General features: G+C 45.0%; 1 protein-coding gene and 1 long non-coding RNA gene across 3 annotated transcripts; both read right to left on the bottom strand.

Moving 5' to 3' along the window:
• Positions 1–21,755: 21,755 nt before the first annotated feature.
• On the bottom strand, positions 21,756–44,011 carry mtres1 (mitochondrial transcription rescue factor 1). 2 transcript variants are annotated; one of them, XM_073055853.1, is made up of 5 exons: positions 43,602–44,011; positions 43,179–43,271; positions 27,579–28,014; positions 24,977–25,049; positions 21,756–22,657 (listed from the first exon to the last, which is right to left on the bottom strand). In XM_073055853.1, exons 2-5 carry the CDS (start codon positions 43,234–43,236, stop codon positions 22,478–22,480), a joined length of 747 nt encoding a protein of 248 aa, XP_072911954.1. In that variant the 5' UTR covers positions 43,237–43,271; positions 43,602–44,011; the 3' UTR covers positions 21,756–22,477. The 2 variants fall into 2 exon arrangements, with proteins under 2 accessions (XP_072911954.1, XP_072911955.1); XM_073055854.1 differs by lacking the exons at positions 43,179–43,271; positions 43,602–44,011 and adding an exon at positions 30,695–30,824.
• Positions 44,012–49,112: 5,101 nt separating this feature from the next.
• LOC140732759 (uncharacterized) lies at positions 49,113–51,454 on the bottom strand. Its single transcript, XR_012100125.1, has 2 exons — positions 51,288–51,454; positions 49,113–49,637 (listed from the first exon to the last, which is right to left on the bottom strand). It is a non-coding gene; the product is annotated as an uncharacterized lncRNA (long non-coding RNA).
• Positions 51,455–56,024: the final 4,570 nt, after the last annotated feature.

The raw sequence follows: 56,024 nt of genomic DNA, 5'->3' as shown, positions 1-56,024 counted from the left end.
TGATGGTTAATATCAGGTTGCCAATAAGGAGACCAATGTTGAGATGTTATCTGTGAATAGGAAACAGAATGATGAAACTCTGCGGCCTTGGTGGCCATAAGTGAAAGCAGCCCGCTCAAGATGGAATGCCATCAGAGAAGGCTTCAGCAGAAGTATCCATCACTATGTCAGTTATAAAAGGCAACTGAGGTCAACTTAAGTCAAGAAGTAAGCATCACACTCAAGTTGACGGCATTGTCTGTTGCCTTCTGCAAATATCTTCTTCAGTTCTTTTGAGTCTGTAATGCTGCATGTTATTTGTCACGCTTTTCAAAGAGGATGGTTACAGTTTTCAAATAGACCACTCTGACACATGTAGTGGCTTGACATAATGGCACTCAAGTTAGTTAATCTCCCTTGTACTTTCTTCCAGATTCCTGCCCAGCTCCCTTTTAATTTCAATTCCCATTCTTGTTCTGACATGTTGGTTCATTTCTTCCATTTGCGCCAAGATGAGGCCACCCTCAAGGTGGAGGAACAACACCTTGTATTCTGTCTGGGTAGCCTCCAATCTGATGGCATAAATATCAATTTCTCCTCCTAGTTATATAAAAATAATCTCTTCCCTCCTTCTTCTATTCCCCACTCTGGCCTCATCTCTTCTCACCTGCCTGTCACCTCCCCTGGGTCCCCTCCTCCTTCCCTTTCCCCCATGGTCCACTCTTCTCTCCTATCAGATGCTTGGCTTCACCTATCACCTCCCCCTCCCCCCACCTCTCTCTTCTTTCATCTCCCCCTTCCTTTCCAGTCTTGAAGAAGGGTCTTGGCCTGAAACATCGGCTGCTTGTTCATTTCCATTGATGCAGCCTGACCTACTGAGTTCCTCCAGCATTTTGTGTGGGTTGCCTTGGATTTCCAGCATCTGCAGACTTGATTGTGTTTCCCTTTTGAATCTATCTCCATACTACTCCTCCTAGTGCATTCCAGACACTAACCACCAGCTGTGTTAGGGAAGTTCTCTCTCCCTATCCTGCTACCAAACGTTCTCTATCCCCTGCCTCTTGGTGCTTCTGTCAATGAGGACAGTTTCTGTAGTCTGTCTACATAATTTTGGGTTCCTCTGTTAGATCTTAGATCTCTGTTCAAGCTTTTCCAAGTGATCCACAAAACAAACATCACTCATTCCTTTGGCAAATATTTGAGCAAGTACTGATCGGACAGGCTGTGTCCTGGAGAGAGAGAAACAAGGATGATGTTTCTGTCCTATGGCCATTCATCAGGACTAAGCAGACTTCCAAAAATCAAGCATGCTTTAAGTTGTTTGAAAGTGAGAACAGCGGTGAGAATAGAGGGAAGGTTTATCAGAGGTGGAGACCAAGAGAGAGTGAATTATGTAAGTTGTGGTGGCACTAGTTAAGGGAGTGGCAATGGCTCAGTAACCTCAGCTGTTCTGTGTGGAATCATTGTAACCAGCAGACAGGGCAGGGCAGAGAACAAGAGGTATGTTGAAACTGTGGATACCGAGTGCTGTAGTTTATGGAGATCTGGGATTTCTAAAAATGCTCCAATTCCAGGTAAACTACTCCGAACTCTATCCCCTTTCTCTCGTGTCCTGATCTTCCCGGTTCCCCCAACACCCTCCCCAGCCCCATTAACCAGTTTTATTCCTCTCCTCCACCCACACCATTTGTCTATAGACTCGTCCCTGTGGGCCCCTCCCCTACAGACCCACCTGCCCTCACCATCACCCTTACTTGATTTCTGTCATCAAATTCTTTCATTTTCATTCCCTTGTCGGTCACCTTCCAGCTTCTGTTGCTGTCTCCACTCTCCCCATGGATGTTGCTCAAAATGCTGACTATTATAAGCAGTTTGTGTCTTTTTTTTATATGTCTAGCATCTACAATGTTGTGTTTTATCATTTTAGTAAGTCTCTTCTAGATTCTTTCAAAATCATTACAAACTTTGTGAGGAATGGCACCCAGAAGTAGACACAATGTTACTAATTTTTATCAAACCTGTGATTCGTAAAGATTAATACTGACTTACTCAGTGCTTCTGTTTATAAAACTGTAGTGTTTGTTTTAAACCATTTCTCCAATTGCCTCACCACTTTCACTACACCATGCACATATAACTCCAGGTCTCTCTGCACGTCTATAGATGAATGGTGGAGAGTTTATTGACCAGTTGCATCACAGCCTGGTATGGAAACACCAATGCCCTTGAATGGAAAATCCTACAAGAAGCCATGGATACAGCCCTGTCCATCACGAGTAAAGCCCTCTTCACCATTGACACATCTGCATGGAGCACTGTGGGAGTAAAGCAGCATCCATCATCAGGGACCCCCACCATCCAGGCCACTGCTACCATCAGGAAGGTACAGGAGCCTCGGGACTCACACCAGCTGGTTCAGGAACAGTTATTACCCCTCAACCATCAGGCTCTTGAACCAGAGTAGATACTTCACTCAAACCAACGCTGAATTGTTCCTACAATCTATGGACTCACTTTCGAGGACTCTTCATCTCATGTTCTCCACTTATTGCTTCTGTATTTGTTTTCTTTTCGTACTTGCGCAGTTTTTTTGTCTTTTGCACGTTGGTTGTTTGTTGGTCTTGCTACGTGCTGCTGTTCATTGACTCTATTGTGTTTCTTTGTCCTTACTGTAAATTCCCCCTGCAAGAAAATGAATCTCAGGGTTGTATATGGTGAAAAATACGTACCTAGATAACAAAAACATGAGGAAATCTGCAGATGCTAGAAATTCAAGCAACACACACAAAATGCTGGTGGACGAAGGGTCTCGGCTTCGGTGCTTCTTCCTATAGATGCTGCCTGGCCTGCTGTGTTCCGCCAGCATTTTGGGTGTGTTACCTAGTGTGGTGAACTACATATACCTGTCTGGACACGCCCCCCCCGCTGACTGCTCCTGTGGCTCCTCCCACGGACCCCGGTATAAAGGCGATTGGAGGCACAGCCCCGGCCTCAGTCTCCAGGATGTTGTGTGGTGGTAGCTTGCTGCTTGTGTTTTCTTCCAGCCAATAAAAGCCTACCTTAACCCACGTCTCAGAGTTATTGATGGTGCATCACCTAGATAACAAATTTACTTTGAACTTAAATTTCCTAAATTTTCATAACAACGTAGCAGAGAATTGAACACAAAAATCTAAAGTGACTCCCCAGTTTAGCCCTACAGGGTCGAGGGGATACTGCACTGCTGTCCTTTGGATGGATGTTCCACAGTTCCCGCAGATTACACAAAAGATCCAGCAGCACATTGTGCAGAAGACCAGAGGGAGAATAACCCTGAAGGCCTGCCATTCTGTATCTTCCAATTAACACGTTGGCTCATGATAGTTTCCTCCAAGAGGACCAGAGCCTTGCTGGGGTTTGGAGGCTTACGTGCCTCAATGACTCAGAGAGCTCTGAGGAGCTGGCTGGAGTCAGGGCTTTATGCTTTTGCTTTGGCACTTGCTAGGGTCACCCATGCTAATCGGGTCAAAGGGCAGAGGTCACACTAAGTTGTCCGCTGGCAATGTTCCCTCTAATTTGTAATGACCAGTGTGTGCAAAAATCTTGTGCCCTGCCACTTTTTGCCCAGGGACAACAACGTGTGCACGCTGTATTTTATATAGAGAGATATTCATTTTAACAGCTAGCAAAACACTGTCAATAAGAACTTTGATCTCCTCCGGGTTTGATCGTTCATCTGCACTCTCACAAAGCATAGCAGGCCTGAAGCGGGTAATGAAGGATTTCTCACTGGAGCTTTTGCACACCGTCCATATGCTTGCTGAGTGATGCTTTAGAAAGTCAAGTTTCCAAATATCACAACACTTCTTCCCACTTACAAATTCTCCAGCAACTTGGGCATCGCAACAATACACGCTGATAACACCAGTTTCTATATTGTATATAAATACTTCTCATAGCTGCACGTTCCTGACCTCATGAGCTTTCAGTGTAGCAGTTTCTCCTATTTCATTAAGCCATTCTACTTTTAATGAACTAGCTGTTCTTTTATGCTTCTTTGGAAAATTCGACATAGTGAATCAATAATTTCTTCAATAAAAACAGTATAAATAAGCCAGTTCTAAAAGCTGCAGACAAATCATCACAAACTCCATGTTGTCAACATCACCTGCAGCAGAAAAGGAAATGTGATTGTGTACGATCGTGAAATACACTTAACAAGCCAATGAGATAGAGGGTGACAACCTTTTGTGCGCAGTTTAAATTCCCTTGTGCGCTAGTAGCGAAAGAAGTGTGCACGCACACACCTTAGAGGCAACATTGTCCGCCGGTCCTCCAGGCGAAAGGAAGCAACAGTATTCAGAACGAGAGTGAGTCCGTAGCCCCGGAGCAAGGAGCAGCTGGAGTAGGCCCATAGCCTCAGCCTCAATTCATCACACAGCAGGGCAAATTGCCGCAAAGCTGGCAGACATGGAGTGCAGAGGAACCAGAGCGATCTCACAGCCTCAGCGTCGCGGAAGAGCAAGCAGAGTCAGCTCCGGTCCTGATACTTCCCCTTTTCAGTCTGTCTGGGCCTGGTGTTTAAATGTACAGGTGGTGCCCTGTACTAGGACGTGGGCTCCACCACAGCGATACGCTCTGGGCCTGCCTGCGCTCGACGTTTGCGAATCGGCCCGTGATTACTACTATGTATTTGCCCAATCATTCAATCTGCCTAAATCAATCTAAATATTCTCTGTGCCTTTCTCAAGGCTCACTCTCTGTGTCATTTGCTAACATGGAGAAATTGCATGTAGTTCCCTCATGTAGAATCCAGCATCGATCACTGTGTTCTCCCCGCTACTGTTGGTCACTTGGAAAAAAATACTCATCTATTGTAACTCCTTGTTTCCTTTCTGTCAATCATCTCTCTTTCCATGTCAGCACCTTACCCCTAATCCCATGTGCTTCAATTCTTATGTGGGACCTTATCAAACTCTTTCTGAAACTCAGAATTCACGACCTCCACCGATTTTCCCCCTCCCTCATCCATTCTGAATTTACATTCTCAGTCGTGGTTTTTCTTTTTCAAGTCCGTATTGACTTTATCTAATTCCGATCGTTCTTCAAGTGCTCTGATATTAAATCTTTTATAATGGATTTGCCATTTTCCCCATGATTAGTATCAGTCCAACCAGTCCAGAAAATCTGTAACGCACACAAAATGCTGCAGGAACTCAGTGGGTTAGGCAGCATCCTGTTTTCTCGCTCCCTCTCTTTTCTTGTAAATATTTGGGTTATATTAACCACTCTCAAATCCATTGGAATTATTCCAGAGTCCAAACTACATTGGAAAGTGATCATGATTTCACTCAATACCTCTAGGACCATGTCCTTAAGTACTTTGGGAAATCTTCTATCTTTCAAATATCTGGAAACAATTGCGAGCTCTTGGACAAAGCTAGCATCAGTCCGACTCTGCAAGGTCTAAGCACTTGTTCAGTATCGAACCCTTTAGATCCTGCGTGTTTCTTGGTGTATCCGTGCTCAGCTGATGCAGTCAGAGAGTATATGCATGCGAGCAGTAAAAGAACCAGTAGATTCACCCACCAGAAAACAGACCTAAAAGTGAGGGTGTTTATCAGGGAGTTTAAACAGGGAGTGTGTTGATAAGGGAGCGTGTTTATCAGAGGAGCACAACACATAATGGGGCCGCGCCTTAAGAGGAGTACGTCTTAAGGAGAATGTGTTGAGAAGGGGAGTGTATGGTATGGGGTGTTGACTAGGGAATGAATCATTGAATGGTGCATGTTTCTGCATGCAGTACATTTATCAAGGGAAGGTGTCTGTAAAAGGCAGGAACTCAGCAGGCCAGGCAACATCTATGGAAAAATGTACAGTCAATGTTTCGGGCCAAAACCCTTTGGCAGAACTGGAGGAAAAAAAAACTGAGGAGTAGATTTGAAAGGTGGGGAGGGGAGGGGAGAGAGAAACACCAGGTGGTAGGTGAAACCTGGAGGGGAGGGGATGAAGTAAAGAGCGGGGAAGTTGATCGGTGAAAGAGACAGAAGGCCATGGAAGAAAGGAAGGGAGGAGTGAGGAGCACCAGAGAGAGGTGATGGGCGGGTAAGGACATAAGGTGAAAGAAGGAAAAGGAGATGGGTAATGGTGAAGGGAGGTGGGGAGGTGGGGGGCATTACCGGAAATTTGAGAAATTGATGTTCATGCCATCAGGTTGGCGGCTACCCAAATGGAATACAAGGTGTAGCTCCCCCGACCTAAGTGTGGCCTCATCATAACAGCAGGGGAGGCCGTGGATGGACATATCGGAATGGGAATGGGAAGTGGAATTAAAATGGCCGGCCACTAGGAGATCCCACTTCTTCTGGCAGACAGAGTCTAGATACTTAGCGAAGCGGTCTCCCAATCTACGTCGGGTCTCACCGATATACAAGGGAGCTCCAAACACAGTAAATGACCTCAACAGACTCACAGGTGAAGTGTCGCCTCACCTAGAAGGACTGTTTAGGGCCCTGAATGGTGGTGAGGGAGGAGGCGTAGGGGCAGGTGTAACACTTGTTCCGCTTGCAAGGATAAGTGCCAGGAGGGAGATTGGTGGGGAGGGACGAGTGGACAAAGGAGTTGTTTAGGGGGCGATCCCTGCGGAAAGCAGAAAGTGGGGGGTGGGGAGGGAAAGATGTGTTTGGTGGTGGGATCCCACTGGAGGTGGAGGAAGTTTCGGAGAATTACGTGCTGGACGCAGAAGCTGATGGGGTGGCAGGTGAGGATAAGAGAAACCCTACTCCTGGTAGGATAATGGGATGATGGGGTAATAGCAGACATGCGTGAACTAGAAGAGATGTAGTCGAGGGCAGTGTTGATGGCGGAGGAAAGGAGGCCCCTTTCTTCGAAAAAGGAGGACGTCTCCTTCGTTCTACAATGAAAAAAGCCTCATCCTGAGAGCAGATGCAGTGGAGGCGGAGGAAATGAGAGAAGGGGATGGCGTCTTTACAAGTAGCAGGGTGGGACGAGGTGTAGTCCGAGTAGCTGTGAGCTGTCCGTGGGTTTGTAATGGACAGCGGTGGATCAGCTGTCTCCAGAGATAGAGGCAGCGAGATCGAGAAAGGGGAGGGAGGTGTCGGAAATAGACCAGGTGAACTTGAGGGCAGAGTGGAAGTTGGATGAAGTCGATGAATTCAGCACGGGTGCAGGAAGCAACACCAATGCGGTAGTCAGTGCATCGATGCCTGGCCTGCTGAGTTCCTCCAGCATGTTGTGCGTGTTGCTGGGATTTCCAGCATCTGCAGGTTTGATCTTATTTGTGAGTCTATCAGGGAGTACTGGGGAAGGGAAGAGATTCAGCAAGTGGAGGGCGTCCATAAAATATGATGCGCTTACTGCACAGCAAATTGTTGACAGCCACACCAAATTAAACACAGTCCCAATGAGAAATCCACCAGACTTTCTAGACCAGTGGTTCCCAACCTCGAGTCCACAGGCTCCTCGGTTAACGGTAGGGGTGCATGGCATAAAAAAAGTTGGGAACCCCTGTACTAGATGAATATCGTCTATACATTGGCATTAGTGTTAAACGGAACAATATATTTTACTCCATTAGTAAGTGAAATCCAATTTCCAGGAGGAAGTAAATCATAACGTCACTTTGGAAGTGGATCTGTGAAGTGTTAGGTCCCTTTTTATTTAATCAATTTCCTCAGCCGCAACTCCTAGTTACAAAAGCCGTTAAGCTGCGTTTCTTCCAGGTGCATTTCATGCTTCCCATTTGACTACTCGATCCACAGTTGCTACAGAATTGACATCATGGGTACAGCTAATAGTAGTTGGCCGGTGGTATAGTGGCATCAGCCCTGGACTTTGAGGCAGCTGGTCCAGGGTTCAAATCCAGCTGGCTTCTTGCACACTTTTCATCCATGCTGGGTTGAGCGTCAAGCTAGCGACTCAACCCTGTAAAAAAAACAAATTGCTGAAGAAATGATAATGTTGCTGAGAGGAATAACAGCTAATATACTTTACCATGCAACTTTTTAAAGAGCTTTTTCTTCCAGATGTGGTTTATCCAAATATTTGTTTTTACTGCCATCTTGCAGTAAAGGAGCCATTAGGAGGTAGTGATCATAATGTCATAAGTTTTTATCTGCAATTTGAGAAGGATAAGGGCAGCTCGGAGGTGTCAGTGTTGCAGATGAACAGGGGAAACTATGGAGCCATGAGGGAGGAGCTGGCCAAAGTTGACTGGACGGATATCCTAGCAGAAAAGACAGTGGAACAGCAATGGCAGGTATTCTTGGGAATAATGCACAAGGTGCAAAATCAGTTCATCCCCCAGAGAAGGAAGGATTCAAAGGGGGGAAAGGGGCCACAGTGGTTGACAAAGGAAGTCAGAGATTGCATAGCATTAAAAAAAAAGGAAGTATGACAGAGCTAAGGTGAGTGGGAGGACAGATGATTGGGAAGTTTTTAAGGAACAACAGAACTTAACTAAAAAGGCAATATGGGGAGAAAAAAATGAGGCAAGCTAGCCAGGAATATAAAGGAAGATAGCAAAACCTTTTTTAGGTATGTGAAGAGAAAGAAGATAGTTAAGAACAATGTTGGGCCCTTGAAGAATGAATTGGGTGAAATTGTTATGGGAAACAGAGAAATGGCAGAAGAATTTAATGAGTATTTTAGATCTGTTTTCACTAAGGAAGACACAAGCAATCTCCCAGATGTATGGATGGGCCAAGGACATAGGGTAACAGAAGAAATGAAACAGATTGACATTAGGAAGGAAATGGTGATGAGTAGACTGATGGGACTGAAGGCTGACAAATCCCCAGGTCCAGATGGTCTGCATCCTAGGGTACTAAAGGAGGTGGCTCTGGAAATTGCAGATGCATTGGTAATCATTTTCCAATGTTCCTTAGATTCAGGATCAGTTCCTGAGGATTGGAGAATGGCTAATGTTATCCCACTTTTTAAGAAAGGAGGGAGGGAGAAAATAGAACTATCGACCAGTCAGCCTGACATCGGTGGTGGGGAAGATGCTAGAGTCCATTATTAAGGATGAAATAGTGGTATACCTAGATAGCAGTGATAGGATTGGGCCGAGCCAGCATGGATTTACCAAGGGTAAATCATGCTTGACTAATCTGTTGGAGTTTTTCGAGGATGTAACCAGGAAGTTAGACGGGGGAGATCCAGTGGATGTAGTGTACCTCGGTTTTCAGAAGGCATTTGATAAGGTCCCACATAGGAGATTGGTGGGTAAAATCAAAGCTCAGGGCATCGGGGGGAAGACATTGACATGGATAGAAAACTGGTTGGCAGATAGAAAGCAAAGGGTAGCGGTGAATGGGTGTTTCTCGGAATGGCAGGTGGTGATTAGTGGGGTGCCACAGGGCTCGGTATTGGGACCACAGCTGTTTACAATTTATGTCAACGATTTAGATGAAGGCATTGAAAATAACATCAGCAAATTTGCTGATGATACTAAGCTGGGTGGCAGTGTGACATGTGATGAGGATGTTAGGAGAATTCAGGGTGACTTGGATAGGCTGGGTGAATGGGCAGATACTTGGCAGATGACGTTTAATGTGAATAAGTGTGAGGTTATCCACTTTGGGAGTAAGAACAGGAAGGCAGATTATTATCTGAACAGTGTAGAGTTAGGTAAGGGAGAAATCCAAAGAGATCTAGGAGTCCTTGTTCATCAGTCACTGAAGGTGAATGAGCAAGTGCAGCAGGCAGTGAAGAAGGCTAATGGAATGTTGGCCTTTATTACAAAGGGAATTGAGTACAAGAGCAAGGAAATCCTCTTGCATTTGTACAGAGCCCTGGTGAGACCACACCTGGAGTATTGTGTACAGTTTTGGTCTCCAGGGTTAAGGAAGGACATCCTGGCTATAGAGGAAGTGCAGCGTAGATTCACGAGGTTAATTCCTGGGATGTCTGGACTGTCTTATGCAGAGGTTAGAGAGACTGGGCTTGTACACGCTGGAATTAAGGAGATTGAGAGGGGATCTGATTGAAACATATAAGATTATTAAGGGATTGGACAAGATAGAGTCAGGAAATACGTTCCAGATGCTGGGAGAGTCCAGTACCAGAGGGCATGGTTTGAGAATGAGGGGTAGGTCATTTAGGACAGAGTTAAGGAAAAACTTCTCCCAGAGAGTTGTGGGGGTCTGGAATGCACTGCCTTGGAAGGCAGTGGAGGCCAATTCTCTGGATGCTTTCAAGAAGGAGCTAGATAGGTATCTTATGGATAGGGGAATCAAGGGATATGGGGACAAGGCAGGATCTCAAAATGGTGGTGCAGGCTTGAAGGGCCGAATGGTCTACTTCTGCACCTATTGTCTATTGTCTATTATCAGATATGGTTTATCCAAATATTTGTTTTGTCTAAACCACAGCCCCATGTTTAGTATTGGCAAACTTCCCTTTCAGACGCACCCTCCCTGGGACAGTCCTATAGTATGCTGTTTCTTCGCTGTACAAAACCTCTGCAGCTTAATTCATCAGCATTATCAACATTAACTCTGTTTCCCTCCTCATAGATCAGGGGTTCCCAACCTTACTAATAACTGGGGGTTCCATAGACAGATGAAGCCTGATGTTTAGTATGAAGCATTTTCAGCATATCAGTTTTTTATGTTGAGTATTACATATTCAAAGTTCAAAATAAATTCATTATCAAAGTGCAGTCTTCTACAGATGTACCGTGGAGAACATTCTGACTGGCCGCATCGCTGTCTGGTACGTGAGGGTGGGGAGGGGCTACTTCACAGGACTGAAGTAAGCTGCAGAGATTTGTCAGATCAGCCATCTGCATCATGGGTGCCAGCCTCTGTGGTATCCAAGATGTCTTCAAGGAGCGGTGCCTCAGAAAGGTCCATTACTGAGGACCTGCACCACCCAGCACATGCCCTCTTCTCATTGTTGCCGTCAGGAAGGAGCGCACACTCACCGATTCAGGAACAGCTTCTTCCCCTCAGCCATCTGATTTCTAGATGGAAATTGAACCCATGAACACTACCTCACTACTTTTTAAGTTTCTGTTTTTGCACTATTTAATTTAGCTATTTGATATACTTACTGTAATTGAGTTTATTTTTCTATGTTTATCACATATAGCATTATACTGATACTGCAAAGTTAACAAATTTCACGACATATGCCGGTGATATTAAACTTGATTCTAATTCTGATGTATCACCATACACAACCTTGAGACTCACTGTCTTGCAGACACGCTCAATAAGTCCATAGGATTAAAACCATAACTGAATCAGTGAAAGACCACACCTACTTGGGTGTTCAACCAGTGTGCAAAAGACAACAAACTGTGCAAATGCAAAAATAAAGAAATTATAATAATAAATAAATAAGCAATAAATACCCAGGACGTGAGATGAAGAGTCCTTGAAAATGTGTCTGTAGGTTGTGGGATCATTTCAAGGGTGGGGCGAGTGAAGTGACGTTGGTCTGTGCAACAGCCTGGCAGAATCTGGGTAACGTGGAGACCGTGAAGTGATACAGTGATGATCGAAGGACTTTCATTCTCAATGGTAACAGTACCGTATTAGTAACTATGGCAACATCATGCATTACATTTACAAGCAACTTACTCTAAATCTCATTCATGACAAAGCATTAAGCACCAACACTCCCGAGAGATGATGTTGAGTGTGATAGTTGCACATAATTTCTATAAAATCCCACTGTCTCTAACTTTTCACAGAAAATCAAAACAACCTGGTGAGTTATTTTCTTTCCGCTAATCACTTTCACTCCCTTACCCTGTCTCTCCAGCCACCTTTATCCTTTTCCTCAGTCTCCATATTTTTTTCCTCATTTTCAGACCAGTATTCCTTATTTCCTCCCTGTTCCATTCTCCTCCCTGGTATCTAATCCAGGTCATTATCTATTAACCCTGTTTGAAGTCAACACTGAACTTCCCCAGCTATCTAGAAGCAGGCCATTCAGACCTTCAAGATTGTTCCACTTTCAATACAATCATGGCAGATCATGCAAATTCAGTTCCCTGTTTCAGCTTTCTACTCATATCGCTCAATACCTCGAGCCCTCAGAGCACCTTGCACCTGCAACAGGAATTTATTTCTCTCTCCTGAACCCTGTAACACTTGCTCCTGCTACTACTGGGACTTCCTTCCTCCTCACGCCTCCTGATCCATATTCCTCTGGTCCACTGATGGCTCCCACTTGTACTTTGACAGATTTTCTCCTGTTGCCTCTTTCAAAGGATGTGGCGTGATTATAAGACTTTCCTCCCCTTGTTACACAAGGTTATCATCACCGGCCGACCTTCACTAGTTTTCTCTTAGTACCTTCCTAAATGCAGTTGAGAAGGAACAGGTTCTTCATTATGAGGTGATTTCCCAGAGTGCTCTCCCACCCTCATCTCCATATAATAAGCTAACAGTATTGAAAGAATATTTACAAAAGAACATAATTAATTTGGCCTGGTAATGCAGGGTGGTGTGCAGTGGCAACATTTATTTAGCTATTTTGCAATTCAGTACAGAGTAGGCCCTTCTGGCCCTTGGAGCCATGTTGCCCTGGCAACCATGATTTAACCCTAGCCTAAACATGGGAAGATTTACAATGGCCAAATAGCCCACTACGTTCGGACTGTGGGAGCAAAGAGGAGCACGCAGGGGAAACCCACACATCCCATGGAGCAGGACATGCAAACTCCTTACAGAGTACACCGGAATTGAACTCCGAACTCCGAACCCTCAAGTCGTAATATAGTCACGCTACAATACCGTGGTGCCCAGAGATCAATTTTCAAGTTCAAGAGTCTTTGGGACATTATTGGAGGACTAGACATCCCACTGCAGCAATACTTTGGAAATGCAGTACATGCAATACATGGGATTGAGGGACTGCGGCCTAGGCGTCTGGGAGGAATCAGCTTTCCTAATTCTCAGTGTTGGTGCATGATTTATTTGCTCTTGCTGCTGCAGAGACTTCCTTCCTCCCTATCACTTGAGACGAGTGTCGCCCTGCGACTGTGGCTTGCCGATCACATGCCGCAGGCCCGGCTGCTGGCTACATTACAATCTGTCTGCACGTCCACAAGTCAGCGGAACTAAAGGGAGTCTTCGGAGCAGGATAACTGAAGGGAAAAGTGCGGGGAGATGTCGTTGGTTCGGGGAAAGTACGCCGAGTGTTCTCTGCTGCTGCAGCCTGTGCATTCGGAGATGCTCTACTGCACACCACTGTTGTAACATGTGGTTATTTGAGTTCCTGCCGGCTTGAACCGGTCTGGCCATTCTCCTCTGAGCTCTTTCATTGACAAGGCACTTTTCCCCACAGAACTGCTGCTCACTGGATGTTTATTTGTTGTCTGCAACAGCCTCTGTAAACTCCAGAGCTGCAATTCCCGATCTGGCGTCCGGGGACTCCTCGGTTAATGGGAGGGGCCTGTTGGAGGCTGGAAACACCTCCTCTAGAGACTGCTTTGCATGAAAACCCCAGAAGATCAGCAGTTTCAGAGACACTCAAACCACCTCATCTGGCGTCAGCAATCGTTCCACGGTCAGAGTCACTGAGATCACAATCCTTCCCCTTTCTGATATTTGGTCTGAACAGCAACTGAAGCACTTCACCATGTCTGCATGCTTTGATGCACTGAGTTGCTGCCACATGTCTGGCTGATTAACAAGCAGGTGTAAAGGTGAACCAAATAACGGGCCATGCAGTGTATATGAACAGCCTTAAAATGTTTTATTTTAAACATCAAAATCTATTAGGGATTTTTAGGAAGAGTTTGTATTTAGAAAAATAGAAAACCTGCAACACAATACAGGCCCTTCGGCCCACAAAGCTGTGCCAAGCATGTCCTTACTTTAGAAATTGACTAGGGTTACATTTATTTAGTTATTTTGCGATTCAGTACGGAGTAGGCCCTTCTGGCCCTTGGAGCCATGTTGCCCTGGCAACCATGATTTAACCCTAGCCTAAACATGGGAAGATTTACAATGGCCAAATAGCCCTCTATTTTTCTGAGCTCTATGTACCTATCCAGGAGTCTCTTAAAATACCCTATCGTATCCGCCTCCACCGCCATCATTGGCAGCCCATTCCACGCACTCACCACTCTCTGCGTAACAAACCTACCCTGACATCTCCTCTGTACCTACTTTCAAGCACCTTAAAACTGTGCCCTCTCGTGCTAGCTATTTCAGCCCCGGGAAAGAAAGCCTCTGACTATCCACACAATCAATGCCTCTCATCACCTTATAAAATGAGTCATCTGCAATTGATCAGTCTGTAACGCAGTGTGAAAGAGTGGGGAAGCACCAATTTCAGGTCCAGCTGTCACCGGACACTTAAGGCCTGGGCCCTGTGTAACAGCGTCTCAAACATTTCATGGGTGTATTGTACATAGAATGTACTGGTTTAATGTAAAGAGAAATATGTACAAGTTGTATTGCATTTCCGGTATGCATTTTATAAATAAAATTTATTTCTGAAATTAAGAAGGAGGAAATGTTTTATATTGCTGCAAAGCAGGTGGCAGCGTTGAGTGCACCCCCTTTAATTTTGTTCCTGCAGCACTGCCGGAGAAGTACGTGTTGTGGAACGGATAAGCTCTTGCCGCTCGGGATTGCCTGCTGGAAGCGGCCACGTGGTGCGTTAGAGGGGGGGCTCCACCCTTGCAGGGAAGACACAGCAGAGACAAGGCGGCATGGATAGTGAGTAAGCACACGCAGTAAGGTGGAGGTGATGGGTGTGTTAACACGCGGGTGATTTCCTCACCCCCTGCACGGAGTGGTGCCGTGATGGGTTCTAAACTGCTGATTGATCCCGTGCCAGGGAGCCGGCAGGTTTGCCGAGACACCGGCCCTGCACATTAAGTGAATTTACAGCAGAATCTAGGAGAAGTATATTCTTATGATGATCGGCTATTGTTAAAGCTTTCTTCCCCTCTAGGGCTATCCGCCATACCTTTCAGTCCATTGTTATTAACCCTAATCTTAAAACAAGACCTTTCAGCCCCTCAATCCTGGCATACTATGATCACCAATGTCACCTTCCTTTGCAAAGTCTTCCACTGGATTTCCCACTGCCAAAGTTTTGCCTAGCTTTCCAGGAACTGTTTATTGTTATGAGACGGTTCTTATCAATGTCACAAATGATATCAAATATGTTTTAATGGTTTCATTCATTCCAAGCTCTAAACAAGCAATATCAAACAAATATTCCATAGAACAAAAGCAAATGTGGGATCAAAGACTGGAAATTGCCTAAGAGGAAAGAAAAATCATTTTATAGACCGGAGGGTTAATGTGGTGGAGTTTCCATAGGTTCAGCACTGTTCTTTAATTCCCTAAGCTGATCTTGGGTGTGCAGAGGAGATGTCAGGGCTATGTTTTTTTATGCAGACAGTGGTGAGTGTGTGGAATGGGCTGCCGGTGACAGTGGGGGAGGCAGATACAATGGGTCTTTTAAGACATTCCTGGATAAGTACATGGAAGTTAGAAAAATAGAGGGCTATGGGTAACCCTAGGTAGTTTCTAAGATAAGGACAAGTTCGGCACAGCTTTGTGGGCCGAAGGGCCTGCATTGTGCTGTAGGTTTTCTGTGTTTCTATTCTAACTGGCTGGTGGATTGGACCAAGAGGAGACAGATGAAATATAGTGCCGCAAAATGCCGTGGACTTCATCCACCCCACCACACCCCCCCCCAACCCCAAACTTCTGGAGATACGGTTGCACCCGGGGGAGCCACGCTTGAGATGTAATTGTTCTTGCGTTGTTCCATGAGCTGCTAAAGACTGACCACCGTCATTATCTCTCCCAAATAGGAAACCTAACAATTTAGCAGGGCAGCCCACAGTGTGTCACACTGTGTTGTGTGATGCCTAAATCAGCAGCTGTCAAAGCAACGTAATAGTAGTGGCAGTGGAGCATTAAATGAGCATCCTGCAGCATTAATATTTTTTTAAGCAGAAAGTGAATCAAAAATGAATTTACCCAGAGTAACCAATGCTATGGTTCAATCTCAATTTAATTATTCAGAAAGTTTTCCATTCCAGATCGTGATGCACTTCCTCCATACATTCCTATAAGGTCATTGGTCATGAAATCTCCATTCCTTTCCACCTCATTGCAAATTTGGAACGTGAAGCTCCACATTATGACTATCATGGAATTATCTCTCTGACAAAGAGCACATTGTGCTAGTTTTTTTTTTTAACTTTTCCTGGAAAAGCAGCAGTCTACTGCGTTGGGAGATGTAACTGGATGGTTTCAGAACTGACTGGATAGCTCAGATGCCTCCCAAAGTATACAGAGTGTGCTTAAGCTGGGGACACAAGAGACAGGAACGTAGAGCGAAAACCAAACTGCTGGAGGATGTCAGCCATTTAAGCAGCATGAGGAAAGCGATGGTTGACGTTTCGGGTTGAGGCCCTGCGTCAGGACTCACACTGTAATGAGGCTTAAGCACACTGTTGCTAACACTAAACTAACTGTGAGTGTCTCTCCCAACATTTAGCTGCAGAGGAGGCTATTTACCAATGACAGCTTTCTGCCACTGGAGGCCCGAGTAGGGGGCGCCTGTGGCAAGAGGGAAAGACATGCCCATCTCAGTAGAGTTTCTCCACATACCCATCTCAGTAGTTTCTCCACATGCCCATCTCAGTAGAGTTTCTCCACATGCCCATCTCAGTAGTTTCTCCACATGCCCATCTCAGTAGTTTCTCCACATGCCCATCTCAGTAGTTTCTCCACATGCCCATCTCAGTAGAGTTTCTCCACATACCCATCTCAGTAGAGTTTCTCCACATGCCCATCTCAGTAGTTTCTCTACATGCCCATCTCAGTAGAGTTTCTCCACATCCTGCCTCCAGTTCTCTGATGCAGAATGTGTTTGTGGGCTCAGGATTTTCAGGACAGAGATATGTGACATTCTCTGGGAAGCCCTGCAGCTTCTCCAGGCCCGAGACTGCCTTCATATGAAGGCCAAGATCACTATGACCCTGAACTTCATTGTCATAGGGTCTGTCCAAGAGATTACAGACTCAGCCTTGTCTCCTTGTCATTGTTCATTGAGGAACAGGGGCACCTCTGGCCCTCATTGCTTGCTTCCCAAATGGATAGGCAGCCATGGGCTCCACTCATGTCTCTCTGCAGGATCTCATTAAGGAGCTAAACTTCTCTATGAATAGGGAAGATTTTTACTCCCTCAAAGTGAAGTGATTGTGGATCTCTCGAGGTAATGGTTGATGCTACATTTTTGAGAAGCACCCATTTCCTCAGGGAGCCTGCACAACCAGATACTTCTGTTGACAGAGCTGCCCGCGTAAATGAACCCTGGAGTTGGAGGCTGCCTTCTAGTCCTAGTTATCTCATCTGTACGCTCAGTCTACAGTAGTTAATCACAGAAAGGAAAACCAGGACATTATTGAACACTAGCATTGATCTAAAGATGAGCCACTATTGGCTACAGCATTTGCAGTGCCATCTTGAGCACACACCAAGAATCCGGGGAATGCTCATCATTGTCCTGTGCTGCATTCTGCACAACCTCTACCAATGGAAAATGGCTGCAGGACAACCTGGGCCAGAGGCCCATGAAGCTGAACATATCGAGCGACAGCAGCAAGAGTGCCTGGGTGAAATATAGAACCACACAGCTTGTCAGACAGCACCGATGGAGGGAAAAGGAGAGTTGGCGCTTTGAGTCGAGACCCTTTATCTGACGCTGCCTGACTTGCTGAGTTCCTCTGGCACTCCAAGTTTCAGCATTTGCAGTCTCCCGTGTCTGCAGGCTGAAATGTATCTGGGCAGGGAGACATTACTGCTCAGCAGCCATTTTCATCTCCCGGATGAAGGAAGAAGGCAGGCGTGGCAGTATGTTAGGGTCTCCCTGCAGATTTCATAAAGATCTTGCATCATTATAATCCCCAATACAAGTCAAAGGAATGGAGGTGCATAAATATCCTTCACACCCTGCCATGCAGATCCACCTTCGGCAATGTATAAACATGAAAAATTAGAGCAGAGGTAGGCCATTCACCCTGTCCAGTTCAGTCTGACTGGTAAAACACAATTGTTACAGAAACAGCGATGAAGAATCACTCTCCATCCAAGTGTGACGGTATTCCTGAGTCTCCATCCTGGACTTGCATGACTGACAGTTGTGAAAACTGAGAGGGAGTTACTGACATGATGAAGGAAGCCCTGAACACCACCAGAGATGGAGAACCTTCATTGCGGCCCTAAACACCAGCGGCATAACGGGCAGTAAGGAAGTATGTCATTAGCTTATGTTGGCTACTGGATTATAATAGTGACCGCACTTCAATAAGCCCTTCAGTGACTGGAAAGGTTCTGCGGAGAAGCTAGGGCCATTAAATATACAGTAAGTGACTTTTCATACTGTTTAATGGGGTAAAATGCAACCAGGTTGATGCACCATCAATAACTCACGCTGAGACTTAGGAAGCGAGTTATCGGCTTTTATTGACTGGAAGAATGAACAGCACTACATCCTGGGGAAAATGAGGGAGAGCAGCAGCCCACAGTCGCCTTTATACAGGGGTCTGTGGGAGGAGCCACAGGAGCAGTCAGCGGGGGGGGGGGGGTCTGTGGGAGGAGTCAGCAGGAGCAGTCAGCAGGGGGTCTGTGGGAGGAGCCACAGGAGCAGTCAGCAGGGGTCTGTGGGAGGAGCCACAGGAGCAGTCAGCAGGGGTCAGTGGGAGGAGCCACAGGAGCAGTCAGCAGGGGTCAGTGGGAGGAGCCACAGGAGCAGTCAGCAGGGTCTGTGGGAGGAGCCACAGGAGCAGTCAGCAGGGGTCTGTGGGAGGAGCCACAGGAGCAGTCAGCAGGGGTCTGTGGGAGGAGCCACAGGAGCAGTCAGCAGGGGGTCTGTGGGAGGAGCCACAGGAGCAGTCAGCAGGGGTCTGTGGGAGGAGCCACAGGAGCAGTCAGCAGGGGTCTGTGGGAGGAGCCACAGGAGCAGTCAGCAGGGGTCTGTGGGAGGAGCCACAGGAGCAGTCAGCAGGGGGTCTGTGGGAGGAGCCACAGGAGCAGTCAGCAGGGGTCTGTGGGAGGAGTCACAGGAGCAGTCAGCAGGGGTCTGTGGGAGGAGCCACAGGAGCAGTCAGCGGGGGGTCTGTGGGAGGAGCCACAGGAGCAGTCAGCAGGGGTCTGTGGGAGGAGCCACAGGAGCAGTCAGCAGGGGGTCTGTGGGAGGAGCCACAGGAGCAGTCAGCAGGGGTCTGTGGGAGGAGCCACAGGAGCAGTCAGCAGGGGTCTGTGGGAGGAGCCACAGGAGCAGTCAGCAGGGGTCTGTGGGAGGAGCCACAGGAGCAGTCAGCAGGGGTCTGTGGGAGGAGTCAGCAGGGGTCTGTGGGAGGAGTCACAGGAGCAGTCAGCAGGGGTCTGTGGGAGGGGCCACAGGAGCAGTCAGCAGGGGTCTGTGGGAGGGGCCACAGGAGCAGTCAGCGGGGGTCTGTGGGAGGAGCCACAGGAGCAGTCAGCAGGGGTCTGTGGGAGGAGCCACAGGAGCAGTCAGCAGGGTCTGTGGGAGGAGCCACAGGAGCAGTCAGCAGGGTCTGTGGGAGGAGCCACAGGAGCAGTCAGCGGGGGTCAGTGGGAGGAGCCACAGGAGCAGTCAGCAGGGGGTCTGTGGGAGGAGCCACAGGAGCAGTCAGCGGGGGTCAGTGGGAGGAGCCACAGGAGCAGTCAGCAGGGGGTCTGTGGGAGGAGCCACAGGAGCAGTCAGCAGGGGTCTGTGGGAGGAGCCACAGGAGCAGTCAGCAGGGGGTCTGTGGGAGGAGCCACAGGAGCAGTCAGCAGGGGTCTGTGGGAGGAGCCACAGGAGCAGTCAGCAGGGTCTGTGGGAGGAGCCACAGGAGCAGTCAGCAGGGTCTGTGGGAGGAGCCACAGGAGCAGTCAGCAGGGTCTGTGGGAGGAGCCACAGGAGCAGTCAGACAGGTATATCTAGTTCACCACACAGGTAGTTCAGAACATCATCAATAAAATGTTTCTGACAGTTGGCGATATCAGTAGAGGCGGACAAAAGCTTGATCACAAGTTGCGGTCACCCCCATCCCCTCATCTTTATTGATACCTAGGAATGGTTCCTTCCTGGATAATTAGAGATGTGTGCTAAATGCTGATTTGAACTAACAGGCCAGTCAGTCAGTACGAAGCATCACGCGCCTCTACAAGAGCAATGTGCACGTTGCTTTACACCTGCTGCAGCTCACCAGAGCTTTCAGATTTGGTTTACTGACCTCTCTGAGGGGCATTGCTCGCACACGATTATCTTCCATGTAGCTGACGTGAGTTTTACCTCCTTGTTAAAATAGTGTTTACATGTCTAAAACAAAGTATATTTTTTAGTTTGCTCAATTTCTTTAATATAATTCAGCCTGCCAGATATAGATCATAGCCTCATTTAATCACATTGGCTTCACATACCTGAAAAATCATGCTCTCAGTCACAAAATGCAGTATATCATGTTATAATGACATACTATTTTTTGTTCTGTCATTAAACAATGGCACTTTAAAATTAGGTACAACACAGAAAGAGGGCCTTCAGTCCATCTAGGCCGTGCTGAACTATTTAAAACTGCCTAGTTCCATCGATCTGCACCCAGCCCATAGCTCCCCGCCATTTCCCCCCACTCCCAATTACATGATATAATTACTCTGTAACCCTTATTTCTTCACCACTGCAGATCACTCATCAATTCCATCCAAGGATGGAATGTCAGAACACCTTGGATTGACCCGAGTAAACACAGATCCCTGAAGATCATGTATGACTGGAACTCATCAAGGAAGTGACGAGCAGCAGCATGAGCGGGAGCCAACGGTTGAGCTCTGTTTGGGTTTCTGGAAAGGTCGATATAGCGTACACAGGATTGCTGGCATGTACTGATGTGGACTGAGGATTTGTTAGCAGACAGAATGCAGGTAGGTATGAGCTGATTTTCTCCCCCCAGGCTGGCTGGCTCCGACTAATGGGGCGATGCAAAGATCAGCGTTCACAATCTGTATCAGCGATTTGGCCGAGACCACCCAGTGCCTTCGGGCTCCTGTACCTCCTCCCTGATGACAGCGAGGGCGTGTCCTCGGTGATGCGGGTCCTTCATGATGATGCCTTAAAGATGTCCATCATCAAGGACCCCTATCACGCAGGACATGCCCTCTTCTCATTGCTGCCATCAGGAGGTAGGTACAGGAGCCTGAAGACAATCAATGATTCAGGAACAGCTTCTCCTGTCTGCCATCAGAACTCTGAATGGACAATGAACCCATGAACATGACCTCACCACCTTTTTCCTCTCTTTTTGAACTACTTATTTAACTTTTTACATATATCTATCTATTTACATATAGATATACATCTCTCTCATTATATATATATATATATATATATATATACACACACACACTTCTTACTATAATTTAGTTTTTAATTAAGTATTGTAATGTACTGCTGCTGCTTAACAACAAATTTCACGACATATGCCAGTGATATTAAACCTGATTCTGATGTCACTTTCCCAACTTTGCTGATGATAACAGCTGGGATTATAAACAGGGTTTGAGGATGGAACGAGGCTTCCGGGAGATACAAACATTGAAAGCAAGGGTGAAAACACGGCATTTGTAGTGTGGAAAGATGTGAAGTCATCCACTTTGGTGTACAAAACAAAGCAGTTTTTATAAATGGTGAAAGACTGCACAAAGGAAGTATACACCCTTGTACACAAATCATCGAAAACCAACGGGAAAGATATAATAAACCACCAGAAACACAAATAGTATTTTAAACCTTTATTATTGGAGGATTTGAGTAAGAATACTCGATTGCAATCCTAATGAGACCACATCAGGAATGTTGTGTACAGTTTTAGTCTCCTTCCATAAAAAAGATGGAACTACCAATTGAATATTTCAAAGAATCATCAGATTGGCTCTGGTTTGCAGTATGTGGAGACAGCAATTAGGTCAGATCTGTATTATCTCAAGTTAAGTGGAGCGAGAGATCTCATTGAAGTCTACAAACTTCTTGGGTTCTAGAATGCTGGGAGAGTTTTTCCCCCAGACTCAAATTTCGTATCTTCTTAGTTATCCTTGCTATTTCTCCATTCCCCCCCCCCACCCCCCCGAGGCTGAATTTTTGAAATCATCTCCCATCCAGACTTGAATTCTGTAACAAACCCTGCCTTGCTCTCTCCACAGAGTCTCTTGTCAAAGCCTCCTTTTCCTTCATTCAGCTCTCGACTGCCACTACCAAATCCTCCGCTTGCTCCTATATCCCCTCAGGAAGCTCTGGGGAACGCTCTTCATGTGAAGTGACGTGTAAAAACTCACATTATGTTGCACTTTCATGATGACTCTGGGCACATTTATAGAAATGCAAACAGTCACCAACACCTCATGTTGCCACAGAGAAATTTTAGAAAATAGAAGTTCTCACGCCCAATTCCTGAAACTGGTGACTCACATGCCACAAGTGAACGGCCGAGAGCAGGGCAGCCTTACTTGAACACTTCTGCTCTGGGCAGCTTTAGACTTTTCCAGCGTCTCAGAGTTACCCTGTATTTGTCATTGTCTGTCATCTCCTCAGCAACGTTTCGAAGCACCACCCTCATCACGGTGGCCACTTCTTCTTCTTTATCATCCCCAATAATGAGATCGAGGACATCGCCCACCTTCACCTGCAAAACACGGGAGAAACACAAAACACCCTCAGATCCAAAGCCAGTCCAGCCGCTCGAAAACTTACATCATTTCTGACATCCAAAGTGTAAGAAATCATGTTGGTCTGTCTGAAGATCAGCAGAAAGCCCTCAGATATCGTATACGAATCAGGAAATTCTAACACAGTTTCCTTTATCCCTCCCTTCTAGGTTTATGCTCCAAATAACATTCACATCTACCACTTGTGCTGGCTGCTCATTCCACCCTCTCACCACCATCGCAGTGAAGATGAGGGGTCATGTTCCCCCTAAACTCTTCACCTTTCATCCTCAGCCTCTGATACCTAGTTGCGGTCTCACCCAACCTCAGATAGGATAAATGCAAGCAGGCTTTTTCCCTCTCTGTCCCTCATAATTTTGTATTCCTCTATCAAATCTCCCTTCAATTTCTACGTTCCAGAGAGTAAAGTTCTAACCTATTCAATCCTTCCTCATAACTGCGGTCCTCCAGTTCCTGCAGCATCGAGAGAAAAATATGCCACCTCAAATCTTAGCCTACCAGGTTCTTATTCTGAAGCTCAAGTAAAAATCGAAAATGCTGGCAAAACTCAGCAGTATATGTGGAAAGAGGGACATTTAACTTCTCAGATTAAAAAAAAATTCATCAGCATTGAGAAAGAGAGGAAGTAAATCGAACTCTGCAGTGGACAAGGTGGGGAAGGGCAAAGGGCCAAACAGAAATTATGTGAAATGATGGACAGCTTTTGTACTGGCAGTTAACATCCTGTATAACATGCGGCCTAGTGATGCTGTCTAGTCTCGAGTACCGGGGTGTGCTTAGCAAGCTCTGCCTTGTCTATCTGTGGTCTCCTGCCCTGCTTAAGCTTGATGAGTACCCCTTAATTTTTCATCTGGGCACACTGCAGCCTACGGGACTCAATATTGAGTTCTGCAGCTTCAAATAACTTGCACTTCTTGTCTCATTGGATTAGGGCTGACCCAATCCTCCCCATTGTTTTCTTCCACTTGTATATTCTGCCAGCATCTCCCTGACTTCTCACTGTAAGCAACGCATGACACAGATTAAGTGTTAAGTCGAGCCTGACTCTTCGTGACTTCATGGACCATAGGGTTTTCATGACAAGATACAGAAGTAGATGGCCAGGCCATTTTTCTGTGCAGACACTGCTGCTGCCCGGGTTGGATTTGAACTCAGGACCATCTGCACTGAAGTCCAGTGCTGATGCCACTACACCACCAGCCGGCCCATTACACAGATAGACAAGCTTAAATCTTCATTTCTTGGGCTATCGGCCATCACACTCTAGTATTCACATTGTCCTGGTATACCATTGCTCTCTCTGCCCACTCTGTTGCTCAGATCAAACAGTTCCCACTCACTCTGAGGAAAGGGCCTTTCACCCGATATATCAATGAGCTTTTCCTTCAATAGATGCCGCCAGACAGCTGAACATTTCCACCACTTTCTGTTTTTGTTTCAGATTTCCAGCATGTGAAATCTTTTCCCACAAAATTCTCATTTGTTTTGACTGGCTTTGCAGCATAGATTTAGCCACAGATTCCACCTGTTATTTTTCAGCCCATTTTTTACAGCTGGCCCAGATCCCTCTGCAAGATTTGCTAGTCTTCCTCGCTGTGCACTACACCCCTAATCTGGGTGTCATCCACAAATCTGCTGATCCAGTTTACCACATTATCATCCAGATTGTTGACATATATGACAAACAACAATGGACCCAGCACTGATCCCTGCGGTACTCCACCAGTCACAGGCCTCCAGTCAGAGAGGCAACCATCTCCTACCACACTCTGGCTCCTCCCACAAAACCAATGTCTAATCCAATTTACTACCTCATCTTGAATGCCGAACAACTGAACCTTCTTGCCCATTTTAGACAAGACGAAAACAGCCTCAGATATACTTACTCTCTCAAGGTAGACACATTTTCCAGATACCTGAGAGTTAAATCTGGTTTACCTCCTGGCTCCACTACACAGCGGCCTGGATTGCATAAAAGATCACCGTGTAGCTGCCGTGTAACCCTTAGTACAGATAACAACAAAGATCAGTGGTGGGGTGGGGTGGAAGTGCAGTGAAGGGAAACGGAATTGCTGTTTTGTCTAATGGTTCAGGAAGAACTCCAGGGAACAGGCCCAAAACGGAAACACTTGCTGACCAAGTACAGTATAACCGACAAGGAAGATAAGTTTTGCAGAAGATGTAAGCTCTCCCTCCCACTGACTAAAGACATACATGTGTAGACAGCAATCAGATGACTGCGTGCATTTGAAGTAGATAGAAAACATAAAACCCACCGTTTTACTCTTTTTCTGCAACCTTTCTCCATTCAGCCTCAGCTTGTTGCCATAGAAGGCATCTTCCACTTTGCTGCGGAATAAAGCACGAGCTCGTATTAGAGTCAGAGTCAAGCAGGGCATCACGGCGGCGTGGTGGTTAGCACGCTGCTTCACAGTACAGGTTCAATTCCCGACGCTGCCTGTAAGGAGTTCGCACGTTGGTGTCAGAGTAGCACGATCAAGTAACGGCACACGTTGTGCGCCTACGGTGGAGGAACTGAACAGTCTGGGTAGAGGGACTGGAAATCGACCGAACAGACTGCTCCGGAAAACAAACCTGTAGATTCTGGAACCTGAACCAAGACAGAAATGCTGGAAGAACTCGGCCAGCCAAACCTCATCCGTGGAAAGAGAAACCAGTTAACACTGCAGGTTGAAGATTCTTCATCAGAGCCGAGGAAGAGAGAAAGCAAGTTAGTCTAAGTAACAGAAAAGGTTGGGGAGGGCAATGGGTGGAACCAAGGGAACGTCTGTAATAAGGTGAAGTGATGGGCAGTCACTAAATGGACGGTTAAAACTCCTTGTCTGTGAAATCCCCCTTCAAGGCACTCACCATCCGGACTTGGAAACATATTGCCGTTCCTTCATTATCGCTGGGTCAAAATCATGGAATTCCCTCCCTAACAGCACTGTGGGTGTACCTACACCTCAGGGGCTGCAGCGGTTCAAGAAGGCAGCTCATCACCGCCTTCTGAAGGGCAACTAGGGATGGGCAATAAATGCTGGCTTAGCTGGCGATGCCCACATCCCGTAAGCGAATGAGAAAAAAGAGAGTTGCAAACGTTATGGGTAAGGCACGTTCTAGCCAGTGGTGGAGTGATTTAACCCGAGGATGATCAGTGACCATTGGGGTGATGGTCGAAGGTGTTGGCCACCTTCAGATCAGATAACCACCCATTCTGTGGAGAAAACAGCCAACAATTATGGAAGTGGAAAGCATTAAGTCGGAAATTCTTAAATAAATGGTAGACCAACCACCTGAATAAATAAGTGTTGCTGTCTGAAAACAAAAACAGTTAAGTTAGAAAGGATAGAAAATGGGTCTGGAATATCTAATAAAGGAATAACACCCCTTTCAATTAAACATGTGAAAATGCTACTTGGCACCGTTCATAACTTCACAATCTCAGGAGGATTTTGTCAGTGAGAAACCACAGCAGGTTGGTGCAGGTCAGGATGGCAACATCCTTGCACTGACTTGCAACTGGCTTTACCTGAGGAAAATGGGATACGAGCCTGAAAATATTTAGTACAATAGGAATAATCTTTCTGGCCCTGGTATGATAAACGCCTTGAACAACTGGATTTGGTACCTTTGGGAATTTAACACGTGAGTTTAAAGCAATTTTGCACTACTGTGCCGCCTTGGAATTCCCTGTGCTTAAAATCTGTGAAGGCTCAGTCGCCAAGTTCAGACAAATAAGGGACTGATAGATGTGGAAGGGAAATGGGGGACATGGCAATGGAGCAGGGAGACAGCTTCGAGGTGGAAATCAGCGATGATCTTGATAAATGACAGAGCTGACTTGAAGGCCCAGGTGGCAGCACGGCCTACGGGTGGGTCAGATTTTTTTATATGTTTTACAAAATAAAACAAATGAGCTGGCAGATATGGAATGAATAAATGCACACTATGCTCTGTGCCACATCTCCACAGAATTAACCCAGAATTTGCACTGAAGCATTGACAAAGGATGGAAGCTTCTTAGAAACAAAGGGGGAAAAATGGCTGGGTTTGCTGAGCTCTTTAGTGCCAGGGTGTTTATTTGTGCGTCTAAAATCAAACTTACAAAAATGAGTGAAAATAGTGAAAACTGCTAATATTTATGAAATGATATCTACAAGACAACACAATAAAAGCTCTGTGTTTATTCTTGTCCAGTGTGAAATCCTGCCAACCACTCTCTCTCTCTCTCATACTGAGGGCGAAGAGGACACAAGGACACACCATCATTAATTACCAATAAAGTTGCTTAAGACTATACATGAATTAGAATATGATGCACCCCACTAGCTAGTTACAATCATATTACAAAATAAACAGAAGTATCTATCTTAAATAGAGTATACAAACAACATGGACACCTTTACACATCCCCCTTACTAAAGAAATAGAATCGTGATATTGTTCGAGCGCATCAGCTTGGCTCAGGATGAAGCTGTTGCTATGTGAATGCTGAGAAATGAACGTGTAGAACAGCAGAATGCTCAACACAATTACATGCTTACATCTAAGTATAAATAAAAGATGCAACTAAACTCTGGTGTCTTTGGAGGGAAAACAGTGGGTTAATTATGAGAATATGGAGAGTGCTCTCTGTTACAAAGCCATTTTGTTTGAGATTCGCAGCCCGGCAACCACTGCCCCCCCCCCCCCCGATTTACCCCTAGCCTAATCACACAGCACAGTTTACAATCACCAATTATCCTACCAACCGGTGCGTCTTTGGACTGTGGGAGAAAATCAGAGCACCCGGAGGAAACACACGCGGTCACGGGGAGGACGTACGAACTCCTTACAGGCAGCTTGTTTGTAACAGGCCAAAGACTTTACACTTACTTCCTGGCCATGTCCAGACCAGCTTTCATGATGAGGTCAAACCTAAAAGATGCCACTACTTTCTCGAGGTCCTTGTAAGTTTTAGGCTGCGTGCCGTCGTCTTCCTCTTCCTCCGATTCAGTCTCATAATCGCTTTTCTCAGGATCGTCACTCTCCTCATCCTCCTCCAGCTCCTGTTGTACCATTTTCCTGTTCCGCTTCTTTGAGCCTTTGTGCCTTACGAATATAACGAGAGGCTTCTGCCGGAGCACGGATAGCACCTGCTGTCTTTCACATCTCTGCTCAACAGTGTTTAAGTTCAGAGTGAAATGGGCACAGATTGCTGGCACAGCTTTTGCTCTGCACAATTCACGTGATGCGTACTTCCTCCAGAATACAGCATTGGTGCTTAAACTCTTTAGGATACGAGCTGGGAAGATTAATTTGTTCATATTGCCTGAAAAAGATTAAATCAAAAAGTAAATCCTTTGGCGGGGTTATCATTAAGCCAATCTACATTAATAAGGTCAAAAAATGAAACTCAGGTTAATTGTCTTATGCACAAGTGCATATATACACTTGTTCTATGGTGGGTTGCTGTGGGAGGGGTGTGAGACACAAGGCAAGGTCAATTGATTTCAAACAATTGTTTTATTGATCATTACAGAACGTCTTTCTGGTGCTTCCTGCTCCCTTCCCCCAACCTTGATTCCCTTCTCCCTGCCCCCTTCCCACTCCTAGTTCACAATAGAGACCAACATCCACAACAAGAGACCCACATCAGAATCAGGTTTATCATCACTTACATGTCATGAAACTTGATATTTTGTGGCAGCAGTACAGCAATACATAAAATTACTCCAGTAATGTGCAAATGTCTCAGGCACCCTAGCTAAATATATGTGCCAAAGACTTTTCAACAGTACTGTATGTGTCACCACATACAACCCTGAGATTCATTTTCCTGTGGGCACAGTCAATAAATCCAATAACCATAATAGAATCAACAAAATACCTCATTAACACGGTGAACAAACTGTGCAAAATACAAAAGGAAAACCTAATAATTAATAAATAAGCAATAAACATTAAGAATATGAGATGAAGAGTCCTTGAAAGTGAGTCCATGGGTTGTGGGAACATTTCAGTGATGGGGCTAGTGAAGTTGAGTGAAGTTATCCACTTTGGTTCAAGAGCTGATGGTTTCAGGGGTAATAACCATTCCTGAACCTGGTGGTGTGAGTCCCGAAGATCTTGTACCTTCTTCCTGATGGCAGCAACGAGAAAAGAGCACGACCTGGGTGGTGGGGGTCCCTGGTGATGGGTGCTGTTCTGTGACAGCGCCCTGTGTAGATTGCTCAATGGTTGGGAGGGCTTTACCTGTGATGGACTGGGCTATATCTCCTACTTTATATAGGATCTCCATTCAAGGGCATTGGTGTTTCCATACCAGGCTGTGATACAGCCAGTCAATATCCTCTCCACCACACAAATCAGACAAAAGCATAGAAGAAAGAGCACAATTGGAACCGAAGAAGGTCCATTGTATGCAAAGTTATCATAATGTTACTATACTGAGGAAGTGGTTAGACTCGCACTGATTGGCTCAAGAACCAAATGGTTGATCAGGGGTTCCCAACCTGGGCTCTACAGAACCCTCGGTTAATGGTAGGGGCCTATGGTATAAAAAGGTTTGGGAATCCTTGGTTGAAGTTCCTGTTCCTGAACTTGATGGTGTGGAACTTCATCCTTCTGTACCTCCTACCCAGTGAGAACTGTGATAACGATCATTAAGCCATAAGCTCAGAGATAAGACTGTGCTGACTACCAGGCACTGCTTAAAATACATTAATCCCATTTTACTGTCTGCACACTCCCATCAATCACCCCGTTCTATTTACATACCAGGGGCAAACTGAAAGGCTAATCAACCTATCAACCCGCACGTCTTTGAGACAGGGGGTGAAACGAGAGCACCCTAGGAAAGCCCCAAGGGTCACGGCGGGAGGAGTGTGCAGACCGCACGCATACAGTCGGCGTTGAGCCCAGGTTACCGGCGCTGCTCTCTACTGGGTGTGGCACCCTCCCACGCGGGCGTGGAGAGTCTGCAAAGGCATGACGGGGCAGCAGTAAAAGGCGGCTCGTATCTCTTGCCAGGGAAACTGGAAAACAAGATGATTGGGTGCATTCAGAGAAGCAACGTTGCCTGGGTCAGGTCCCCTCGGCAGCTGCTGGGAAAAATAAACCAGCCCAATGTATTCATTTATTATCGAGACACAGTGCGGGCCAGGCCCTAACGGCCCTTCCAGCTGCCCAGCAACCCCCCAATTTAACCCTAATCACGGGACAACTTACTGACCAATTAACCTACCAGCCGTACGTTTAAGAGAGGAAACCAGAGCACCCGGAGGAAACCCACGCGGTCACACCTTACAGGCAGTGGCGGGAATTGAACCCAGGTCGCTGGTACTTTAAAGCGTTGTGCTAACCACTATGCCACCGAAATCCCCTCAGAAATAAGCAAGCAGACTGGAAGGAGAAAAATTTGGGAAATATCAACAACCCAAATCGCGCTTTCAAAAATATGAAAGGCACAGTGACATACAACTTGTAGTTGTTCAAATCATCAGCACATTTCCAAATCCATTTTAAATTATGAATTCTAAGACTGCCCACTCAACCGCTTTCAAATAACTGACCTATATTACTAGATGGCCCACTTAGCCAAGATGACTCCAGACCCATTTCTGAAAAATAAACAGAACTCGGGATGGAAACGATCACTGGCCCCCGTGGCTCACACCTCAGAGGCTGGGCTGCTGAGAGACTGTAGAGACTCAGGCCGATTACCCCACTCCACAACTATTTCAGCAAAAGGACTGAGGGAGGCCAACTCAGCACTCCAGTCCAACGACGACTTGCTAGAAACCCTTAATTTGAGATAAAAACCGATGAATACTTAATTAGTTAAGGAGAGTCATATGCAGCATTGGTTACTGGCATAGCACTTGGATTTCCAGAACTTCAATAAATATAGAGCACTCAAATGCTTATATTATTTATAAGACCCTTTTAATAAAAGTAGTAACAAAACTTAAACTTTACAAAAAATCAGTAGTACATGTGATTTTACTCACATCAGAAATGGCCATTGTTCACACTGTTTAGCAAGGGCAGCATCCTACAACTGTTCTCAATGATCCGGGGCGAGGGGAGCCATGTTGGCCTGTGAATACAGTACTGACTACTTTATAGACTTTCCACACATTCACTTGTCGTACTGATGGGGAGCAAGTTCACCCTTCTGGGCTCACAAGAAGAACATGCCGACTTCCATTTTCAAAGATTTGGATTCAAAATGCATTTATTACCCAAGTATGTATACAGAATAGAACTCTGAGCTTCATCCCCCCACAAGCAGCCACAGAACAAAGAAACACCACGGAGTGCGTTTAAGAAAACATCGAACACTCCAGGCGTGAGAAAAAAGAACAAACTGCGCAAACGGCAAGTGGTCACAGCTATACAAGACCTTGGCCAGACCCCACTTGGGAGTACTGTGCTCAGTTCTGGTCACCTCACTACAGGACGGATGTGGATACTGTAGAGAGAGTGCAGAGCAGATTTACAAGGATGTTGCCTGGATTGGGGAGCATGCCTTATGAGAATAGGTTGAGTGAACTCGGCCTTTTGTCCTCGGAGTGACGGAGGATGAGAGGTGACCTGATAGAGGTGTAAAAGAAGATCATATGGATAGTCAGAGCTTAGAAAAATAGAGGGCTATGCGGTAGGGTAATTCTAGGCAGTTTCTAAAGTAGGTTGTATGGTCGGCACAACATGGTGGGCCGAAGGGCCTGTAATGTGCTGTAGATTTCTATGTTCTACAACACGTAGAATATCAGACATCAAATCAGGAGCCCAGTAGTATTCAGTTTAGTTCAGTTCCATGTCACACTGCTAACCCACTGCAAAAAGCAATCCTTGCTGAGAGCCCCAGACCGCGTCGATCACCCGGACTGAACCCCTCACACAAGAAGAGGAGTAATCACAATCCAGGAACACATGCAACCCCAACATCCCCCAAAACAAGTCCACAGCCTCTCCAATCAATCCTTGCAACACGGATCACGAGGCTCCTGCACTTTCCTCCGGCCGCAGCTAGCAGGAGGGAGAGGGGCGCAGGCAGATGACGCCAAAGACCCGCTCTTGTTCTCATCCACTTCAACCGTGCTCGACGTCTCAGAGAAAAGCATTATAGTAGCACAGTGTAATTGAATTAAATTTGGCACTGGGCTTCATGAGACATGACAGCAAGTGATGAAAAGCTTGATCAAACAGTTAAGTTCCTGTGTCACCTTGAGAGGAGTACGAATACCACACTAAAAGCCCAGACATCATTATTGATATCATCATAATTAAAGCTGGGAATGATCAATAAAGCCAGAAATTATATGATAGTAACTGCACAGAAGGGGGTGACAGAGATAGGAAAATTCAGTGGGAATTTAATTATTGTAAATCATACTTGATTGTAGGTCAGCAAGTAACTACCCTGGACAACAAATATTTTGCTTCCTGAGTACTTTTGGGTGTAATTATGGATTTTGGGCTACTGATCATGGAAATCGCCATGAAATTTCCCTATCAGGCACCATTTTTTTTAAAAATCGCCTCTGTTTGTCATTTCAATTCATAATTTAGGTCAGTATAATTGATGCCAAGATTTTAGGAAATATTTTTTGTTGGTCCACAAATCAAACAGGTCATCAATGACAGACAATTCAAAGAACTTCTAGTGGGACTGGAGAAAATTGCATGGAAGGCTTTCAAGGGATGTTGTTGAAAATTTTTTTGGCAGCCACAGAGCACTGAACCACGTGCAGCTGGTTGACAACATGCTTCAAACATACAAAACAATGAAGTGCAACATCTCACTAAAGATTCAGTTTCTGCATTCCCATTTAGACTTCGTCCCTGCAAATCTTGGCGCTGTCAGTGACGAGCACGGTGAAAGGTTTCACCAGGACATTACGGTCATGGGGAAATGGTGTCAGGGCAACTGGAATGCACCAATGCTGGCTGATTATTGTTGGGTACTTAAAGAGAAGCCTCAGACACTGAGTACAAACGAAAGTCATCAACGAAACACGTTTTAGCTTCGTTCAACTATCGCAAAGTGTTCAGCACTGTTATGCAATTAAATGCATTATACTCTATGAAAGTTAATTTGTTTCTCCAAATTCCTGTGTGATACAAGTAATCTGAAATTATACTTGTATTCAGCTTCAAGCAGTGTATCGTAAACAAGAAAAAACATTTCTAGAGAACCAACACTTTGAAAGAAATTTGCTGCCCTGTGTTATTGATGAATGGAACTAGTCACAAGTCAGGAGAAGGGCAGAAAGTTTTAGATTACCTCAAGTTCAGAAAAGAACAAGCGAGGACACTGAAGAAAGGAGAATAAAGTCTTCCAGGCAAATGAAAGTAGTACAAATAAGAGTCTCATCGGTAGGGCAGCTGAGGCAGTGTAAAAGTCAAAGGATATTAGGTAAGTACAGTAAAGCCTTTCCGATAGGGCAGCAATAGGACCTGAACGAGAAGGCGGCTGCACACAGACTTTTTTTTAGATTATGAGGACACTCAGTCCTCGTTTATTGTCATTTAGATGTTCCTCCCAGTGATATCACAAAATAAAGAAAAGGACTAACTAAGACTCACACTGACAAAACCACATAATTATAGCGTATAGTTACAGCAGTGCAAAGCAATACCGTAATTCGATAGACGCAGACCATGGACGTGGTTTAAAAAGTCTCAAGTCCCGGTCGACTCCAATCGTCCCGATATCAGGCAGCAAACAGGAGAAATTCTCCCTGCCATAAACTTCCAGGCACTGACAATGCCTCGGAAGCACCCGACGACAGCAGACTCTGAGTCAGTCCAAAAACTTCGAACCTCCGACCAGCCCCTCCGATACAGCCTCCCAAGCGCCTTCGACCTCGTCCCGGCCGCCGAAACAAGCAAAGCCGAGGTCTCAGAGGCCTTCTCCTCCGGAGATTCTGGACCGCACAGTAGCAGCAGCAGCGAAGCGGGCATTTCAGAAGTTTCTCCAGATGTTCCTCCGTGCTCTCACGTCTGTCTCCGTCAAATCAGGATTGTGCACGGATCCCTACTTAACACGTAACGGATATCCATTCTCCAGAGAGGCCACGCGCACTGCGTCGCGCTGCCATCTCCTCCTCCTCCTGAGACTTCGAGTGGAATGGAGAGAAATATTAGGGAACGCGGTCTGAGATTCAATAGAAACCTTCTAAAAGTTACTATGCTCAAAAATAAAGGATTATTTTAAAAATAATTTTCATGCCTCTGATTTTCCTTCATCTGAAAGAAAGCAAGGATTGGCAAGAAGTGCTGGCTTTTTAGATGGTGTAATGCTACATCTGTACCCCGCGGGAGAGGCTCCAGTGGGAGGCTCATTGCATTTCGAACAATCACCGACAGTCTTCTCCGGCTCTGCACTGACCCAGCAGCGCCACACTGCCACTCACAGGAGAGAAACAAATAACCACCTGAAACCAACGTTCCAACATCCCCCGTCGCAGGAAGGACAGGGAGGGTTTGCAGAGGGTGCAGAGCAGGCTCGTCAGACGAGCATGCGCTACACGGAGAAGTCGTACAAACTTGCCTTCTCCGGAGTGCTGGAGGCTGAGGGGAGAGCTGACAGTCGTTAAAATTATAAGGCAGGCTAGACAACCAGAACCTTTTTCCCTGGGCAGAAATGTCAAAACTGGTACTCATGCAGTTTAGGATAAAGGGGACAAGTTTGAAGGAGACGTCCAGGGTAATTTTTTTTCTTTATATACAGAGTGGAATGGATTGCCAGGGGCAGTAGTGGAAACTGGGACACCCAACCTGGGGTCTACAAGCCCCCCGATTAATGGTAGGAGTCTGTGGAAGGTTGGGGAACCCTGCAGTCAAGGCTTTTCGATAGACGCATGAATATGCAGGGAATGGAAGGGTATAGATCACGTACCAGCATGCGATTTAGTGTAATTCAGCAGCAAGCTTGGCACAGACACCACGGGCCAAGGCTTCTTTCCCGTGCCGGACTCTTCTCAATAAATGGTGACCAAAAAAAAGGCGGTTTAACTTGATAGAAAACAATGGCTACTTCACGCTGAATTTAGTGCTCTGCCTAGAATTTCCATCCAAGTCTATATGAGGATGGTTTGTCTTGCTGGCCCTGTGCACACCGAAGTTCAGTTACGGGTATACGTACCGAGGGGGCCCAAAGGAACGGAGTGTGTCAGCCCTGCCTCTTGAGCTCTGTCAAAGCTGATGGTGGAGCTCTTTCAATGACTGAAATTCTAATATTTTTAACCATTAAGATTAATGCCGGGGGGGGGGGGGGGGGGGGGGACATCACGTGATGACGTAGGATCGAGACCCAGGGACCCAGGGACCCAGCTCTCCCGTAAAAAGTTAATAAATTAATGTTTAAATGAAGAAAAGTTAGTCAATACTTTCTAAAAGTTACTTATAAACGACTCCGGACTGTGTCAAGCTATGCCTCAAGGAAGGAAGATGAAGAAAACTAATACCGGGAAGACTACACAAGTTGGAACAAGAACAAGGCCCACGTCTACCGAGGAACCGCGGTCTCAGGTACATTATATCACCGGCGATACGGAACAGGAGACTGTGGCAACATTGGCCACTTCCAAAGGAAAAGACCATCGTGAACTGCGCAAACGCGAAGGATGGAGCATGCGCAAACGGGAGCAACAGGAACTACAAAGCCTAGCTACCACTGCAACTGAAAGTGATAGTGGATCGGAGGGAGAGTCAAATCTCTCGGAAGGATCAGATGAAGAAGGAGTTAAAAGTCCTTCTAGAAATATAGAAAAGACTTTGAGGCAAATAATGCGTAAATTAGACACATTAAAAGTAATTAAAAATAATCAAAAAATACTGGGAAAAAAAATGACCAATATGGAGATTATGCTTGATAAAATGACAAAGAGACAGGAAAAAAAGGAAAAAAGAATTACGGACTTGGAAACTACAACGGAAGATATGGTTGAAAGAATGGACAAAATGGAAAAGGAAAATATTGCTTGGACATCAGAAAGAAAACAATTTATGGAAAAAATTGATAAGCTTGAAAATCTCAGTAGACGAAATAATATTAAAATTGTTGGACTTAAAGAAGATATAGAAGGAGAAGATCCAATAAATTTTTTTCAAAAATGGATCCCTAAAAAATTGAAAATGGAAAGAGAAACTCCAATTGAGATTGAAAGGGCGCATAGATCTTTAAGGTCAAGACCTCGAGCTGATCAAAACCCACGATCAATTTTGATAAAATGCTTACGATACCAAGACAAAGAAAAGATCCTGAAGGCCGCTGCCCAAAGTGCCAAAAATAGAAACGGGCCACTGATGATAGCAGGGAAACCAGTTCTTTTTTATCCGGATATAAGTTACAACCTGTTGAAGAGAAAGAAGGAATTTAACCCAGTGAAAAAAGCCTTATGGGAAAAGGGTTATAAATTTACAATGCGTCATCCAGCAACACTGATAATTTTTTTGGAGGAGGGAAAATTTTTTTTTTCCGATTATCGAAAAGCGGAGGAGTTTGTACAAGAACTTCCATCTATTCGCTAATTACACATAGAGGCTTCCAAACGTAATGGATTAAAGATGAAGATAGACCCAAGGAACAGAAAGTGATGGACATTTATGGATATTATAGAAGAGAAAAGCAAAATTTTAGAAATACTAAATGAGAATAGTATTTTTTTTCTCTTCTTATACATATACTTTTTTATGTTGCGGGGGGGCTGGGAGGCTGTGGATCGGTTACTGCGGGATTCACGTGTGTAATCATGGCGGTTGCCATGACCCGTACAGCAGAGGGGGGTAATGTTGTGTTTTTTTTCCACAACATTAGTAGGGGGGTATTTTGTTTTTTTTTTCTTTATATTTTAATTTTTTTCTATCTTTTTGCCTGGATGATTGGTGGGGACACACATAGCAACATGGAGATTTTTATAAAGATTTCCCAGGATACCACGAAAATGGAAAGATTAGGTATTATTATAGATTGGAGTAATATAATAAAAAAAATAATGACTAATCTACTAAATTTTTTAAGTTTTAATGTTAATGGGCTTAATGGGCCAGTAAAAAGAAAAAGAATTTTAACATATATTAAAAAAAATGAGAACTCCGTGGAGCATGTGGGGATCTTCCAACATCCAGGCATTCCCTTTTTTTTTCTTCTTTTTTTAATAGGGATGTTAGGGGGGAGGGGTTAAGGGGAGGGGGGCTGGGTAACACTTTTTTTTTCATACACATTTATTCTGTAACTATTTGAAAACATTAAAAAAAGTTTAAAAAAAAAGATTAATGCCTGCAGTTAAAGATGTTAATTACAGAAAAAGAAATATTTTCAAAAATTAACCTTTAAGCAAACCGATTCTTAGTAAGAAATACGCTCGCTGATATTTTCTCGCTATCTTTGCCAGTAAAATCCAGCCCAGCATCACCTCTGACCTGCTGTGGATTCCAAGTTACCACACCCAAGCATAACCAGTATCCAGCGTTCAGCAGCAGTAGAAACTGACCGGGTCAGACTTCCACTTGGTGATAAATCCCAGCAAAAAATAAAGAGATCCTGATCCAAATCCAACACTGAACAGATTTCCAGCCCTGACTTTTACATCTTTGGTTAAATACACAATACACTCAGTGGCCACTTCATTAGGTAACGGCTCGTTAATGCAAATATCTAACCTGCCAATCATGTGGCAGCAACTCAACGCACAAGAGCGTTGGGACATGGTCAAGAGGTCCAGTTGTCGTTCAGACTGAACATCAGAACGGGGGAGAAATGAGATCTAAGTAACCTTGACCGTGGAATGATTGTTTGTGCCAGATGGGATGGTTCGAGTAAGTCAGAAACTGCTCATTCCCTGGGATTTTCGCACACAACGGTCTCTTAAGAGTTTACAGAGAATGGTGTGAAAAACAAAAAGACATCCAGTGAGCAGCAGTAGTTGGTCACAACACCTCAACTGAAACCTATCGAATGGTGAAAGGCCTTGGAAGAGTAGATGTGGAGAGGATGTTTCCTATGGTGGGAGAGTATTTTAGAACGGACACAAGGAGGAATTTCTTCAGCCAGAAGGTGGTGAATCTGTGGAATTCGATGTCACAGAGGCCAAGTCTTTAAGGCAGAGGTTGATAGATATTTGATTAGTCGGGGCATGAAGGGATATGGGGGCAGAAGGCGGGAGATTGGGGCTGAGAGGAAAATTGGATCAGGCATGATGAAATGGCAGAGCAGACTCGATGGGCCAAATGGCCTAATTCTGCTCCCATATCTTAAGGTCTAAATGAGTGAGGTCAGAGGAGAATGGACGGACTGGTTCAAGCTGACAGTAACACAATAACCACGTGTTACAACGGTGGTGTGCGGAAGAGCATCTCTGAATGCACAACATGTTGAACCTCGAAGTGGATGGGCTACGGCAGCAGAGGTCAACACCGGATACACTTCTGTGGCCACTTTATTACACACACTCCTGTACCTAGTACTGTGGCATTCAGTACAATGGGCAAGTAATGCAATTTATTACGAAGCACCACAGGTACTACATTAGCAACACTTAAGATGTATACATGGAGCAGTTGGGTCGAAAAGCCTGCTTCTATGCCGTATGACTTTGTGACTCAAATATGAAGCTGGTGTGCAGGTTCCAGGAATGAGATACAATTTCTAGTCGCCCTCTTATAAAATAATTTACTGTAGAGTTCATCACAAAAACATTTTTTCATTGTATGTTTGTCTCGTCTGTTAGGATTACAACGACCTACAGCGATTCCCAGAACCACCTCAGTGACAAAAATCAACATTCACACCTCCCCCCCCCCCGCCCCCGATCGGGAAATAATTAACTTGACAGATAACCGTATTGCTTTAAAAATCTCAACTTGCAGATGCTGGAGACCTGAAACAGAAATCGCTGGAAACACTAAGCAGTTCAGGCACCACTTGTGGAAAGAGAAACACTATCAGAATTGAGAAACAAAGTGTTTTAGCTACCAGAAATGTGATGGGTAGAGCAAAGGGAATAGCGCTGCTACAATGAAACTAGGTGGCCTAACACGGCTGTCCAGCAACAGTTAAGATTAGATTACGCTTTTTTGTTAGCGATAAGACTGCTGGAAAAGAACTGGCGAGATTGGACAGAAAGAAAGGGAGCATTATGTAAAGTTGGAGATTTTTCTCAAATGAAGCCTGCAAACTGCAAAGCTTCCACACAGAAGAATGAGAGATTGCCCCTCACGCCTGTGTTAGACTGCATCATAAACAGTGCAGGAGGTGCTGACGGAGAGGCCAGATTGGGAGCGGGATGGTGAATTAAAATGTCAAACAACCAGAAAATGGCTTTGGGCCTACTCTGGCTGTTCCAGGAGCGAATCTGGGACTTAGTCTGGTTGGGAATGCTGTTGTTTTGATTCTACTGTTTTACACAAAGTGTTTTTCTTTTCCCCTTCTCTCTCTTTCTCTTCACACAGCTTGATGGTTTTTTTGGTTGGATTTTTTAATTGGTTATTCGAGTTTCTTGCTTTGAGGCTGTCTATAAGCAGACAAACTTCAAGGTACGTATTTTACACATTCTTTGATAATATGTGTTTTGAATCTTTGAAAAGTTCAGGGTCACTCCTACAGAATGAGTGTAGCTGCTCTGCAAGGTGATCATTCAAATGCTGTTTGGTTTCTCCAAGAGTAGATGAGGCCACAGTGTGACGACCAAATACAATAGACTAGATAGGAAGACGTTCGTGTGAATCACTGCTTCACCTGGACAGACTATTGGGGTCCATTAAAAAGTCAAGTGTTGCATCTCCAGTGGTTGAATGGGGAGTGATGGGTGGGAAGTGATGGAGGAGCAATCCTTTTGAAACGGTGAAAGTGCGGGGCCAGAAATAAATGTTTGGATTTGTAATCATGTTGGTGCAGGTGGAAATCGGAAAGGATTATCCACTGAATGCAAAGGCTGGTGGGGATGGAAGGCAAAGGACTTGCGGAATTTTGTTCTTGCCCTGCCCAGCGGGAGAGTGAGAGCATTAAAGGCTCCGCCCGCTACAGTCAGGAAGAAAATCAAAGGCAGCTAAGCAATTGCAAGAGAGGAATGGAGAGATGAAATGGAACCCTTACATAAGCATAGAGCCATAGAAACAACAGCACCGAATGGGCCCTTTGGCCCATCTAGTCCATGCCAAAACCACTTAAACTGCCTGCACCCACCAACCTGCATTGGGACCATAGCCCATCTATGTACCTATCCAACCTTCACTTAAACGCTGAAATCAACCTGTGCAGGCTGCTTGTCCCACACTCTCACAACCCTCTGTGAAGAACTTTCCCCTTAAAACTTTTCACCTTTAACCCTTAACCCATGACCTCCAGCTGCACTTCAGTAGAAAAAGCCTGCTTGCATTTACCCTATCTATACCCCTCATAATGTTGTATACCTCTATCAAATCTCCTCTCAGTCTTCTATGTTCTAAGCAATAAAGTCTTTCTTTCCTTTTAACTCAGGTCCTCCAGGTCCAGCAACATCCTTGCAAATTTTCTCTGTACTCTTTCGACCTCATTTACATCTTTCCCGTAGGTAGGTGACCAAAACTGCACACAATACAGCCTCACCAATGTCTTACACAACTTCAACACAACATCCCAACTCCTGTACTCAACACTTTGATCTACGAAGGCCAATGGGCCAAAGCAATTTTTAACGAAGCAATCCACCTTGTGACTCCACTTTCAATGAATTATGGGCCTATATTCCCAAAGCCCTTTCTTCTGCAGCACTCTTCAGTGCCTCACTGTGTACGGCCTATCCTGCGATCGGTCCTACTGAAGTTCAACACCTCACACTTGTCTGCATTAAATCGCTTCAGCCATTTTTCCAGCTGATCCAGATCCTGCTGCAGGCCGCGACCGCCTACTTTGCTGTCCACTGCACTCCCAAACTTGGGTGTCATCTGCAAATTTGCTGATCCGGTTAACCACATTATCGTGCAGATTGTTGATACATTTAACAAACAAGAATGGACCCAACACTAGTCACAGGCCTCCAGTCAGAGAGGCAACCCTCTCCTACCACTCTCTGGCTTCTCACACAAAGCTGATGTCCAATCCAATTTACTACCTCATCCTGAATACCGAGTGACTGAACCTTCTTGACCAACCTCCCATGCAGGGCCTTGTCAAATGCCTTGCTAAAGTCCATGCACACAGTATCTTCCACCTTGCCTTCATCTACTTTCCTGGCAACTTTCTTGAAAAACTCTATAAGATTGATTAGAACTGACCTACCACACACAAAGCCATGTTGACTATCCTTAATCAGTCCATGTCTATCCAATACTTATATATCCAGTCCCTCAGAATACCTTCCGATAACTTTCCCACAACTAAAGTCACACTCACCAACCCATAATTTCCCGGTATGTGTTTAGAGCCTTTCTTAAACAGCAGGTCGACATTAGACATCCTCCAATCCTCTGGTACATTTCCTGTTGCTAAGGATGATTTAAACATCTCTGCTAGGGACCTGGCAATTTCTGTACCTGTCTCCTGAAGGGTTGGAGGGAACACCTTTTCTAGCCCTGGGAATTTACCCCCCCCCCCCCACCCCCGTTTTGCCTGAGCATGGCAAACACTTCCTTCTCATTAATACGTATAGGGTCGATGAAGTTGCTGCCATTTTGCCCCACTTCTGTGGACTCTGTGTCGGCCCCTGAGTAAGTACAGAAGCAATACAATTAAGATCTCCCCTTGTCTTTTAGCTTCACACATCGATCACCAGTCTGATCTTTATAGGACCAATTTTGTCCCTTGCTGACCTTTTGCTCTTAACATATCTGTAGAATCCCTTAGGATTCTCCTTCACCTTCAACTTCATGCCTTCTTGTAGCCTTCCTGGTTTCTTTCTCAAGCTTTCTCCTGCAATTCTTATGTTGGGAGGAAGTGTCATCAAGGTCACTAAGAGAGCCTGTGAGCTTGCAGTGGATGCCTGTGATTCAGAAACATTCGAGATTTCCTCAGTAAAGTGCCAGAGCAGGTCAGAAAATACAGGAGTCACGGGTGAATAGGACTTGGTGTAAATTAGGGCAAGCACACCTGTCATTTGGGCAGCTACAGGTTGGGCACCCCTTATCTGAAATGATTTGTGCTGAGTGTGTTTGGATTTTGGAATATATAATGAAAAAGCTTCTGCTTGTTGTTATTTCTGACTCTGAATTTATGTGCCAACGGTAAGCAGCCATTGTCTTACAATTTCCAGTCAGTGACAGATCAATGACAATACACGATCCAGATCTTCATGTTTCACTTTATGCAGTTTTTTTTCTATTTTTCATTAACTTTTGTTCCTTACGTGTGTGAGGTCACTTCTCGTAATTGCCTGTGGTGCAGCGAGCGACCTGGGCATCACAAACATTTGCCTTGGAACCCCCCCCAGTGCCTTGTGGAATTTTCCATTTGTGAAGTCATGTCAGCGTTCAAAAGGCATTTGGATTTGGAAGGATTTTGGGTTTTGAAATTCAGATAAGGGTTATTAACCTGTATTTGGATAGGCACGGCGGTGAGGGAGATGGGCCAAGATTAGCGCAGACAGGCATCACAGTCAGCATCAGAGCATTGGCTGAAATGGCTCATTTCTGTGCTGAACAGTTCAATTTTCGTTTTTAAATGATGCTGAATTGGGACGTTTTGGTTTTGGAAAACTAGCGCCCCATAGTCCCAGTTCATAATTTCATAAGCTAGGGATCCTAAAATATTCACCCAAGCATTGTGCCTCAGGGACCTTGGGGTTAGGCCTCCTTACAGACTTCCCACATCATCGGCCATCTCTGTGTGTCTGTGGAAGAGTTTGTAATTCCCACATCAGCAGCCTCAGAACACAGAGTCAACAATCCTGAAAGGATTGCGGAAAGAATAAAACTAAACTGTATCTGTGGTTGCCATGGGCACACTGGGTTAAACGGAATCCTATGGTTCGAATGAATTCACCAGAAAAGCACAGCAAGCCAGGCCGGTGAATGAGAAACAAAGATGAGAAGCCAATTCACCTTAAAAAACCTGGAAATAAACTCAAAGCGCGCAGAACTCTAATTTCTGCCTCCATTTCAGTGACCACCTCCAACACTCCCCGCAGTTCAACCCTCTTTTTTGACTCCTTCCCGACTCTGACGAAGTGTCTTTGAACCCGGAATGTTAGTTGGCTCTCCCTCCCACAACCGCGGCCTGACCAGCGCTCATCTGTTTTCATATTACATCTCCATTCTTTGAAGAAAACAAAACTAGCAGATAACCTCCACCCTGAGCAGCGACACAGCGCCAGACAGCCATCTCTCGGCGGCGTCTCTGAAACCCCCCCCCCTCCTGTAAATCTGGAGGTTGTCCTGGGCAAATCCCACAGCGGCAAACGGAACAAGCAAGAGAAGGAAATGGACCGGCGGTTCCAGCAAGTCACCACTGACTCGGGCAACAGGAGCAAAGCGGGCATAAGATTTGAGAATCTAACCGTGAAACACACTTACTTTCTCTGCCTCTCGTCTTCTCCCGGGACGCGCAGTCTACCGCAATGAAGAGCCACATTAACTTCCGGGTGCAAACTCTCGGGTCTCCGGCTTCTGCACAGGAAGAAGTCCGTAACAGGCATGTTGGTGCTTACAATTGTGTTTATGTGAGGAGCGCAGAGCGCCCGAACGCATAACTTACACCAAGTTGGTAGATCGTGAACCATTTGGCGACGGGCTAGAAACCCGTCTTTCTGTATCATGAATGGGACTTATCTACGTCACGCCAGTTATAAAAACAGAAAATATATGTCTTCGAGCCAGCATCTGAGAGAAAGAGAGTTTACAAAGTAGATTAATTAGCAATGTCCTTGAAACAAGGTTCCAGGGTTATTGGAACCTCTTCTGGGGCAGGGAGACCTGTAGGAAAGGGACGAGTTGTACCTGAAGCTGGATGGGGATCCTATATCCTGGGAGGCGGTGTTCGGGCAAGAGGATGGGAACCAGAGCGCCAGGTCAGAAAGTGGAGCAAAAGTCATAGGTACGATAGTTGGAAAAGCGTGCATTTTAATGCTCGGAGTTGACCACCGGTTTTCCGACGGCTCGGATGAAACCACGAGACGTAGTTCACTGGGTGGCCACCAGATGTCACTGTGCGTCGCGCAGGCAGCGCCATCTGTGGCGAGACCACGCTGGACAAAAGCACGCGGTTTTATTATTTACTTTGCACTTGGTGGCAGGCCCAACATTTTGTGCCTATTTCACGTAAATGTAACCCTAGCTACGGCTTCTAAGGTAAGTGCAAGTACCAGCGGTGGTGCCAATTGTAAACATCAATATCGATCCAACAGAAGGTTGAAATGTAGAAGATACTGGACCAAGGTGTTTCTGTGCATAAGCTGAATCTACGTGAGTGGATGATTGTCGATAATAAAACACCTGTTATTCATCACCTTACCGACTGGGAAATTATAGTGTCTATAAATTATAGAATGCTGTTAAAAACACTGCAAGTAATGAGGATGGCAGCAATGACGACAAAATGGATGAAACTGGATTTTCTATCCACAAGCTAATTGAATTGATGGGTTAGAGAAACCTTTATGACAGAACAAGAGCTAATGAATTAGATGCAAGAACAATTCGACAGAGATCAAAACACATGAAACAAATTCGCCTGGATGAAATGTAGTTTTTTAAAAATGAGAAAGAACATCCTTTGTAAGTAGAGTAATTAATAAATTTACATTTAATTTTTGTTTAATTAACAACCCATTTTAAGTCTCTATTTTTTGCCATTATTATTGCAGGACCTCTTTTATTCCGGCAGGGCTCAGGAACCAAGGGTGCTGGAAAATCAGTGGTCAGCTTGTATTATGGGTAAAGGTGGTGAACTTAGAGCATGGATCAGTACATGGAACTATGAAGTTGTGGCCATTAGACATACTTGGTTGAGATGGATAGGACTGGGTGGTTAATGTTCCGGGGTTTTGATGTTTTAGAAAAGATAGAGAAGGGGTAAAAGAGGGGTTAGATGAGTTGCACTACTAATTAGGGACAATAGCACAGCTGCAATTAGACAGAACATAATGGAGGGCTTGTTCACTGTCCATACAGGTAGAGCTCAAAAATAGGAAGAGTGCAATCATTTTGATGGGATTGTACGACAGAACCTCCCCCCCCCCACTTCCAAATAGCCAACAGGACATTGAGGAAAAGGCATGCAAACAGATTAAGGAAAAGTGTAAAAAATAATTGGTTGTTAAATAATAATTGGTTGTTGTCATGGGAGACTTCAACTTCCCTAATATAGACTGGGATCTTTTAGTGCAAGTGGTTTAGATGGGGTTGAATTTGTTTGGTGCATTCAGGAGGGGCTCTTAAATCAACAAGAGAAGGAGCTGTAGTGGACCTAGTGTTGGGTAATGAGTCTGGCCAGGTGATAATCTTTCAGTGAGTGAACAGTCTGGGAACAGTGACCTCAACTCCTTAAGTTTGAAAATAGCAGTAGATCAGGAAAAGTATGGACCTTCCAGGAGAGTATTAAACTGGAGCAGTGGAAGTTATGAGAGCATTAGGCAGGAACTTCGGGCAAGCCCACATCTGACATGGAGGGTGCTTAAAACCCCACTGCACAGTGTACAGGACGGGCGTGTTCTGGTCAGAAGGAAGGTCAAGAGTGGCAAGGTAAGAGAACCTTGGATTTCAAGAGAGGTGATGAACTTGTCCGAGAAGAAATAGGAAAAAATATGTAAAGTTTTGGAGGCTAGAATGAAACAGAGCTTGCGAGGATTATAAAGAATCCAGAAAAGAACTATTAGAAAAGCCAGGAGTGGTCATAAATAGTCCTTGGCAAGCAGGATTAAACAGAATCCCAACGCATTCTATACATACACCGGGAGCAAGAGGATAATGAGAGAGGGTAGGACCACTCAAGAATAAAGGAAGGAACATGTGCTTGGAGGTTGTGGATGTGGGTGACGTCCTCGATGAGTACATCAGTATTTGCCAATGAGAAGGATATGGAGGATAGGGAAATCAATGCCCAATGTATTAATCTTCTAGGGCATTTTAAGGTAAAGTAGGGGAAAATGTTGGGGCTCTTATAGGGCATTAAGGTAGTTATGTACCTAGGGTCTGATGGAATATACACTAGGTTATCAAGAGAGGCAAGAGAAGAGATTATCGTGGTTTTGACCCAACATCTTGGTGTCCTCTCTAGCCACAGGTGAGGTCCTGGAGGACTAACAAGTAGCTAATGTTCCATTATTCAAGAACGGAACCAGGGAAAACCAAAGCGAAGCACACAACGTGCTGCAGGAACTCAGCAGGCCAGGCAGCATCTACGGAAGAAAGTACAGTCGATGTTAAAGGCCGAAACCCTTTGGCAGGACTGGAGAAAAAAAGCTGGGGAGTAGATTGAAAAGGTAGGGGAAGGGGAGAGAAAAACGCCAGGTGATAGATGAAACCTGGGGGGAGGGGGATGAAGTAAAGAGCTGGGAAGTTGACTGGTGAAAGAGACAGAAGGCCATGGAAGAAAGAAAAAGGGTGGGGGGAGAGCACCAGATGGAGGCGATGGGCGGGCAAGGAGATAACATGAGGGAGAGGAAAGCGGATGGGAAATGGTGAAGAGGGGGAAGGGATGGGGGCCATTACTGGAAGTTTGAGAAATCAATGTTCATGCCATCAAGTTTGAGGCTACTCAAATGGAATATAAGGTGGTGTTCCTCCAACCTAAGTGTGGCCTCATCATGACAGTAGAGCAGCCAGATCAAGTGGGATCTCCCAGTGGCCACCCATTTTAATTCAACTTCCCATTCCCATACTGATATGTCCATCCATGGCCTCCTCCACTACAATCAAACCGAATACCTGTTAACACGAGGAAATCTGCAGATGCTGGAAATTCAAACAACACACACAAAATGCTGGTGGAACACAGCAGGCCAGGCAGCATCTATAGGGAGAAGCGCTGTCGACGTTTCGGACCGAGACCCTTCGTCAGGACTAACCGAAAGGAAAGATAGTAAGAGATTTGAAAGTAGTGGGGGGAGGGGGAAATGCGAAATGATAGGAGAAGACCGGAGGGGGTGGGATGAAGCTCTAGCCTACCTTAACCCACGTCTCAGAGTTATTGATGGTGCATCAATTTTATTGGCTGGAAGTTTTAAAACATGGAAAGCATTTTACGTACGGAAAAATTGGACATTGATCCTCAAGACTCAGAAGCAGCTCTTGCCTTTGAACTCTGGCTTGCATGCTTCCAATCAGACTTGGAGGAGGTTCGTGTGACTGAGCCCGCTATTATGCACAGAATCCTCCTTTCGAGGGTCAGCCCGAAAGTTTACTTCCTTATCAGGGACCTGCCGACCTACCAACGGGCACTGGCCGCCCTCAAAAGACAGTACCTGCGGCCAGTGAACACCGTCTACGCAAGACATCGCTTAGTGACGCGGCGGCAGCGAACTGGCGAGTCGTGCGGGGAGTTTCTCCAAGCCCTACAGACACACGTGCGAACTTGCGACTGCAGGGGACTAACGGCGGAACAGCATGCGGAGCTCCTGGTACAAGACGCCTTTGTTACAGGGATCAGGTCAGTGTACATGCGCCAGCTGCTGCTGGAAAATGCCGATCTTACCTTACGCTCAGCGATCGAGATGGCCGACACGCTGGAGGCTGCTCTGCACAATGCTGACACTGTCCAGCTGCGTGATCCCCCGCCGGTTCTGTGGACACCACAGACTCCGCCACCCGCGAGCGAATCGACCATCGCTGCTGCCACTCACGAGTCCACGAACTCCCCGAAACCGACCACAGCTGCTGCCAGCCACAAGTCCGCGCAGTGTTACTTCTGCGGACTCGAAAAGCACCCCCGAAAACGCTGCCCGGCCCGAGAAGCTACCTGCTCCAGCTGCGGAAAGAAGGGCCATTTGGAAAAGTAGTTGGAGGTTGGTGTTGTGATCCAGCCAGTCGTGACCACAGATGGTGATGTTATCCAGATAGGGAAATGTGGCCTTCAGTTGGCACTGGTCCACCATCCGGTCCAGCCCCAATAGCACAGGTGAGGCATGACCAGTAGCGCAAAGTCCCGATTTTCTGTGCCCTGCACCACCAATGTCACTACACAACCCCCCCGGATGTCTGTGGAATGCGACCCAGAAGCCATGGTGACCCTCTGGCTTACCGGCCGTGTCACGAGTCCCGCAGCGTTGCACCGTGTCCGGGTGAATAAAACTCTCAGTGCTGCCCGTGTCAAACAGGCAGCTAGTCCTGTGCCCCTCCACCAGGATGTCCATCATTGACCTTGCAAGCTGGTGTGGGGCGCTTTGGTCGAGGGTTCTTTTCCCCCTCCCCCCACTACTTTCAAATTTCTTACTATCTTTCCTTTTGGTTAGTCCTGACGAAGGGTCTCGGCCCGAAATGCCGACAGCGCTTCTCCCTATAGATGCTGCCTGGCCGGCTGAATACCTGTGAACTCTATTTGAATCAGGACGGGGTGTTTGGAATCTGTCCTTACTTTTGACTTACTCGTCTTGGAACTGAAGAATGCATTTTCCACTCAAGGCATTCGGTATAATGACCTACACCATCTCACAGCACGTAGTTTATTTTTATAATTAATTCGTTTATTCAAATAATTCAAGAATCCTTTTTTAATTTTCCAAAGTAGCTTGAGGCAAGGCTTAAATGTCTGATTCTTTAAATGATTTCCAGTACTTTTTATATACAGCAGAAATATCAATAAAGTCCCCAATAAAACAATATTTATTTTTAAATCGAGAATCACAAGTTAATTATACAAACAACAAACCTATAGATTTTGTTCCAAAACAAAATGCCATGAAACTACGACACCTAGAAATTGGTTACAACACAAGCAGAGGTTTTCAGAGAATACAGTACTTGCCAAACGCCATTAGTGCTGCTAAAAATGAACTGGATGTGAAACAAAGTTGTCTTTTAAAACATTACCAGATATTTTATTTGGACAGTTCAGTACCATGAACCATGGGTCAGTGTCAGTCCAAGGAGCCAAACTCACTGACTACAGTCACTTAAGGAGATGGCGACTTTCAGAATCTGTGGTTCTCATTCCTTTATGATTTCAGAATTAAAGTGTGCATCACCGTCTAACAAAGCTTACTCTTTGAATCTCAGACTGACATACAGTACTGTGCAAAAGTACAAATATACACACACACACTCATACCTAGGGTGTGAAGTTTGACTGAAGTTTGACCGTCTGGTTCTTTCAACAGTCCCACTGACCTTCAACAGGTTTTCTCTGAATGTCCATTATTATTGTTATCATCGAATGAGCGGCTTCCCGGAGAATTAAAGGTCTCACCAGGCCTCACTTCAACAGAAAATTGCTGGTTAATTAGTCTAATTATTTACACCGGGGAAAAAAGAAAGATACACGGGCAGAGTGTCGACAGAAAGCTCTTCAAATCATTCTTCCTTTCACACATGGTAACTATCAGGGCAGCTCAGTTCAGCAGCAAAGAGATGAAGAAGGAAAGAGAGACAGACAGAGAGAAACAGAGACAGAGAGTGAGAGAAGGGACTACCAAATTCATTTCAGTTCAACGTGATCACTTCACACCGGCAAAGTGAAATCAAAGGTGACATTCGCCAATGATGATTTGGTCTTCAGGAAACGAGAGGAACAACGTAATAACTTTGGAAAACCAGTTGCTGAGCTGTGCACCCATCATGAGCTCCCTGGTGTTGAGCTGATGTTTGAACGACGTGCTGCCTCGTTGCCAAGTGAGGCCAAAGCACCCTTTAGCAGGAGAGGTAGAATACGGATGCAGTGATGGTGAGAGGGAGGAACAGCAAGTTGAACGAATGCAGTCTGAAGGCTCCTGTACCAGTGCCACTAGTGGGGGTAGTGGGGGTGCTGGGGATGGCGGACGCGGTGGACACAGCGGTTGTTTGACTGGTGGTCATGCTGCTGGTAGTATCCTCAGGTAGGCCCTGCAAAAAAAAAAAACACACACACCCGTTAACTATGTGGGAATGGACACGGACAATTTAGAAAACAGTGCATGCGGGGAATGGGCACCAACATGTAAATATTGCACAGGAGAATCTACCCAACTTACAGAATCAGTGTGTGTATAGAGTGAATATTTATTTATTGAGAATAGGCTGTCCGGCCCTTTGAGCTACGCTGCTCAGCAACCCCTAATTTAACCCTAGCCTAACCACAGGACAATTTACAACCACTTATTAACCTACCGACCAGTGCATGTTTGGACTGTGGGAGAAATACAATCACAGAGAGAACGTTCAAACTCCTTACAGCGGGAATTGAACCCGGATCACCTGCACTGTAAAGTGTTGTGCTAGGCACTACGCTACCGATATCTATGGTGACACATAGCATGTGGATAATAGACACTGAAAGTGTAAATGGAAATCTCTCTCTCTCTCAATGAGACAATGGGCAGATGCAGGTATATAATCACTCGTGAGGAACGCTCACAATGTGGCCAGTTATTTTTCCAATGGGCTCTTTTGGCTACCTGGAAAAAGATGAACCTCAAGGTATCAGCATCAACATCATCATTATCTGCCCTTTCGTATTACGTGGGCGATCATGGTCTTATCCAAGACTATAAATTTTTCTACAGAAGAGGTTTGCCGTTACCTTCTTCTGGGCAGTGTCTTTACAAGACGGGTGACCCCAGCCATTATCAAAACTCTTCAGAGATTGTCTGCCTGGTGTCAGTGGTCTGATAACCAGGACCTGTGATCTGCACCGGCTGCTCACACGACCACCCACCACCAGCTCCCATGGCCGCCCGTCACCCTGTAGAGGGGGTAGGGGAGGCTACACCTTGCCCAGGGGTGACCTGCAGGCTAGCGGAGGGAAGGGGCGTCTTACACCTCCATTGGGGGAGACGTATCCCCACCCCGACACCCCAAACGCTTATTGTTGGATCAGTGCACGTCAATGCGCGAGATTCTGGGTGCAATGATTTTTAATCCTGTGCCGGGTTTGTAGTCCACTTTGCATCGCTTCCGGTTTTGCGTTAAAATGGACAAAACGGGAGAGGCGGGCATTTCTCCGCTGGACTGGTCACCGGTCAGGAGTGGCCCTGAAATGTGAGTTACGCGGTGATCGGAGTAGAGCCGGGAAGAAGGTTCGGCTCAGCGAGCCTCCTTCCCGCCGGACCCGCTCCCTACTCAATGGCCCGGCGAGGACAACGGACTGTCTACAACACCGTCAGAAAACGGCAAACTCGAAAAACAATACCGCCGACAAAAGTCAGCAACAGCTCAGCGAAGGGCAAAACCCCGTTAGTCCGGCTGGGGTAAGTTAACAATTCCGATTTAGAGAGCGTGGGGGTGGGGGGGGAGGGGGCAACTCCGGACAATGGAAAGTTATCGTGGCAGAATTGTTAATTTAGTTCATTACACGAAGCCGACCACTCCTGAATTCAACCAGCTATCATTGTGTAAGACAATGATCCGGCATCATACAAACTTCAGAAACCTTGTCGCGTCCGCTGGGTTAGCGTCCGAAGACGAGCTTTCTATTGCTGAAACCTGTCGGGAATCGATACCATTGTGATTCACAGCCGGACACGCGGTACAGAGAGATCAGGGATTTGTACCTACCGGGGTTTGCGCTAAAACTGCTATTTCAACAACCATCAAAAACACGACCCACAATTTAATCATTTTGTCGTGGGTGGGATCGAGTTTTGGCTAAAAATGTAATTCCTCTCTCTCTTCCCTCCCGGAGCAGGTTGTAGTCATGACAAGGCTCAACGCGATGGTAGCTCTCAGCTTCAAATGACGGCTGAGTTGAGTCCGGGAGCATTTTTATATCAAGTGTTACGTACACGTGACAGTGGTGTACTTGTCACGTGACAGGCGTTGAAGCTATACTGGACGAGGTAATGGTCTTGTGATGGTGGAGTGACGTCATTTTCCCGCCAGTAGAGGTCATGTGACAGGTTGTTTTTACAGGGTATAAAAGGAGGACCCCTCCCTGTGAGAAGGGGCAGTTCGTGGCTGGATTTGCCATGTTGTCTTCATGCCACTGCGTGATTTAATGTTATGACGCAGTTTAGTTGAAAGATGAAGTTTTATCTAATGCCTAAAGTTTAAAAGGTCATTGCCAGCAGTTTCTTTATAACACTGCTAGTTGAGAATCAGTGGAGAGTGAAGATCGGAGTTCGGGAGTTAAAAGATCGAGGAGAATGGATTTTGACGGTGAAACAGGTTCGACCTTGTTTGATCCTCATTCGGAAGGAATTCGTTGACTGTTCTCGTGTTAATCCCTGTGAATAGCGGAAAGGATTGGGAACAGTGTTGTAAAGGAAAGGTCAGTGCCTTTAAGCCGTTTCATTTATCCATCTACATAAAATTCTTCGTGGGAAAAGTTCAATTTGGGAACCGAAACAAGACGACGTGAAAGAGAATTTAAATCGTCCTAAAAAGTCTCTCCCTTAAATGGACTGTAAGCATTTTGAACTTTTGCAACATCGCTTTAAGAACTGTTTAAGCTGCCGCACAGCAGCTGATTTCCTGTTACGTTAGTGATTTGTTTACTTTTGGGGGGTTCGTTTTCAGTGTTTAATAAACGTGTTATTTGTTATAAATACCCCTGCCTAACTCATATATTTATTGTTGCTTGAATCTGTAACATAAATATGGGGGCTGCGTCTGGATTGGATTGTTTGAGTTTAAATGCTTGTTAAATTTTGAGTCGGTGTTTTGGAACAGGGGAATATTCGATTCTTTTGTTTGATTGGCTTGTGAGTGGTATTCGGCAACAATGAATATTGATGAGTTTCTGGTTTCGCCAGGAGCGGAGTTGTTAGCGAAGGCGAAGAAATCTGAGGTGTCTGAGATAGCTAGTAGATTGCAACTTAAAGGTATTTTGAAGACTACGTCTAAGGCTGTAATACAGAGAAAAATCGCGTCACACTATGTGGGTTCGGGTGATTTTGATGAATCGGTTTTAGAGTCGTTTCCAATAAGAAATATAGAGATGCGGTTGCAAATCGAACAAATGAAGTTGGAACAAAGTAAAGCGGAATTGGAGCATTGTAGGTTAGAAGCTGATCAGAAAAAAAGGGATTTTGAATATGCAATGATGGAATTAAGGTCTGGGAATCAGTCTTCTGGTTCTAGAAAACCATTTGTTGCTAGTCAAGAAATTAAATTGGTCCCTCCATTTAGTGAAACTGAAGTGGAAAGATATTTCCAACATTTTGAAATGATTGCTCAGATTTCAGAGTGGCTGAAAGATAAATGGTCAGTGTTGTTACAAAGTGTAATTAAAGGCAAAGCACAACAAGTTTATACAGCTTTAACTGCTGCGCAAGCACTTGATTATGATATTGTGAAAATGCATATTTTAAAATCATACGAATTAGTCCCAGAAGTGTATAGAGAAAGATTCAGAAGTTTGAAGAAGTCTGTGGAAAAGACTTATGTGGAATTTGCCTATGATAAAGCTGTGTGTTTTGAGAGATGGGTTTCTTCTAAAAATGTAAATGAGGACTATGATACATTGAAAGAGCTGATTTTAATGGAGGAATTTAAAAGAAGCATCCCTGTTGAAGTAAGGACCTACTTAAATGAGAGGGATACTGATGCATTGCAGGACTGTGCTAGATTAGCTGATGAGTATGTTTTAATCCATAAGAATAAATTTCCTCAGGGCAGAATTTTTAAGAGGAAAAATAACACGGAGGCTCAAGGTAAATCAGAAATTAAATTAGAAGTTAATGAGAAAGGTAAGGAGGAAGGAAAACCTGTGAAGGAAAGACAGTTTGGTCTTATTTGTAACTATTGTAAGAAGCCTGGCCATGTAATAGCTAACTGTTTCAGATTGAAAAAGAAAGAGAAGGAAGCAGTTCCAGATGCTTGTGTGCAACATACTGAAGCACCTGTAAAATTACAGGGTTCAATAAACACAAATGAGGTTTTGTTAGAGTCTGACCAAGTTAGAAAGGGATATGATCATTTTATAACTGAAGGGTTTGTATCCTTGAAAGAAGGATCTACTCCGGTGCCAATAAAAATCCTTAGGGATACTGGAGCTTCTCAATCACTGATGTTAGACAGTGTATTGAAGTTTAATGAAGAGTCTGATTCTGGTGAGGTAAATTATATAAGAGGTGTTGGGAGTGATTTTATGCCTGTACATTTGCATAAAGTAAATTTAAAGTCAGGGTTAGTTACAGGATTTGTTAAAGTAGGATTACAGCATAGCTTACCTGTGAAGGATATTTCTTTATTATTAGGTAATGACTTGGCAGGTGGACAAGATTTTCCTGAAGTGCATTTGACAATGGAGTCAGAGGAACCAGAGATGAATTCTAACACAGATTTTTCCTGTGTTGTGACTAGAGCTATGGCTAAAAAGATTGATGCGCAGAATGAGGTTGTTACTCATGATTGTTCAACTCAGGATTTGAGTTTTGAGGATGTGTCAGCGACTTTCTTACCTTTGTTGTTTGAACAAGATTCTGGGAGTATGTCTGACAATGAAGATTTATCTCTGTCTCGGAAGGAGATGATAGCAGAGCAGAATAGGGACCCTGAGATTATAAAATTAAGGGAACAAGCTCTACTAGATAGTGAAATTGAGAAGGTGCCAGTAGGATATTACTTGGAAAAAGGAGTGTTGATGAGGAAGTGGAGATCACCTACAATTCCTGTAAGTGAGGAATGGAATATTGTTTACCAGGTAGTTGTCCCTGAAGTTTATCGAAATGAGATTTTGACTTTAGCTCATAGTGTGCCTTTAGGTGGACATCAAGGGGTAAGGAAAACTGTGGACAAGATTTTAAAACATTTTTACTGGCCTGGTCTAAGAAAAGATGTGCGATGTTTTGTAAAACGTGCCATACTTGTCAAATTGTGGGTAAACCAAATCAAGTTACACCAGTGGCTCCATTACAACCTATTCCAGCATTCGGTGAACCGTTTTCTAAAGTTATTGTAGATTGTGTTGGTCCATTACCAAAGACGAAAACAGGTTATCAGTATTTGTTGACTATCATGTGTACTTCGTCTAGGTTTCCAGAGGCAGTACCACTTAGGAATATAAAAGCTAAAACTGTGACAAAGGCTCTTATAAAATTCTTTACTTATTTTGGATTACCTAAGGAAATACAAACTGATCAAGGCAGTAATTTTATGTCTGGATTGTTTCAACAGATAGTTTATAAATTGGGAGCTAAGCAAATCACTTTGTCTGCATACCATCCAGAATCGCAAGGTGCCTTGGAGAGGTTTCATCCTACCCTCAGGAATATGATTGGGACATATTGTGTGGAAAATGAAAGTGAGGGTATAAACTTACTTTTATTTGCAGTAAGGGAATCGGTACAAGAATCTTTAGGTTTTAGTCCATTTGAACTTGTATTTGGGCATAGAATTAGAGGACCTTTAGCTTTATTAAAAGAACAGTGGATTAGTAAGGAAATACACACTAATTTGTTGGACTATGTTTTGAAATTTAAGGACAGGTTACATAAAGCTTGTAGCTTAGCCAAGGAAAATTTAAAATTGGCTCAGGAGAAAATGAAAACTTGGTATGATAAAGAAGCTAGGATGAGGATGTTTAAGCCTGGAGATAAGGTGTTGGTTCTTTTCCCAGTGCAAACGAATCCTTTATAAGCTAGATTTCATGGTCCTTATGAAATTGTGTCTAAAATCAATGATGTGGATTACGTGATAAAAACTCCAGATCGTAGAAGGTCAACACAACTTTGCCATATAAATATGATAAAACCATATTTTGGGAAACAATCTGATACTGTGACTGTTGTGGTTAGTGAGAATGAGTTTGATTTAACTAGGAACATGATAGATGATTCATCTGAATTTCATTCTAAAGCCAACATTGTTTCTGTCAGGTTACCAATTTCAACCATTCTGGAAAATATTGATGAGAAATTAGCACATTTATAGCTAGAGCAGAAACAGCAGATGAAGGAATTAATTTTTAAATATAAGGATTTGTTTCCAGATGTTCCGAGAAGGACTACTATAGCTTCACATGATGTAGATGTTGGAGATGCCAAACCTATCAAACAACACCCATATAGGATGAACATAGGAAAATGTGAACTTGCTGAGAAAGAAATTAAATATATGTTAGAGAATAATATTATTAGACATTCTAACTCGAATTGGAGTTCACCATGTGTTATGGTGCCAAAACCAGATGGTAGTATTAGGTTGTGTACGGACTATAGGAAGGTGAATGCTGTAACGAAAACAGATGCATATCCAATTCCTAGAGTAGATGATTGTGTAGATAAGGTTGGAAAAGCAAGGTTCCTTACAAAGAGTGATTTATTGAAAGGGTATTGGTGTGTTCCACTAACA

This window comes from Hemitrygon akajei, chromosome 9 (assembly GCF_048418815.1).
Source record: "Hemitrygon akajei chromosome 9, sHemAka1.3, whole genome shotgun sequence".
In the NCBI taxonomy this organism is placed as follows: Eukaryota; Metazoa; Chordata; class Chondrichthyes; order Myliobatiformes; family Dasyatidae; genus Hemitrygon; species Hemitrygon akajei.
Note: the sequence above shows the minus strand (reverse complement) of the source record. Positions and strands in the feature narration are given on the sequence as shown.

Excerpts from the sequence above, each read along its gene's own strand:
- mtres1 (XM_073055853.1), bottom strand. The coding sequence starts at position 43,236 with ATGTGGCTCTTCATTGCGGTAGACTGCGCGTCCCGGGAGAAGACGAGA. Across the intron at positions 25,050-27,578 it reads GGTCTGGACATGGCCAGGAA|CAAAGTGGAAGATGCCTTCT; the intron begins GTAAGTGTAAAG and ends TTTATTCCGCAG. Across the intron at positions 22,658-24,976 it reads TGCAGAAAAAGAGTAAAACG|GTGAAGGTGGGCGATGTCCT; the intron begins GTGGGTTTTATG and ends CGTGTTTTGCAG.